Here is a 72,089-nt window from a genome sequence, read left to right on the forward strand (position 1 = left end):
AATCCAACAACCAAACTAATGTCTTAACAAACCATCTAAATGTGTGGAAGAGGCTGTGTGATTTTGATATGTCCTATAAGAGTTCATTGTTATGATTGCATGTATTTTTTAATATTTATTCATTAAAGGTCAAAAGTGAATTTAATTATAGTTTAAGTGATGTATATTTGCATTTTATATTATTCAAGTTCTAAATATTGAAGTTTATTTAATTTTAAGAATTTGTAGATTAATAACCTCAAAGTGTTAGGGTTATTAATTTATAAATCGTAAGGCTTTTAAATGAAACACTCATCCTCTATGCAGGACAAATGATCATATGAGAGCCTTTGAAGATTTATTAAAGATAGAGAAAAGGCCTTGTAAATTAAATACACATGCCCTCCACATGGAAGCAATTATAGTGTATAAGGTTGGTATATATATTTTTATTATTTAAAGATCCTTCAATCCAATGGGTTAGTGCCTTCTTAAAAGGAGTCATGCATAACACATGAGGGATCTTTTAACTATTTATAGTGTATTGAAAGCCTTAAAAAGAAAATGCCAAATTTCCCTCCAAAAGGAATCAAACATAAGACAAGAAGGCCTAAATTCATTTATTTCAAATTAATCATCAAATTTGATTGATTAAAATAAATTTCAATCAATCAAATTATTAAATTAATTTTCTTCAAATGAATTAAAAATGTAATTCAATATTTTTTATTTTACTATAATGTTCATAATTTTTTAATCAATTACTGAAATTTTAATTAACTTTAATTAATTTTTAATGAATTAAAATTTAAATTTATTCAAAATTTTTTAAAATTTTTATGATTGATTTCTAAATTTTTATTTAATTTCTGATGAAATCTTAATAAAATTATTTAATTTTATTTATATTTTTAATGAATTTATTTAATTAAGGTAATTTGTTTATTAATTAAATTTTAATGAAAGTTAATTTGAAATATTAATTTGTATAATTATATGATTAATTTAGTATTGATTAAAGGTTATTTTATATTTTCATAAATTTTATTTGATTTATTTGAATTTGTTGAAATTAAACCTTTAATGAAGGGTTAAATATTTAATTAATCATTGTTATAAGAATGATTAATGTCAAAATAGGGTGAATTGAAGTCATAGGGTATATGACTATAAGTTTTCTATGTTTAATATTTCATCCAAAATGGATATATATAGTGAATCTTAAAATTGCCTAAGTTTGCTAAGATATGGTTCTTAATTATGATCCTTAATGTCACTAGGTTGTATAGGTTTGAATGTAATGTTTCTTTCCCTTGCATACACATGAATATAAACAAATCATAGCAATCTTGGGTGACCTAAGATTAAGAGAATTTGCATTAATGAATTCTCAAATATTAAAATTAAATCATGACCTAATCATTTGTGAATTCAATAATGAACAATCATGCATCAAATTTGATTAACCCAATTCATCCATGATCAAGAGCTGTATAATGCTTACATAGAAATGTGTGTATGTGTGCAATGAAATTTAAATTTATTTATAATGGATTTTTAAGAAAATATGAATTGAAAATGATTTATATTTATATAAATTCAATAATTATCAAAATAAAGCTTAAAAAGTTAGAAATTTTTTTGGCTATAAGATATAGGATGTAATTCATTATGGCAAAGTTTGAGCCTAATCAGATAAATATTTAAGGAATAATTATGATAATTATATTTTATGTATAGATTAAATTATTCCTTAAACATTTATAATTTTAAATTAATTCTATTTTTATATGAAATGTTTTAAAATTCTAAAGAAAATGAGGGGTTTCACATAAGTTTTGGCTAAATATTTTATTTATTATGAATTTTTCAAATTTCTATGATTAAAAATGGGTTTAAAATAAATTTTATTAATTTAAAAATGTTAATGGAAATAGGGGCCACCCGTTAGTAGCTGATTCGCGGAAGCAAAACCGCGACAATGATTACACAACAACATCATTAATTGCTAAAAATTGCGCCACTAATAATCATCTGCATTTAATGCTCGAGATCGACAAGTTCAAGCTGTTTTTATTAATCAGCATCAGCATCGCCGCAAGACTGTTAAATCTTCTGATGTTTTGAATGAACATTTGTGATTCAACATGATATGAACCATACCGACTAGTTGATAAATATGATTCAGATGCACACAGGAAGGATGAGATCCAGACAGTTAAACTTAAGATCAACAGTCTATATTTTATACACTTAGTTTTAACATAAATCCAAAACCCTAAGATGAAGAATGCCTTATTTTTACAAATGGTAAAATAAAAATGCATGAAAATGTAAATAGAGTTGTATGAGACATGGATTAGTAATGGAAAAGTATTTTCGTAGCTTGAAACGTGCTATTCAAAAAGATGATTGGATATAGAGTGCTTAAACTAGGGTTTAGGATATACCTAGATTGGCTGGATCATTTTTGGTGTTCAAAGGCTTGAGTTCTTTGTTGAGATGTATAGAATAATCCCACAGAAGATGCAAAGAGTTTACATTTTCTGGATCATGAGCTTTAGGCCTTAGACATATTAGGTGCTTGGGACGCTGGATATTTCATAATTGGCAACGTGCGACTACCATATTTTAACTTTGAAAGGGTGTATGGAAGTGTAGAGAGCTTGAACAAAATTAGAACCATGCTTGAGAGACTCTTCGTAGTGAGAGAATGCTAATGGTTTGGAATGAAGGTTTTGGGCCCTCTTGCCCAATTCAAACCCTAGGGTTTATTTGAAGGGATGGGATAACTTTGGAAGTATACTAAGATGCAAGACACCTGTCCCCAGATGGTTATGAGGGCAAGGAAAGGACAAATGCAAGGACCATTAAGTGGAAATGTAGGTTTGTCTTTATGTGAGCACATGAGATAATTAGCTTGTTTTGAGTTAATCCAAAGCTTAAGGGCTATTTAGGAGGTGTTTAGGAAGGCTATTGAAGGTCTTTGAATAAGTTAAATAGGCTTATGTGGAGATAATTAATTTTATATTAGCTAAATTTACCCTATAAGGCTCTTTTATACATTAGTTGACTATTTGACTAGTCAAAGAGTCAACATAGCTAATGTGGAATGAAAGCCAAGATAAAGTTTGCCGGTGAGGTGGATTGGAAAACTCTTAAAGCAATAAGATTGGAATTTGGATGTGGGAATACATGTAATGTTGAATTTGACCATGAATGGAAGTTTGACCAAGTCTAAACCCATGGTGGTTAACTTACGATGAATTTGAATGCACTTAATAATGCATTGGAGTGGTATTGGGAGGTTTAGGAGTTTTAAATAAGTTGATTTGATTGTATGCAATGATTTGACCCTCTGTTGACTTGGTTTGATCAAGCATGAATTCAATTTCACTAGGAGAGATATTCAAGGAAGTTAAATGAAGATCAAATGTCATTTGAAGTCTGATTGCATGTAGAAAGTGTTGAGTTGGAGATGTGGTTGTTGTTAATGATTGACTGAGCTAGCTCAATTGATCATCTTGATCAATCATTGGCTCAGAGGACGGTGATGTTGGATTTAATCTATGTGAATCCTAGTGAAGTGGTTTGAATTATGACTGAGGTCAAGAAACTAGTGCACTATGCTAAGCATTGTATTGAATCATCTGGCTATAATGCAAAGCTATAGTTGTCCAAGTGATTAAAGGTTGATGTATGTATTCAGGCTTATTTTGATTGAATGTAGATTATAGGTTGATTGATGTTTGATTATCTAATTGAAATGTTTAATGTATGCATGCTATAAATTGAATGATTGAAGTATAGCTATAAATTGGGATGATTGACTGCTAGAGATGATTGGAACTATTAGATGTATAATAATAAGGAGTCTAGGATATTGCCTAATGACCTCATATAAAAATGAGATAACAAACCTCTATTAAACTTCTTATAACCCACCATGCTTAGAAATTTATGAACCTCAGACACTAAAGTTGGCCTTTGCCATTCAATCACAGCTTGAAGCTTTTGGGGATCCACAAATATTCCTTCTTTGCTTACCACTTGCCTCAATAATGTTATAGACATTAGCCAAAACTCACACTTAAAATATTTAACATATAATTTCTACTGCTTTAGGATCTCCATAGTTAATCTAAGATGCTTTGCATGATCATTCTTAGTTCTCAAATACACTAGAATATCATCAATGATTATATTAATGAACTGATCTAGATACTCCTTGAGCACACCGTTCATCAAATCCATAAATATTATTGTTGCATTCATTACTCTGAATAGCATCATCAGAGACATGTACTACCCATTATTGATACTAAAGATTGTATTCACCACATCTTCAATCTTTTCTCTCAGTTGTTGATACCCAGACCCCAGTTCAATATTTCAAAATATAACTGCACCTTCTAATTGATCAATTATGATGCTTTCAGTGCATTAAGAAAAACTTTTGCACGCTTTCTTTGCATAGTGGGAGAAACTTGTAGACAAAGTTCATGTTAGGTCGAGTATGCCTTGTGTATATTTTTCTTAGCACGATGGGGTAAATTTAAATACATGTGCATGTATGTCTGACTTGACATGGTGGGGAATCATTGCATTTTAAACAAATATAAGAAGATCCACGTAAGCCTTTCTTAGGATTTTTGGGATAGTATATTATGATCCCATTGTCTCATGACACACATTACACATCTTTTTAAGAATGCTAAGAAGATCTAATACTATTCATAGATGCTCTTAAAAGGGGGAGATGCTGGGAGGCTGTAAAACTCCATCTTAACATCAGTTAAATAAGGGAATAATTAAAATGACACTAAAATATAAAAAAATAAAAATTGACTCGTGAATCATACTAACACATCGAGAAAGCAACCCATCCAATGGGGGAACTGTGCAACAATCTCATAAAGTGTGCCACCACCTTGAGAAACATGTTAATATTTTAAGGAGCGTGCTATCACCTTAATAATAAGTGTTGTAATAACTTACACATGTGAAATATATTTATTTTAACAAATATAAAAAATTCAAAAATAGAGCGATGTGGTGCTGATTTGGTGAGCACTATAGTGACAGGCCACTAACAATATATTTTTCTATTTTTTATTATAAATATCTTTGCCTCATCCCACCACCTCCCTCACTTGGTTGCTTGGCCAATAAGAAATCAAAGGTGGCCAATAAGAAATCAAAGGAAGAGAATAAGAGAAAGGGGAAGAGGAGGGGGGGGGGGAGAGTGAGATGAGAGAGAAATATCTTTGGGTCGCTCTTCTCCGTAGTTCATGTTATAGATTTTATTATATTTGTTGTAATTATACGTGACTAATCTCTTACTCTTATTTTTGATGGTTTAGATTCTACGAATTTTATATCTCATAAATCTACTAAAAATACATTATCTTCTTAATTCGTAAGTTTTCATCATGTAACTTTTGATATATTATAGATTTAATCATTCAGAATGATTTGATATAAATTTATTATAGTTTTACTTGTGAAATCTGTGTATATAAATTTCTTTCCAAATGAGTAGGAAAAAATGTACATAAAATGGAATGTATTGATATGAGTGATATGTACTGGAATGTAATATTGATACTAGTAAAATGATATACTAATTGATATAAGATGTATGATATTATAATATCATATGATATACTGTTGAAGTTTACTATCAAGGTTGGTGATGGTTGGGTTGACGGCTTGAAGATAACATGATATAATGAGTAGTGCGCCTACAAGATCTATGACTTGGAGATAAGAAATGAGTGTGACAAGCTTATTAAAAAAAAAAAAGAAAAAAAAAAAGTGTGTGGCGAGCTTTATATAGGTTGGGGATAGCTGGGATCAATAACTAATGTCAATGATGAGCTCGTTCCTTCTTAATTGACTTGACGTGACACTGTGTGATAAGCAAGAAAATCAATAAAGGTGGTGCAGTTGGGAGGTACCATTAGGGCTGCAAATGAATCGAGCAAAGTTGAGTATTTGAGTGTTTATGTTTGAGTTCGTTTATTATTTCCTTGTTCAAGTTCAATTCATGTTTGACTCAAGTTTTATTGTTTGTGTTCATGTTTGGTTCGTTTAATATATCGGTGTTCATGTTTGATTCATATTCGATTCGTTTAGTGCTTATCGAGCTTTAAACAAACAAGCCTTAACGAGCTATGTTTGTGAACATATTTAGCAAACAATCTATCGAACAAACAAATCTTAAATTTGTTCACGAACATCTTAAACAAACAATCTAACAAATATGAATAAACATAAAATATCACTGGTTCATGAACAAATTCATTCTATTGAAGGCATAAAATAAAATGAAATTCATTTATAATAAAAGCAGATGTCTATTTAAAATGAAAATATGATTAATCTATATGAATATATTTTTATTGAGCTTTTATCGAGTTTTTTTATCGAGCTTAATATCGAGCTTGTTCATGGGCTTCAAATGATGTTATTCCTGAACATAAATGAATCAAACACATTAGTGTTCAAACTTGTTTATTTAAGAATCAAATATTTAAAATGTTGTTCAAGTTTGTTTGTTTAGTAATTAAACGATCACAAACGAGTTTTAATTGAACCGAGCGACAAGTAGCTCGTGGAACATTTGGTTTGCTTGCAGCCCTAGGTACCATGCATGTGTTGCGTTAAATAATGAGAAAATGAAAGATATGGAGATAATGGATAAGAATAAAGAAAATTGAGAGAGAAAATTTTATTCTCAACTAAAATTATAGACTTATAGTGTATATATATATGAAATATTTTTCTATAAATTGTAAAGTTTTTGGGCTTAAATTTATGACTTTGGAGACATATCTCAATAAACTAATAAGCCTAGGTTCATTAAAAAAATAAATATGATTTTATTGATAGCACATGGGCTGATGGCCCAATCCGCTGTTGTTTTTCATGCTATAAGTTATAACGTACCATTTGAAGTTGAAATTCTCCGACATGCGTAAAATATAGGGTTTTAATTATAAAAAATATTACCAGCCAGTATAAAATAAATAAAAATCGAAGTCGCCTCCGCTCCCCATTTCAAATACTGCCCCCCCTCTCTCAGTCTCGCAACGGCTCGTTCGGCTCTCTGCTTCTCTCTTTCCTCCATTTCTAGGGTTTCTGGATATTTCAGCTCCGATGAAAGCCCTCGTCCATCCTAGAAGCGGTAGGGTTTCCCCCTCCGAAACCCTAACCTCACCATCTCATAAGCAGAGGCCTCCGAGAGTTCCGAAGGAGAACGTCGAGCCCAACTCCATGCCGCCAGAATCCTCTCTTTTTCGTTCACCGCCTATCCCTGGTAAGTCACCCTCTATGAAGATTCGTAGCCCTCTCCCTCCGCGGCCTCCGCTTCCCTCAGTCCCTCTCAAGAGGAAGCTTAGCTTGGAAACCCTGCCTGAAAACGGATCTCCAGCTGCGTCTCCCTGCGATTCCGGCGTCCAGGTAATATTTCTCTTACTTCCTTTTGGTCTTGTTTTCCTTTTCTTCTGGATCTGTTCTGAAGCGATTTGATTTGGATCTCAGGTGATACTGCGATTGAGGCCTCTTAGCAAAGAGGAAGAAGACGAGGGGAGTCTGATTGCTCAGAAGATCTCACCCAACTCTATTTCAATTCTTGATCATACTTTCACCTTCGATTCAGTGGCTGGTGCAGGCTCAACGCAGGTGTGGTATCGATGCTTTAATTAGGATTTTAAAGAAAAGCTTGGTTATCGTTTCGTTTCATTTGAATCCCTCACCCTATTGAGATTCTTGTTATTAGGAAGACATTTTCCAACTAGTTGGGGTTCCATTGGTGGAGAATTGCTTGGCCGGGTTTAATAGCTCCATTTTTGCATATGGGCAGGTAAAATTGTTTAATGTTTTTCTATAGTTATACTCTTAATTTGATTCTTCTGCAAGAAGGATCAAAGCTCATTTCGATATCATCTTCTCTCGGCAAGACTGGAAGTGGGAAGACATATACCATGTGGGGGCTTCCAAGTGCAATGACTGCTGATGGCTCGTTGAGTCAAGAAATGGGATTGACACCTCGAGTGTTTGAAATGCTCTTCTCCCGCATATATGAGGTAGCTTATGCTTTTCTTGTTTAATTCTTTAGAGTTTCTATTTATTAACACTTATATGAATTCCTTTTATGTTCATCCAGGAACAAGCTAAGCAGTCAGATAAGCAGCTAATTTATCAATGCCATTGTTCTTTTTTAGAAGTGAGAAGGACAGCCCTGCATTTGAAACATATTCTATAGTTGTTGTTATGTAGCTTTTAGCTCTATGTAATTTATTGCTTATGCTTTCTAGATATACAATGAGCAAATTACAGATCTGTTGGACCCAACACAAAGGAATCTTCAGGTTTGTTCTACTTTTGGAAGGGTAATCATTCCGAGGTGAAAATTGTTGCATTCTATTTTTTTTTAATTTTAGGATTGTACTAATTTCAGATAAGAGAAGACATTAAAACTGGAGTGTATGTGGATTGCCTAACAGAGGAGTATGTTTGCCAAATGAAGGATGTAATCCGATTGTTGATAAAGGTGTGCAACTCTACAAGGTTACTCTAACATCTCTTTCAATGTGTTCAACTTCTAACATGAAGATCTTGCTCTAGTAATATAATACTTAGTTTTCATGTTATTAGTCTTTGGTTTAAGTCATAATGGGCATAGCATGAAGGAATTCTCTTGCTCCTGTTGTAAGTTTAGAATTTTGTAATTGATTTTATGCTCATTTATGCTGAATAAAATATACGGGATAAGATTCTATTCTTTAATGAAAAAAAAAAAAAAATCTAAGGTCATTCTTCTTTAAACATCATTAATTCTCATTTTGGGATACTTGAAAGCTCCTGTCATGGTCTTTTTTTTTACTCTTCAAAAAGAGCTCTACTTTGCCAAATTTTTCTCAGATTAAAAGTTTAACAGAGGTTCTAGTATGAAAGCTGAAATATTTTATTAGAAATTACTAATTTTTAATTGCTTAAAAATCTCATATACCACCTAGGGTATCTTTGTTAAAAAAATCATCATTCAAAATTAATCTAGTCTCTTTTCTTGCCGTTGTTCCCCCTAACAAGACTTGTACACATGAATTATTCAGATATATTTTCATATTTTCTTCTTGACAATTACTTTTAATGCGCACTTTAATAGCAAAATGCAAGAGAATCACTTTTTTGCCCAAATATGATAACAAACCAAGTTTACTTCACAGCGGTTAAGGGCATGTTTTGTTGCCCCCAAAGCATATTGCACGTTGGGTTAAAATGTTTTTTTTTAAATGTCATTTTATGACCTTTTTTTATTATATCTAAATGAAAATTTGACTCTTAACCAGACACAATGGAGAAAAATGATTCATGTAGCCGACTCCATGTAGTGGGATAAAGGCTTGATGATGATGATGTTGTTGTAATAGAATGGTTTCTTTTTTTTAGTTTTGTGAATTTGTTTGATTTTTGTTTTCTCTGTAATTTCTCCTGTTCCAACTATGATGTTGTAATTGTTTCATCATTCATCTCCACTATTTTTCATATGTCATCATTATTTTAACTTTTTAAAATTGAGTTATTGCAGTCTCTTAATATTAGCTTTTTTATTATGAGAGTACAAATGCGTTATGAGGCATAGATTTGTCTTGTTTTTGTTGATATGGATTTGAATCTTGCATATGATGTTCATGTGTGTTTGTTGCCTTCTTTATTTTGGAGAAATGATATTGTGTTCTATTAAGTTTAAATTTTGTAATACTTTTTTTTTTTGCTTTTAAGTTTCCTTCATGTTATTTATTGCCTATGTCTTAATAATGTTATTATTATGCCTAATTTGGCTAACAATGCAGTTCCATATCAAGCATGCCTAAATTTGAAATAATAGATTTAAGTTGTAAATTTCTGCTACATGTATCACTGCATTGTGTAATTATAAACGGTTCTTATTTAAGTAAATTAAAGTACTTCTTAGCTTTGCACTTTGAAGCAGGAAATAAAAAAAAAATAAAAACATCATGAGCAGAAAAAAAATCACCTCATACAACATTTTGTTCAAATTGCTTTCCATTACTCTTTTTCAACCTTGTCACTTCTAATTTTCTTTTGAGGTATGATCTGCTCTTTCTTTCCAGTTAAAATTGTGTGCGGACTACAGTTATTTCTTGGATTGTTTTAATTTTGTTCAGGGTGCCGGTACTCTAATAAAAGTAAACATCACTTTTTATCAGAGTAATAGCTGGAATGAAGTAAATGATGATGGAAACTTATGTAGTTGGGCCTTTTTCTTTATTTTTAGCTCTAAATGGTAGGCGTGGTCCAGGCGAAGGGCCAAAATTTAGATCCTTTCTGTTCAAAACTTTCACTCCATACACCCTGGAAGCTGAAATGTTTCTATCTTTGTTGTTTAATCCTCTTTTTCCGGTTTATTCTACCTAATAAGATATTCTTGTTTTGTATTTTATAGATTCTGTATATCTACTGCTTACTTATTCTCTTTCTTTTTCTACTTGCTGTTTCAATTTTTCTTTTTCATTTTGAACCTAACTATGATCACCATTGCATTAGAAATATGACTAGTACACATCTTCTTCTTCTTTGGAGGACCCTTCTTGTTTGTGCAGTTACTAATAATAGATTTACTACTTTTAAAATTTAACTGACTGAATATGCTTGTGCCAGGTTTGATAATTGGATTGTATAAATTCTAACGTACTTTAGGTTCTCTTTTAAAAAATGGAAAAAAAGGGAACTCCTTATCAGATCTAAAAGGAGGAATTCATGATAGATTCGCTAGTTAATAAAAGAAAAAGATCATGCAAGCATGTATTATACTTATCAAGTAAATTTCAGATATATACTTTATATTAAAATAGAAAACTAATTTATTTGCTTTACTCTTGCAGGGTTTGTCAAACAGAAGGATTGGGGCCACAAGCATAAATGCAGGTTTGATAATTGGATTGTATAATTCTAACGTACTTTAGGTTCTCTTTTAAAAAATGGAAAAAAAGGAACTCCTTATCAGATCTAAAAGGAGGAATTCATGATAGATTCGCTAGTTAATAAAAGAAAAAGATCATGCAAGCATGTATTATACTTATCAAGTAAATTTCAGATATATACTTTATATTAAAATAGAAAACTAATTTATTTGCTTTACTCTTGCAGGGTTTGTCAAACAGAAGGATTGGGGCCACAAGCATAAATGCAGAAAGCTCACGATCACATTGTGTTTTCACCTGTGTTGTTAAGTGTTGGTCAAAGGTGGTCTTCCACTCTTTTTTGGTTTTTGCTGTTCTTATTTTAGCAAGACAAGTTTTTTTTTTTTTTTTTAAATTTATTGAAATTCAATTATTACTCGATTATTTGCATCAGTGGTTGATGTTTGGCCGTGGGATCCATTTTGGGAAGAAGTCGGGAATTGAATTATTGTCTTCAAAATAATTTCTTCTGATTATTGAAATAGTGGAAGCTATATTATTCATTACATTTAGCTTACTTGATAGAGTTCTTGGGGTTTTGAAATTGAGTAAAAAAGGTTGTATACTCGTCTGGATAGAATGCCTTCTTTTCACTTTGGATTGAAATTTTATGCACATGTGATGCTAATCACAAAGTTTATTGTCATTGAAAATGTAAGATGCATTCATTGAGATGAATAAACTTAAAACGTTTTATTTTAGTAATTGAGTGTTTTATTTAGTAGTAATATAGTTTTATCTACTTATTTATGGTGTTTTCTATAATTTAATGCATGCCTATGATGTTCCTTTGAGAAATTGTGTACTTTGGGATGCTGCAATTGTCTTTTTAAGGTTAATATTTTTGAAGTTGTTTGTTGTCTTAGAGTCGAGATGGTTGTTTGCTATCACCTTGGAAGTTAGAATATTATTTGTTGGCCGTAGTTCAGAGGACTACGTTGGAGTTTTTCTTAGGCCACGTCTTTAGGAGTTTGGAGCACTTATTTCTACTGATATTATTGACTTATACTAATCCAATCGTTAATTATATTGTGAAAGAATATTGGACAAAACAAAATTAATTTGTGGTGCGATGCAAGAATATTGGATTTTGTTATGTATAAAATTCTTTTTTTGTGGCTTGATGGTTCAAATGATTTAATATGAATGTTGATCGAGTTTTGTGGGATATGATATCATTCAAATAAAAGCAATCTTGGATTATAAGAGTCAACAATTACAAATTTATAACTGATTGAGCCTTATCTTTTGTTTTTATGAAATATTAAAGGGATTCATGATTATAAATAGGGGGTCTGAGACATGTACAAAATAGTCTAATTTTTAAATTTGACTTGACTTTGTGAACTAGGAAAATCTTATAGATAGTATTTTCCAATCATATGTTGGAGGGAAAATCAAGTCTCCACTCTTCATGTGTTGATAGGTAAAGGTAGATCGTCATTAGTATGCTTGATGATCAAGGTTGAAAATCAAGAAGTTTGGATACTTAGATGGCATTAAGGACAACCATAAGATTGACTTTTTGATATTGAACTAATTTTGGATAAGTTTTATTTTAATTTAAACTTGAATTCTCTTCTTTTCTGGAGTTAGTTTAGGAAGGATAAGAACGTTCCTGAGTAGCAGAGTTAGGGATAAGGATGTTTCTTATTTAATGGAGTTAGTTTATAAGTTAATGGCAAATTTAAATTTATTTTCACTATTTTTTTACTTAAAATTATGTAATATCTCATAATAGAGAGTAACTCTAACTCTCCTAAAAGATTTTCTCTGTCTTCCTTTTTGCTAGGGTAAGTGTGTCAATTCAGGTTAATTAGTTAAGTTCGATTTGAAAATGACTCGAATCGCATTTATTGTATACAAACTCAATCCTTTTATCAAATAAATTGAAATCTTAATCCGAACGTGACTTGACTAAACTCATACCCAACCTGACATATGATAAACACCTAAATTGTTTGATGATGTATCAACCCAACCCTTAATGGACATGATATCTCCAAAGAAATAATGATAAATTGTAATTTAATTTGTTTTTAATAAAAAAAGTAAAAAAGAAGAATGAAATGGGTTGACTCATTATATTTGGATTGACCTAAACTTGAGTAATCACAACTTGAAATTGACATGATTTTTTTTCAGGCCACTTCAGTGACTTAAGCCCAACTTGTCTCTTGCATGTTTTGGTCCAAACCTAAAATTTTTATTTTTGGTATTTGTTTTATTTTCGGAGTCTAATGTTGACATCTCTTTTATTGACATCTCTATGTGGATATCATAGGAACAACCTGGGGCATTATAGCAACTGTTATTTTTGTAGGAAAAAAAAAACCCTAGTGGCAGTTGTAAAAAAACAATTAGATTGAAAGTTCAATTATAGAGGAGCAATATAGTTCATATGATTTTGCCATCGCTGCAAAAAGCTAGGGCACAAGCTTAAGGATTGCTTGAGTACAATATTGACATCCCTATACCTTGGTATTATAGTAACAACCTGGGGCATTGTACCAACTATGATTTTTGGAGGAAAAAAAGAGCCCTAGTAGCAATTATAAAGAATGAGAAGAGTGAAAGTTCAATTTTAGGGGAGAAAGAAAATTTATATGACCATGCTACTAGCACAAGCTTATGGATTGCTAAAATTTATATCCATAAAAAAGACTAAAATGGAAATATAAGGAGAAAATAAATCCTCATTACTACTTCAAAAGAAGTTGAGGTTTGAGTGGTAAAGGCAGATTTTGCATTACCCTTGATGTGCATTCACATATCAATGAGAAAGTTATAGGGAAGAATTATTCAACCTTAAGCTTCATAAGAGATCTATCATCATTGAAGCCATTTTGAATCTAGGTAGTGAAAGAACACTTTGTTTGCTACTTTGGTTTAAATATTGGAGGTAGTGCATCCTAAACTCTATTCTTTTAGTTGGTTTTAAATGAGTATTGCTTGTCAAGATAATCAACAATGTATTTTTAGGTTTGCTTCCTGTAGTGATTTTATTGATGAGGTAGTTTATGAAGTTGTACCATTGAATTTATATCATGTAATTATAAGCAGTTCATATTTATGGAATATTTATTCCATATTCTATAGAAGAAAGCGAAAAATTGTGCTTGTAAACAGAGGAAAAAAATATAGAATTGGCATATTATTACAACTTCACAAGAGATGGTGAAGGCTTGGCAAATCGAAAGGTTCTGATAGTTAAAGAGCTCTCTTCTTGAAAAAAAAAGCATAATACTAGCCATCCTAATTATTGATCCATTGTTTGTCTTGGGGGATGGACTTTCACAAAAAAATCAGAAGCCTAGGACTACAAGTACGAAAAAAAGAATAAGATTAAAAATTAGAAAAAGAAAAGGAGTTCTCATTTCCATAAACTAAAATGGGGAGGTTGATTTAGGAGGATCTAATTGAAAGAAATTTTTGCATTTTTATTTTATTTTTATCAATAGTGATGAATAATTGTCTAAATTAGATATTTATGACTGAATTTTATCTTTTTTTTCTTTTCTAATCACATTATTGATTCTCAAGTATTGTGCATATGCTGAATGTATTAATTACATAATAGCTTCATTGTTAAGCCAATCCAAAGTAGGTGGGATAAGGCTAATGATGATAATGATCGTTTCAATATTGGGAGATTTAATTATGTTACCTTTTAATTTGTTGTTTTGTTTTTGAAGCCTTGTATCTCCTTGTTATATTTTTTGTTGAATCTTCCAGAGTATGTTAGATGGACTTAGTAGCTTAAGGACCAGTAGAATAAACCTTGTTGATCTAGCGGGATCAGAAAGACAAAAGGCCACACATGCTGCAGGTGAACGTTTGAAGGAAGCGGGCAACATCAATCGTTCCCTTTCCCAACTCGGGTATTATTTCATCTCATTGATATACATTGTTTGTATAAATGGCTTAGTATTTTTTTGCTGAACTTAACACTCTTCATTTTGCTGGTGATAAATTTCGGATGTAGCACAATTTATTATTTGATTTCATTTAACTTAAATTCTATAAAATCATTCAGCCTTACACATTTTTTTTACATTCATTCCATGGACCATGAAGCAGTAGTTTTCATATCATTGAAATTGGGCTTTGAAAAGTTTTTAAATTATTGTCAAAATAGTTGTCAGCATTGTTAGATAACACGAAAAAGACTAAAGGTTTCTACGTGGGTGCGTACTTTTATATTACATTTTTGGTACATCTTCTATCTTATCAAGGCAGTTGTCTCTGGCTTTCTGATGCTTGTTATTTTCTGTTTTTACCCGGTTCTAGTTCATCGCCCCCCAATGCCGATCAACCACCCCAATCATTACTCTCTCTCTCTCTCTCTTCCTTTATTGCTGTTTAAGAATGTAAGCATTCAAGTGATTATCATTGCACAAATGCTTGTTTTCAGGATGCACTGACTTTATTTTCTACTAAGGGGCCAATTTAGTTCGATTCACATGGCCGTTCTGTTATTTTGGTTTTCTGTACATGCTTAAGTTAGGTGACCCTTGAAAATAAAACATGTTAAAATCCTTTTTGGTTATTTTTCTTTGATTGTCTTTGTACCATAAATTTCTGTCATTGATTTATCAGCTTCTTGATTATCTTGCAGGAATTTAATTAATATTTTAGCAGAAGTTTCTCAGTCTGGAAAACATAGGCACATCCCCTATAGAGACTCCAGGCTGACATTTTTATTGCAGGAATCTCTTGGTGGTAATGCGAAACTGGCAATGATCTGTGCCGTTTCACCATCACAACGGTAAGCTCAAATCAATTAGGTTTGGGTTATTTTTCTTTCTTTGTCTGAAATCTTCAACCATGGGAAATTTTGATGAATTCAGATGCAAGAGTGAAACTTTTAGTACCTTGAGGTTTGCACAGCGAGCAAAGGCAATAAAGAATCAGGCTGTAGTAAATGAGACCGTGGAGGATGATGTTAATGTCCTAAGAGAACAGATACGCCAACTGAAGGTAATTATTTTTAGGATTTTATGCCTGATATGACCACATCATTAATGATGTTGTAAAGGAGGCGGATTTCATTTTTTTTGTCATCAGGATGAACTTCTTCGTATAAAATCAAATGAGACATCTACAGAAAGCAATAACAGAAGTTCTACTGGATGGAATGTCCAACGAAGCTTGAATCTTTTGAGACTAAGCCTTTGTCGTCCAAGAACATTACCAGTTGTGGATGATGACAGTGATGAAGAGATGGAAATTATCAAGGAAGGTATTGAAATAACCAGTGTTGAGTCAAATTCAACCTCTGATTTAAAAAAATCATGTGCTAATGAGGAATCAAATCACTTGAAGGACTTGAAGGATCTAAAACCTGATAATTCTGATACAGATCCTATTCTCAATGATATAAACCCAATGCAAATACATGGATCTGATTTTCAAAATGACCAAAATAGTGGGTTTAGGCATAGCAGTGTGGAAGGTTATGAAATAGGGCAAGCAACAGCGGATGACTGCAGAATAAAAAACAAAGAAGTAGCTGAAAGTGTTGTAAGAGAAGTTTCGGTCATTCCCGACATGAAAGAGGACGCATATCAGGATGAGTGTGAACCAGTACAAATTCTTGCCAAAGAAAAATCATTGGATGGTATCTGCACGGAAATTATTGAGGAACATTCTGCAGTTATTGGTAGAGATCCTATAGGAGCCAATTTTCTAGACAAATTACATAGCTCTACTTCTAAAAGTCACGTTTCACCTGGTAGCCTTGACATTGTAGCATGTGAAACATCTTTGGCTCTTGCATTACCTATGTCGAGCAACTCTCCTAGACTTGAGAACTGCGGTAGGAAAAGTCTGAGCTCATCATCCTTAATTTCAGACACCTCTCGTAGAGTTGAGAACTGCAGTAGGAAAAGCCTGAGAACATCATTAATTTCAGCATCTCAGAAAGACATATCGTCACATTTGGAACATGATCCAGGTGTTCTGAATGTTTCATTTGCTGATAACTTAAAACATAGTAATAATAATGTTCATCCCGCTCTGTCTAGCAGGAATTCCTTGTCAACAACTGAAGATCTTGCAGCAAGTATACGACATGGTCTTCAAATCATTGATAGCCATCAGCGAAGTTCATCTGTAAGGAATTCATTATTTAGGTTCTCTTTGAAACCTGTTGATCTGAGGCTGTTGAACTCAATGAACAAGGTTGACATCGGCATACAAACACTTCCTCAGGAATCAGAAGTGATAGAAGATTCATCTGCTTTTATATGTAGTTACTGCAAGAGCCAAGCTTCTCCACCAGAATGTGAAAATAGCACCGAGCATGGAGGATTACAAATAGTGCCTGCGGATGATTGTCAATCAGCTAGCAAATCCCAATCTGTTGACCGATGCAAGAAGCTTCTGCCTAAAGTATGATCTTACTATTCTAAATATATATTATTTCTCTATCATACTACGAACTTTTTTCCTCGGAAGTTTTTATGGAATCTGAGAGGCGCCTTATGCATCAGGCGGTGGAGAAGGTCTTGGCTGGAGCTATCAGGAGGGAAATGGCTCTTGAAGATCACTGTGCTAAACAAGCTGCTGAAATTATGCAGCTAAATCGTTTGGTGGGTGGTTTTTTCTAACTCTTAATTTTAAACTACAGATTGAAAACTTATTAACTGGTTATCGTACATCTTTATCATTGCAGGTCCAACAGTACAAACATGAACGTGAATGCTTGTCAATTATTGAACAGACCCGAGAGAATAAAATCTGTCGTCTAGAGGGCCTTATGGATGGTGCTTTGCCAACTGAAGAGTTCATGGAGGAGGAATTTCTCTCACTAAGAAACGAGCACATGGTAAGTAAGATTCTTCTGGCATATCTATGTCACTTTCTCCACATCATGAACATAACTTGAAGAGGCAATCAATTTTTTGACTTACTTTAAATAGCACGTGATCCTTTTTCTTTCACAGATGCTAAAAGAGAAATGTGAGAACCATCCTGAAGTTTTACGTCTAAAGATTGAATTAAAAAGGGTTCAGAATGAGCTAGATGGATATAGAAACTTCTTTGATATGGGTGAAAGGGATGTACTAATTGAGGAAATACAAGACCTAAGAAGCCAGTTGCAATATTTCATAGACTATTCTTTGGCATCAACTTGCACCCAAAGTCCATTGCTGCAGTTAACCCATTCAACTGAACATATGTCAACTCCTCTCACCATGATCCCCGAATCAAAAGAAGAAAGTGCTGATGAAGTTTTGGAACAGGAGAGACGCTGCTGGACGGAAAAAGAGAGCAAATGGATTTCTCTCTCTGAAGAGCTTAGAACAGAACTTAAATCCAGTCGAGCTCTTACTGAGAAATGGAAAATTGAACTTGAGTCTGAGAAGAAATGCAAAGAGGAGCTTAAGGAGGCACTTCAAACAGCATTGGAGGTTCATATGCGAACTTTGGAACAATATTCTGAGTTTGAAGAGAGGCATATGGCTTTGCTTGGGAGGCATCGTAAAATGAGGGAGGGTATAAGTGACGTGAAGAATGCAGCAGCAAAAGCTGGTGTGAAAGGCGCTGAATATAAATTCATTGAATCTCTTGCTGCTCAAATTGAAGCTCTTAGGGAAGAGAGAGAAAAGGAGAGGAGGTATTGGAGGGATGAAAATAAAGGTCTCCAGACTCAGTTAAGGGATACCGCTGAGGCTGTAGAGGCTGCAGCAGAACTACTTGTTCGTTTGAAGGAAGCAGAAGAGGCTGTCGCTACAACACAGGTAGGTGCTTATGTGCTTTTCTCATGCTTTTCATTAAATTTATAATCAAAGAAAGTTGAACTTTTTGAAAAAAAAAAAGCAAAAAACAAAATCTAGACGCTAATTGTAAATAATATTATATTACAAAACCTGGAAATCTTCATAATGCTTGAACACTATAATGCAGGGGCGGAACCAGCCTTAATTTTTAGGGGGGGCAAACTTATAAATAACTGTCGCGGGTGCAAGGGGCAGCGCCCTTGCGGGGGTTTCTGGGGGCAGCGCCCCCGGAACAAATTTTGGTTGTAAGGATATTTTTGGAATTAAAATTTAAAAATAAAATGATGAATGCTCTTTAATATTTGTTTGGGGGCAATTGTCTAAATATCATAGTATTTTAAAATTTTTAGGGGAGGCAATTGCCTAAAAACCCTTGTAATAAAGACTAAAAAATCTAAAAAACTATGCAATAAAAAAAAATTATTTTTTTTAAGGGGGGGCAATTGCCCCCCCTCACCCAAAGGTGGTTCCGCCCCTGCTATAATGGCTTTGTTAGCAATCTTTACAAAATGATTGATCATACAATTGCTCATACAATGGCTTCCTATATTTACCTAGTGAAAAATATTGCTCCTTATATTGATCTCCATTCATATTTCATGCATATTTAATAACAGCACTTCAACAAAAAAATTGAGCATGTCTCACTAGTTTTTTTTTTTTGCACATTCAACTCTTTGAGAACCAGACAAATTATAATTTAAAAAAAAATCTTTGAAATTATTAATCTATATTGACAATTTTCTAAGATCGTGTTGTTATCGAATTTAAGGATGTAATTTTAAACTTTAGCATCATCATGTAGTAGTTGATGCACATTTCATAGTCTAGGGTTCTTAATCCATATGTGAAACACACGAATTTGATTTAGGAATTCATGTTTTTAAAGACAATTAAAACAAGAGTTCGTTGTCTTTTAAAATGAATTAAAAATAATAGAAATCTATGCCAAAAGATAAATACATGAATGCCAAAATAAAAGAAATTCATAAAAAGAATTAAATTTAAAAAAAACCATAACTCAATTATTATTTGCACCACAAATCAATAATACTTGCAGAAAACTAAATTATACTTCGTAGAACAAAAGAAAATAAGAATTTATCAAAAAGAAAAAAAAAACTTGGTCACAAGGTGGCATAAAGAGACGACTAAAATTTGATACTTGCTTTTGGATTGCACTCAAAAGAATCAACATCTAATTAAGCATATGAACAAAAAAGAAGATTTTTTATTTAGCCAAAAGGTTTAAAATCTAGTTATTTATAACAAAAAAAAAACCCTAGAATCTCACTTGTACTAGGCTTGAAATAAGATAAGAACATGAAAAGAGTTGAAAATAAAAGCAGGATAAGTAGTATTGCCTGGTAATAAAAGCTGCTGTAAATACTAACATTTTAGAAATTGAAGCCACGGTGTAGAACCATAGGAACAACAATTATTGGTGGCTATAGGAACTATATAGATTATAGCATAGTATCCCAAGTCATCACTCACCCATACAACAAAAATTGCACATCATTTTAGTGTCAATTTGCCCTAGGTATTGATTCTACAAAAATTATTGCTACAATCTTGATGACAACAAATAATGTATTCTGCGCCCTTAATATATTGGTTACCAAAATAGAGTTCATGCAAAAAATGGCTCAAGAAAACTATGAGAAGCAAGGTAGATGTGGGATTCAAAAATTCGCTCTTTAGCCTCTCAGCGATACTTTTCTCTTTTTTGGGGTCGTTGAGGAGAGTTTAATGCTTAAGTTCCGAGATAAATTTTCAGAAGGCATATTGGGTTATGAATAAGACATTACCCAGAGATTTTACCCTCATTTTGCAATGACTTTATGATCTGAGTTTAGATTTCTTATAGGCTCAAACCCTTATAGTTAATTATCCCTCCCAATAGCGAGAGAGAACTTTCGATTAAGGCTAGTCGTCCAACGAATATATAGTATTCGGTGTGTAGTAGCAACAGAGTTTTGGTATTTAAAATTTAATATTTAAAAATTTTCCACAATGTATCTAATGCAGATAGTGGGGGGCATGATGATGAACCTAATCAAGATCTCATGGTTCCATCATCATGGTCCCTAGTCTACTTAGTCAAAAGAGATAGTCGACCCACCTGACAGAAGGATCCTTATCGGTAGCCATTGGTTGCTTCGTCAAATGGTACCTTGTATACTTGGGTGTATATTTATTTAAGAGGACAAATTTGTATCCACCTTAGCTAATAGTGGGTTTTATGCTCTGTTGATCATATCCTATTGATTCATTGCTCGATGATTTAATATCGTTGGGTAACGTATGAGCTTTGATCATGATCGTAATTTAATGATATAACTTGGCGGCGATTTGAGGGTCCCGGTCATCACCATTTACCTATGATGTCATTTGGCTGCAAGACCATCAGGTAGAGGATGCGTGCCACATCCTTACTGGAAAAAACATATTGAGAGTGAATCTTAGTGATATTATTGATCAAACATTTGCTCTTTGTGAGCTGAAGTGATTTTCATATTTATTCACCTTAGCAAATTGTTGCGGAGGCCGGAGGGTGGATGAGTTTTTTGCTTTAAGTGTTTGATGATTTATTTCAATTTAAAATATCTATGTTCTTCATGAATATGTTAATGCCAATTGAATGTATTTTATGGGAATTTGGAGGCCGGAGGGTGGAAGCATTTTTGTATATTTGGGATTCTCTCCGGTTGAGATTTTCTATCAACACAGCCATCATTTAAGGTATTTATGGGCAATTTCATTTTGTTGGTCGAATCTTATCGACTCTGTCTACTTGCTGACATAGGATCGGGCACCTCGTCGGCTTTAAGACTTTATTAGTGGAGGGTGGAAGCATTTTTGTATATTTGGGGTTCTCTCCGGTTGAGATTTCCTATCAACACAACCATCATTAAGGTATTTATGGGCAATTTCATTTTGTTGGTCGAACCTTATCGACTCTGTCTACTTGCCGACATAGGATCGGGCACGTCGTCGGCTTTAAGACTTTATTAGTGAATTTTTCTTGTATTAGACCTTGAGGTCTTAATATGAATGTATAAAATAAATATCCTGGTCGATGCTACAACCATACATTTTTTTGGAGGTTCAAGCCGTGCCGACTCCTATACATTCACATAAAAGGTTCGGGCTCAAACTTAAGTTCATTTCTTGACCCGTGCAACATCCTCAGATGTCACTTGTGTACACACATCATACTTGTCGGGGCCCATACAGGTATATACTTTTAATGCATTTTACATGATGCATTTGACATGCTTGCAAAAGTGTTATGTACACCTTAATGTGTAAAATGCACAATATATTTTTGTTGGATGCAACATGCATATGTATGATGTTACGATGCACCGACACTTTAACTCAAAGACGCGTGCGTTGTCCGACATGTATCCGACACGACAAACATACGACACGCCTTCGACACGTATTGGACATAGCAAAATGTGTTAAATGCTAAATATTTTATGAATTTTTTAAATATGATTTCTTGTACTAAAAAATCTTATTTATTTAAAATATTTTTTTTTCTATTTTCTATTTGTAACACCAAATCAATCGCCCGCACTCAATACCCCATTCATCGAGTATTTTCATTATAATTTTTTTTGGCTGATCGTGGCTTTGGTTTCATAATAATGTCCGATGTCATCTCAACATTGAAGTATGACATCGTTACAACATCGATGTTTCAAAATCATCTCAACATCAAAGTCTTACACTGTCTTGACATTGATGCTCGACACTAGCAATTTCTGAGCCCTCAACTTGATAACTCATCTTTGTACGACGTTGTCATAAAATGATGACCTACGCTCTTTCAAAATCGATGACTGGTAGTGAATATCAACTTATAATCGAAGAATAATAAGAAGTGAAAGATTGAAAGAGACTAATCATTAGGAAGGTAAGTTGTGTAAATTTAGTTCACAAATGCAAGAATTATTAATTCCAAATATCTTTATGATGTTATTTGAATTGGTTGAGAAAATAAATGCTTTATGAGGAATCCCAATAATGATAATGAAAATATTTCCTAGTTTTCATGTATAATTAACCACTTGCATATATATATAGGATAACCAATGTTTAAAATAAGATTTTTGATGATTATTTCAATGTTTTTCCAATTGAAAATAAACTGAAAGGAGCTCATTAAATCATATAGGCAATGCATTCTTGTATTTAATTATAGTAAAATACGAATTCTAATGGAATTTTGTATAAAACAAGTCAAGTATGAATTATTAATATAAAATATAGTGAATATCAACTTAAAATAAAGTTTGACTATAAAATGTTGTAGAACTTACAATTGCAGGTGAGGCAAAATGGTCCCATGTAAGACCATTGTAAGTGGGGCAAAATGGACCCTAAAGAATATGATTCATGCATAGCAGATGAGATATAAAATTTATCTCTATATAATTCAATGGCGATAATGTCAGGTTTACCTGTGCTCCATTGAATATCATTATAAAAGTGTAGTAAAATCTTTTACGTACAAAAATTGATATTCAATATAAATTTCAGAGAAAACGAAGATTCATGTTAACAATGATTTTATAATGTTTTATAAGTAAAGATAAGTTTATTTAAATATGATTTCAGTGTTGTGATTTATTACAATTATTGTATTTTAAGTGTTATTTAAATTTGCATAACCTATTGAGCCTCATAGCTTACCAGTTATTTCATACTAGTTATTATAGGAAAAGGAAAATGAAAGGTCGATGCATACTAAGTTTCAAGTATTTCAATTTTATATGTTGATGTTTGTCTCTGTTTGTGAGTCTATATTTGAAATATGTAGACATTTTAGTAATGTATTAGTATGGATTTCTTTAGTGGCTCTTTACTTTGAAGTAAATTTTTTTTTTGATGTAGTTAGACCTTTATTAGAAGCTTTCGTTTATGTATAAAAAAGAAGATTGTTGGATGTTTTATTAAGATGAAAAATTTTATGTTTGTGTGTGAAATTTGATAGGAAATACTTGAAATCAAGTATTTCCTATTCACTTTTGCAGCAAATCTCCAAGAAAAACTGCTGTCCGGAGCAGAAAAACAGTGAAAACAGCAAAAAAACTGAGAGAAATTCGTAGGAAAACTTGTATTTTACTAGTAGATGCAAGGAAATTAGCAAAGATACAAGGATCCTCTATCCGAGAGGAGGATCTCACTCTCCCAATCTCTAGAATTCGATCTAGAGCCCTTGCTACCAAAGAAGAACAAGAAAACTTTCATAAAAACATGACATAACCCTAATCCCCCCTCTTTTCCCTACTTAATGCATACAATTCAAATTAAATACAAAAGGACCTAATTACCCAGACTACCCCTCCTTTTGACACCAAGAAAACATTTGAATTTCAAGTGGACCCCACTCCTTCCCTCTCCTTTGAGTCCGCCTGCTTCCTCTTGCGGGAATACATCCGGACCAGCCCAAGTGGCTGGGCCGGCTGGACCGTTCTAACATTACCGCCCTCTCAAAGAACCACCTTGTCCTCAAGGTGGAAGTCAGGAAACTGTCGCTTCATCTGCTCGTATGGCTCCCACGTGGCCTGTTGTTTGGGAGGTTCTTCCATTTGATCAGGACTTACATAGCTCCATTTGTTTTCTGTCGGACCTCCATGAGCTCCAAAGGTTCTAGTATCATCTCCATCTCTTCAGTTAATGTCCCTGGTAACTCCGTACTGGTAGCATAATCCCCAATGGCTCTCCTCAGCTAGAATACATGGAAAACAGGATGGATCGTCGCTGTAGGTGGTAGCTGCAAACGATATGCCACGGCTCCAATTTTCGCCAACACTTCATAAGACCCAAAATACCGTGGAGCAAGCTTCTCATTCCTCCGGTTAGCGACCGTTTTCTGTCGATATGGATGGAGTTTCAAATAAACCTTCTCGCCTACTTCAAACTGAATATCCTTCCGATGCCCATCAGCTTGTTTCTTCATAAGCTGTTGCGCCCTTAACAGGTGTCTTTTTAACTCCTCCAGTGTCTTATCCCTCTCCTCCAAATACTCCTCTACGGAAGACACGGGCGTGCTGCTACTCCCAAAATGCACCAGGTGGGGCGGCCCCTTCCGTACAACACCTTAAATAGAGTCATCTGAGATGCTGAATGAAAAGAGGTGTTGTACCAGTACTCGGCCCATGATAGCCATTTAGCCCATAGCTTGGGTGTTTCTGATGCGAAGCATCTCAGATAAGTTTCCAAGTTCCTGTGATTGTGGGCTTTATGTGGATTGCTGTATGTTTGATGTGTGGAAGGAAATGGCCCTGGTTTATTCGTCTTGGGCTGATTGGGTTTAGGGGAAGAAGGTCAATTGGTTACTTAGAGGAGGTTGTAGTGAAGGAGGGGCTAAGTGTTATGCTTCAGAAGGTTGGTCGGCAAAGAGTTCAGTATCGAAGCAATCGAAGAATAGGTGCTACTAGTTGAGGTTGTCGAGTGTGGAGTTGGGCTCGCACGACGGGTGGAAGGTCCAATCTAGCGGTTGGATTGCAACATCGGGCTCATGGAGGGTCCTGGTCACGAAATCTAGCTGCTCGGTCGACTGTTGGATTGAAATGGGGGTTGATGGTTGATTAATGGTATAGGAATCGAGGGACTGGATCTACAGCTAGGTAAGAAACTAAAGCTGCTTGGTTGCTGTGTTCGACTAGAAGTGTCAAGCAATTTTTCGACTGGAGGGAGGTCGTGAAGTCAAACAACACAATGGAGGGGATCGTGAGATGGGTTCGATCGGTTCAGAGGGAGCAGGGTTCGACGGGCAGCTACGACATAGGGATCAGACTGTGAGGAGATTTGGTGTCGATTTGTGTGTAGGTGCTGTTTAGTTTGGTTTGTGAGGAAGAAGAGGTTTGTGAGGGATTGACTGAAGAGGATTTCAACTGGTGTCATGAGATAGTGAAACCAAATAGGAGGCTGGATTGAGAGCGTGAATGACTGTGAGGGTGTCGGGTTTGTGTTCGACTAGAGACTCTTGTGTTTCGAAGCAAGCAATTGACTGGGATCAAAGCAGGTGGAAATGATAGCTGAAGGATTTCACGTGTGAGAAGCAAAGAAGAAACGAATGAGGCTCGTTTGGTCTCTTTTTAACGACGAAACGGAGGATTCAATCGAGGCGAGTTGTCGATACCTAACTAGGATTTACGTCAGGATTTTAGGGATCCGAACAGAGCAGGAACAGAGATACGACTAACCTTTGATTGATGTGATTTCGTGCCTCGATTCGCACGTCTTTCCTCGAAATCCTCGCATCACCGTCTTGGGATACACATTGATTTCCTCGCGCGAACTTAATTGTGCAAACATATAGTTATTCTTCGGTGTTATAGACATTTCGAACGCAATTTCGTGATCGAATGTTGTTTGAGTAGCGTCACGTTACATCGATTCTGTGTCGGTTGTTGCTTTTGAACGTTTTGTCCGATTTGATTACGAGGGGCTCCCTTTTAGATGAATTCGATGCTCCGATCACAACTGCGCTATCCATTTGGAGATCATAGGTCATTTGACTCTTCAAGTGACGCACCGCACTGGCGCGCACATCACTTAAATCGCCGATTTTATTTTTCTTTTGTGCGTCTCTTAATACATGGGTCAACAATAGAGAAACTCAATGTTGATATTGTTCATGATTGCTTCAGCCCCCATGATGCACAAATCATATGGAATCTAATTTTTGCCTCATTTGAACATCTAGTTTAATCAAATATAGACCTTTTGTGCCGGTTCAGGTTGCATATTTACTTGTCATCACATGGAAAAAATTAGAAGTCCCGTGTTTAGATGTGAGGAGCTCAATTTCCTACTTCTATCTTGCATGTTTGTTTTTAAAGTCAATCAAGTCATTGAATCAGTGCATTATTCTATCATTTCATGAGTCTTGTGACCTTGTTCATGGAGGCCAATTATCCCACTCTTTCTTCTGTCAATTTTTGTATGTTGTATTGTAGTTAGTAAACTATTTCTGATGTGTAATAGTTTTGTTGCTGCAATTTGTTTGTTGCTGGGAAAGTTGCCATTGATAACGATTATATACATTTGGAGCACTTTTTTTATTCAATCATTTCTCCCCTTCTCCAGAAACAACTTTTAGCTGCGGAGCAGAGGTCTGAGAAAGCTTATCAGGAGATTGCTGATCTGAAGAAAAATTATGAGGGAGAAATCGCAACATTAAATCAATTACTGGAAGAATCACGTTCTCTGAAAGAAAGACCATTTGATGGATCCTCTGCAGAAACTGGGCTATACTCGTGGTTTTACAATTATGACCGCTGCAACATTTAAGGAGTAGCAATTTAATGGGTGCATCCGACAACATAATCAGCAGCAGCAGCAGCATCATCATGAATAGGTTTGGTTTGCCTGCAATTACAAGTTGCTTTCAAATGGATTCCTTTTGCCTATATCTTAGTACATAGCAATGAATATTTTATGGTCCTATTCAGGCTCGATTTTCCAGTTCTTAAATGTACAAGCATTATGTTTATGTAACCATTTTTTTTACAGTACAAACCTTGTGAAGGAAATTAAACAAATAAGAGAGTGTATCAGTGTAAATTCATTGTACTTCATAAGTAAGGCATGTCTTGCAGATTAGTAGCATAGGAAGTGTTGCATTAGGGGTGTCAATATTTCACATGACCCAAAAATCCGACTCAAACTCGCCCCGAAAATTTTGGGTTAGGGTCAATCTGGACCGGAAACGGGTTGGGTTTCGGTTCAACAATTCGGCCCGTTTCAAAAATCAGGTTGGGTTCGTGTTGACCCTTTGACTTGAAAACATGTTTAATCTGAAAACCCGAGAATAACTGTTTTGACCCGAAAAGAAGATATTGGCCCGTTTTTTTACCCATAACTAGCAATTTTTTTACGGTGTCGGGTCATTCTGGTTGTGTTGGGTCTAAAAAATCAAACTGTTTGCAAAAATGAGTCGGATTTGGGTTGATCCAAATAGTGCTGGGTCAGTTTTGGGTTCGACCCGTGACCCGAAATTGACACCCCTTTTGCATGGCTTGGATAATTCCGTACTGTAACTTCTGTTGCTTTCGGATTAGAAGATATGGAGTGGGGGACAGGATTTCAAGTGAATCAAAGGTACTGGACCAATTCGGCTGCCTAAGAAGAATCTATTGCTGATGGTTTTGTCTTCATGATGTAGATTCTTCCTCCTATGGACCAGAAAAAATGCCACGTCGAATAAATGCCAAGTGGGAAGAGGGAAGACAGATTTAAGGCAATATAAGGTAGGCCATTTTATAAAAAAAAAGAAAAAACTGTTTTTCTCCGCTTGTCTGGTTGGCCATTTATGATTTGGTTAATTGTTAAGAGAGATTATTAGGTGCGGAGTGCGGACGGGGAGAACCGTCCGCACAAGCATTGAGTAACTAGTGGTACCTGCACTCGGTACCGCTGGGTACCCATTACTTGTGCGGACGGTGCACACTCCGCACCTAATAATTTTTGAGGATTTCACCAAGGTTTCTTGCAGGATCTTTTGCTATAGCAATGGTAGAAATTTATAAATCTATGTTGCAAGAGAAATGTTTATCTTTTCACCGCTCAAATCAATATGTTCTTTAACACAATCTTTTTGAAGTGTACAGTAAAATGGTAGTTGCTTTTAATAGTTGGGAGAAAGCTAATCATAATGATGGTAAAAAGATACTATATTGTCCTTACATCTATTCAATATACTTAATAATGCTTAATTTTGATATCATTAAGGCATCCAATTGTTGAAAAAAAAAATGATCTATAATCAATCATATCTATGTATGCTCATGGAGCGTTTGAGATTTAAACTACATTTATGAAGCGTGTCATTCTTAAACCTCTTAGTAAACTCTTTACATGAATGAAGAGGATTGAAGGTTTGAGCATGTGCATTTACTTGAAATTAGAGAGTTCAATTGTTCGGCCTTGTTGTTTGACCACCCCCAATAGAGCACCACTAATGGATTGTCATCATCATGACATCATTGCGAGACCACATTGATGGATCACCACCAAGGGAATGCTGTTGTCAAACCATCGCTATTTGACCGTTGTCAGTGGACCTTCACTCTTTGACTATTAGCTATGGTCCTTTGACCACTGAGTCCCTTTGATAGTCTAACAATTGTATCCCGACTATGGCTTCTCGGTAATCGTTGTCTGACTATGATCATCCGACTACTATTTCCTTACTATGGTCGTCTAACCATTAACACCCAACTAAGGTCCTTCAACGATTATTGCATAAATATGATCTCTTAACTAGTTAGACTAGCCTAGGAGCATAAATGAGTCTAGTCGAGTTGAGTAAAGGAACTATCGAGCCTGGCTCGACAGTTAGAAAGCTGGCTCGAACTAAAGCTCGTAGCATTATAAATGAGCTTGAGCAGGCTCGTGAGCCTCAATAGTCCGGGTCTACTTCCGTGTTGTTTGCCTTATGCGACCAAGCAAGTCCTCCTCTGTGTAGTCCAAGTCTCGCAGTTCGCACGAGTCCGAAAGTCCGAGTCCGCCTTTGCGTCATCTGACGATCTGAGTCCCGCATTCATGTATCAATTTGAGCCAACTCACTAGTCGTGCCTCATCAAGCTCAAACTTGACTCGTGAGCTCGATAAACTCGGCTTGCGAGCCCATAAACGAGTTGAGCTCGAGTCAACTCGCGAGCTAGCTTTGCTCACTTACACCATTCTAGTGTTTTTTAGATCCCATGAACCATACATAATTTTAGTATTTTTTTGAGACTAATGAAATCCTTACTAATTTTTATTAATTTTAAAGAACTTGAAGCGAAAATTTTCCAAAAAAAAAAAAAACTCTAATTTATGTGCTAATTTCGAGGAAGATTACAGTTATAATTAAGGAAATCTTATTTGATTTATTACTCAAGCGTAGGTCCATACCTTGTTATTATTTTTTTAATGCCACAATTTTGAAATACTAATTGAGTATTTGGGATGACAAAAGGTTGATGTGGACATAAATTATAGAAAACTACTGTTAAAATGAAGAAGATGCTCTGCATAACTTTGGATTTTTCAATGCCTTTAAAGCTGGAAACCATCATAGAAACTCGGACCACAAGCTTGACGAGTCTTCACTTTCTCTTTTTACTTCTTCTCAAACAGAGATTATTACATGCGGTGTTCGAACATAAAAAAATTATTCGATTTTGTGACTATTAACAATCAAAGCGCAGTTATTATTTATCATTGAACTGCATTTTTACTCTTTACAGCCACAAAATTTAACGGTTCTTTATAACCAAACACCGCACTTGATAATCTCTCATTTGGCAAGCATTCCTGGCCATGCATGGTTGAAAAGAGAACTATTAAAGTCTTGTGTTAGTTTAGCTTTCCCAATCAAAGCAATGGAATATAGCTAAAGGAGCTAATAAGGGAATCTAACCTGCTCTATTGGGAAGATAAATAAATAGCCATTGTAAGAGTAGAAACATTTGGATGACCTCTTGGCAGCCTAATCATTGAGGAGTAGGTTCTAATGCAAAAATTTCAGTACAAATGTTAAATATTTAATATGCAAATCTTGCTATTTATGCTGCCACTTATATTCAAATTTTTACACCGCTCACCTTGACTGCTGGTTGAGAGCTTATGCTTCCAACTAAGAGGTCTTGAGTTCAAGTCTTTACGTATTATTATTGAGGGACATAGACTATAATAGAAGTTAATGGTAGAAAGGGTGAATAAAATAATATTTTTAATATAAATTAAACATTTATTTATTATTTATTTTTTTAATTTAAAATTTTAGTTATTATATGAGTAAATAAAAAGATTTAGATGTTGAATATATAAAGAGAACAAAAGAAATTCATTTTTTAAAAATGATTTTCAAAAAAATATGCACATTCTCTATGTGGTAGATATTCTATGGTGTGATGGAAGGTTTTTTTTTTTTTTTATAAGGATATATAGTTTTTTAATGATTTTCAAAGAAACTTATTGCATATATATACCTATTAATTTTAAGAGTTTTTTTTTATAGATTTTTGAATTTAATACTCTTTACTATTTATAAACAAATTATATTTTATTTTAAAACAAGTGAGTTTATTTTTGTCGATATACTAAGCGAAAATCAGTTAACATTTTAGTTTTTCACTTATTGAACAGAATTTATTAGATATATTATAAGTTGCGCATAATGCAGCTCATTTTGGTCTTTTAGTTGGGAGCTTTGACTACCAATTAAGAGGTTTTAAGTTCGAGTCTTGCGCATGTAATGTGAGTTTGGATTTGCCTTAATTAGCCTAAATAAGCCGAACATGAGCTACTACATAGACTAACTTGACTTTGATTACGCTCTGTGGCTCTAAGCTTCATCCTCAGTCATAATAGTGAATTTTGTCGTTATTATTATTTTTATTTATTAGAAAGAACAAAATTATTGATTACAACATCAAATTCAACCAACCTAAGCCCTTTCCATTGCTACCACCACCACAACAAAAAAAAAAAGAATTTAGCATTTATACAACTTTTTTTGTAATAAGAAAATTCTCTTAGGATAATCGAATTTTCAAATAATTTCATGCACCTCACATTAGACTTTTATATTCAATTAAATATTTTTTTTATGTGATGAAGGACAGTTAAATAATATATTTTCTTAACTCCTCCAAGAATAGCCTTAGGGTTTATTTAGGACAGTTTTCTCTATGTTTTATTTGGGACGACTGCAGTGTTTTATCAAGTTGGTTGTGAAGTTACTGTGAAGAAAATAATTTTACTATTATGATTCCAAAAAATAGCTTTCAACTATTATTTTTTAAAAAAATAGTAAGAATGCAACAAAAATATCACAGTCATATAAAATTATTATTGTTGTCTAAAAAGCAAAGCATCAAAAAGCTATTCAAAATAAACCCTTATGCTTTATTTGGGTCAGATTTCTTACTATTTTCTAAATTTATTTTCTAGTATAAAAATTTCTTAAAAACAATGAAAAAAAGCATCAAATGCTGTCTCAAATGAAGCATTAGGTTTCGTTTTGGACAATTTTTTATTGCTTCTTAAAATAAAATAAAGGCTATGATAATCTGAATAGACTCTTATTTAATCTATATGATACAATTGGGAGTTTCTATGTGGATATTAAGCAAATTTCAATTATTTAATATATGAGGGTGGGAAAAAACATAAAGGCGTTTGCTCTTAATAGTCTATAAATGAAATAATCATTCTATTGTTTTTCTTACATGAAGTGAACTAAACATAAATTTAACTTTTATGTTTTAGACGGCTTTCTTAATACTTCTTAAATCATATTTTTAGTACAAAAATTTTGTACTAAAATGTTGCTTTAAGAAACACTATGCTTTATTTGTGACAACTTTCTTATTGCTTTCGAAAGCAGCTTTATAATAAAAAAAATTTTGAATTAAAATTTTTTATATGTGCTATATATATATATATATATATTAAAAATATTTCTTGATAAAGTGTTTCAAAGAAACATTAGAATCAACACATGTTTGTACCAACCTCCGGTCCTCGACGTTGAGCCCTCGAGCTCAAATTTTAGATTAAACAATCACTTTCTCATATATTTTGGGTCTTCATCCCCTTATTTTGATATTTTGAACTCAATTTTGACAAATTTAGAGCCGGAACTTTTACATTAAGAGGAGTGCAGTGTGAATTCGCTGTGTAAGTTCACACTTCATGCATTTTCTTAAGATTCTACCAAATAATTCTCACATAATATAACATAAAAGTTATAGAATAACAATATTGTTTAACAATTCTAAGGCTTTTTTTTCTCCTTTTCCCACAAGTAGGGGTGTCAATTTCGGGTCACGGGTCGGGTTCGGGTCGAATTCGGAACTGACCCGGGTTCAATTGGGTCCCTAACCCGACCAGGGTACCCTACCCACCAGCATTCCTAACCACGTTTAAAAAAGGTACAAAGGCTTGTGTTAGTCAAGGTAATGGAATATAGTTTAAAAACATGTTAGGGAACCTACCCGGCAGTCCTGGCAGCCTAAAAAATCAAAGTAAGAGTAGAAACATTTGGCTGACCACATGGAAGCTTAATCATTGAGTTGGATCCAATGCAGCCATCTTTCTGTAACAAATGGAATAATTTCTTACACGGTTAAAAAATATTTACATTCTAAGAATGTTGGGCATTATGTTATTAAGGTCATTTGGGAATATTTTTATATTTGGATATAAAATAAAATATATTTGTATGGTAAAATTTTGAAGCATTTAAAATTCACTATTTAGTTCAATTTTAGAGTATTTAAAATTAATTAAATTTAGTTAAATTTCAAATACATTGTAAACTATTTGTCATTACCATCACAAGATATGGCATGCCATCGTTGCTTGCTACCAACCCTTCCCTGACTATTGCCACCAAATGTGCCATCATTGGTTGCCGCTCGCTACAGACATCTACCATCAATGTCATTGTCGGCCACCGCCTACAATGTAATAGCATATATTTTGATCCAAGTCATAATTCGTCTTCAGCATAAGATAGATATTAATGAATTTTAATTACACTAATATTTTCATAATTTTTGGACACTAGTATAAATTCTTAAGAAATTAACACATGTCGGTATAAGTGGAGATATTGTGATTGTCTGATGTTCGTTTTGCAAATCGATTTCACCAGTATTTTGTAAATAAAATTAATAAAATTATATAATTATATTCTCTAATCATATTAATTTTATTACTATATTTTGAGATTTTATATTGCTCATATTAATTGATATTAATTAGAATTAAACATACATATTGATTATTTTGTCTTGCATTGAAAGGAATGACAGAGCTTGCTTATTTGTTGGGTTTTTATATGTTCATTATGTCAATTTTTATGATTTCAAGTCAGAGAAAGGTTCATGACCAGTTGGAGTGAGTGAGATTGACAGAGTTCCTCAGTTTTTTTTTTTTAAATATTTTTTTCTTATTCTTTTGTAGTTAGAAGTTTGTGATAGAATAATTATTATGCTGATCCCTTGGCTATTGTATGTCGATTTTGGGAGAATTAATAGTGTAATATTTGGAGCTATGCAATTATTAGTTATTTTCACTAGATATATGTTTATTATTTTAATGATTTATAGAAGCTCTAGCTGATTAATTAAAAATATAAAATAGACAATTCTTCCAAACTTGATTATGAGATGTTACACACTATCATTAGATTTTATGTTGTATTCATGCATTTATTTTATACTCATCAAATAAACATAAAGTATACAATGAATTTTTTATAGTATATTTCATTTTATCCTTTTGCATTGAAACAAACAACCCAATAAATTAAGAGAGAATTGTCCTCATCCTTCACATTTAAATTATGACATTAATCATCTTAAGAAGCACTTAAAAATACTCATCATCATCATGGGCAACTAACCTCTTAAGCCAATATTAGGTTAACTTGTAATTAATAACCCTTTTCTTTTTTAGATTTAAAATCCTTTTAGCACATAAAATTAGGAGAAATTATTATAATTATAACATAATAATATCTATATAACGGCGAAGACATTTTACAAATTGGATCTTAAAATATTATTTGACTGGAACAAAATATGGATTATTATACTTTTTAAGTTGCTAGTAAGAAAACTTTTTCCTTCTTATAGACCTCGGCCACCTTAGCCCAAAGTCCTTCCTCTTCCCTTATCTTTGCTAACTCCATTTTAAACACAATGCCTTATGGATGGAGGATCATGCCCCTCTCAAGGGCATGTAGTTTCTTTAGCCACCTCAAAACCTTGGAGTATGGGACAGCTGCAAGTTTGCCTTTAGGGTTGTAAATAAATTAATTGAGCATTTGACGAGCTACTTGTGGCTCAGCTTGATAAGAGATTGTTCATGCTTGTTTGATGAGGTAAACGAACGAGTTAGAACAATTTTAATAAATACTCGATAGCTAAAGAAACAAGCTTGAACAATTTGACGATCGATTCGTTTATGTTCATGAACAATATCATTTAACACTCGTGAACAAGCTCATTAAGAAGCTCGATTAGAGCTTGACTAATTAAGAAGCTTGATTAAAACTATATCATAGTTTTAAAAAATATATATATTATCAAATTTAAGAATTTGATAATTTATTTTACTAATTCTGTCTAAAATCGTTTAATAATTTTTTTTACCTCTCACATCTGCCTAAAATCGTGAATAACCCGCTCTCTGAACAAATATAAAATGAATTATATATCATTTATTCGTGAAAAGGCTCATTTGGTAGCTCAAAAATATTAATTAGATATGTTCATGTACGGGCTAATTTGATAGCTCAAAAATGCGCATTAGATATGTTTGTGAACAAGCTTGTTCGATAGTTTAAAAAATTTTGCTAGATATGCTCAAGAACATGCTCGATGTAATTGCTTGTTAGAAGGCTCGATAAGACTCATTTGTTAAATTAATGTACATCTAGAAGTAGAGCTCGTTTATAGCTTGATAAGGCTCGTTTTTTAAAGCTCGATAAGCACGAAATAAATCAAACATGAACCAAATATGAACACCCATTAATTTAAACAAACTAAGATTGAACACAAATAACAAAGCTCAAATCAAACTCAAACTGAACTTGAACAAGCTGATAAATGAACTCAAATACGGCTCGGCTCGGTTCGTTTGCAACTCTATATATCGCTTTACATGGAAAGGTAGCTTATGATGGAGACCATACATAGATGGAGAGATGACCTCATGGGTCTTCATCATGGTCATCCCTTGTCCTTTAAGTAGAAGGAGAAAATGGTTCAACGACTATAATAGTTAGTGGCATTGAGTTGAGGAAAATTGTTGGTATTGCTAGAAAGCCATGAGGAACTATAAAGCTAAGTGAAGAAGAGGCATTGTTGAAGTTTAAAGAGACAATGCCAAGCCCTTATCTTTCCTCTAATTTGATTTATTTGAATTGTTTGGGACCTTTCTAATAATCTATGAATATCCGTACTTTTAAATTATCCGAGATGGCTTAAAGATAGGACCTACCTAAAAATGACATCGTTCAAATAAATATCTCAAGGAAAAAGAGATAGGGACAATTAAGTACAAATATAAGGAAGCAAGTTACTAACCATAAGGATTCCTCAGCATTGTTACTGGCTTGGTGTATATTGGGACTAGTAAGGTAAGGCACTTAAGTCAATAGAAAGTTGTAATGTGATGCCCCAAAACCTAAATTTGGAAGATTTATCTATTTTCTCTTCATTAGTTTTACCATAGCCACTAATTTTATTCTTATTTTAATTTAACATAGCAAAAGCATAAAATTTTTATTTATCATATCACATGGAAATATACATTAATTAAAATTAAATATAAAATAACAAGAAGTTCAATTTAATAACATTCATTTATTATAATCCTTCTAGTTAAAAAAAATGCAAAATAAATAAACATACAATTCTGACTTCAACAAATCTCACTCTGTTGGTCCCCTTCACGATTCTGAAATCAATCAGACTACAATAATGAGCTAACAAAGGCCAGTAGATTGTTAGAACCTACCTAAGAAATAAATTCAAGGCAATAAAATAATAATAGGCTATGTATTTATTACTCAATATGATCAACACAAAAAATGTATATATAAATGCAACAATCAATCAATAAACATCATAATTCAATATGATCGGTAATCTTTAGTAATATTGTATACCTATTATATCAGTATATTTAATCTATAATTTATGAATGTTGTATCAGTAAATCTGCATCTATATTATCAAGGTATGCAACACATGAATCAATTGTCCATCTTAATATTCTTAACTATTTGTTTGCACCTATCATTTCACATATACAATCATATATCAATATTTATATGATGTCAATGCATGTATATGGTTTAGCCAGGAATGACATCCAACTTTATATCATTCAATTCATCGGTCAATCTGTATGTATCAATCAATCTCACCATTTCTTTATTTTATCAATCATTTTCTTAAACATGTATCTTTCAATAAATCAATAAAGAGTCATCACTTGATGCTCCTTTAAAAAATCATTCAATAAGTTATAGACAAACATCCAGGATTACACCACAAATCTTTATATTAAGAAAAATCTATCAGCCCACCCTCATATATAAAGTATTATGTTTTAATAGCCAACCCATATTATTATAATGTTTACATCCAACCTTTTTTGCTTATATACAAATGCGCATTCATCATGTATTATTGCTATCATTTTCTTTTATGCAATGCAATATCATGCATGAATTACTATGAAATGCTTAACAATTCATATAATATGCATTATCTTTAGAAAATCATAAATATCAATCTACTTGACTAAATTCAGTAATATTATTGTCCAAATGTCCATAAAAATTATATTCAGTAAATACAAGAAGTTACATGATTAAAGCTCAATAAATTAAGAAAAAAATAAAACTCCACCATAAGAGCAAATTAATAGTGCAAGAATTCTAAAATGGGCTAAGGGATATTTATAAAGAGGATGTGATTTTTGAGGCAAATGTCCCATCCACCATAAATGACCAAATTTTAAATGAAATGTTTCTTTATCGTTATAGTGGAAAGACTATTCACATTTTGAGGATGATAAAGATGTTGGGTCCATGAGGTAGGTAATTAAAATAAAACTCATCACAAATAATTGCATAAACTATATGAACTCGACATAGAAAATGCACAAAGCATAAAGTATTTATAACAAGTGGTGAGTATGTGAGAATAAAAGCAAGAATTTTTTTTTCCTTAGGTACATTTACACAACGGTGAGTTTGCACCTATTCACTATTATGAATAATTCAAAACTTGGGTCCAATAATATATCAAGGGAAATAGTCCCATTACTAGCGACATGTTGCAGAACAATCTCAACTTTAGCTAAAAATTATCTCAATTTGGAGGACTTTATAAACTTGTGAGTGGCCATTATTTTGCCTTCAAGTCTTGAATTTCTTAACAAATGGAATCATCAATCTCATCAAGAGCAACGAAGTAATCAACATTTTCCTCCAGGGTTACTTAGAGCAAATCTTGTCATATTTGCTCACCTTACCTAAGACCAAATTAACTAACTCAAAGTCACTAAATTGGTTACTTGACTTCTCATTGAAGCACTTGGTGTAGGGGGATTAGCTAATACAACAACAAGGGGCTCTACTTAAGTTCAGAATTAATGTTTGCTCTCGCCCTACTTACAATAGCTTTTACTAATATATTCTTCTTCATCTCGATAGGCACACTAATCCTTTGTCTCTCAACCTCTACTTGAACTACCTTGTGCTTGAGAAGAATGCCTAGGTTCAACTCACAGTTGTTGATGTTCATTATATTTAGTGGAAGAGGCTTAACCAAAGTAAATTAAATTTGAGTAAATAACAAACCTTATAGGATAAAATCTCATCCATATTATTAAATCATCCCACATTAACCTACAAAGCGGTCAAATCGATGTCATTATGAAAGTAAAAAATAGGACTATATTCCTGATATAGAAATAAAATTGAGAAGTAAAATCTATCACATTTTCTTTTATTGGTCAGCAAAAAATAATAAATATTTTTTTGAATACTTTTATTATTTATACAAGTCACTCTCTAAAGGTATAATAAAATCATTGAGCTAAATGAATAAACAAGCATGCAAATTGAGGAGATATGAAAAAACTCATCTATTAATCTAGCTGCATCCATGAGGGATCAGTTGCCTAACCTAAAAAAGACTCACCTCCGCAAGTGGAGCCAATAGCGCCAAACTAAGGAGGATCCAACTCAAAAGAAAGAGGCAATTAGCCATACCTGAGGAAAACTCGCCTCAATTAGAGGAGCCACTTACCTCAACTTGAGGAACTCACTGTAGCCAGAGGAGCTACTCGCCCAACTTGATGTGGACTCACCTCAGCCAGAGAAGTTATGTACCCTAGCTTGAGGAGCTGCTCCTAACCAACATGAGGATCCATGACTACTCATGATCGATATTATCACCTATATGTCATTTCCATGTTCATCTGAGATAGTTATCCACGTGTAATTATTAGTAACTCATCCACATATATGTAGCAATAATGTTATTTATTTTTAAACATGCTGTATGCATATATTTTGTATATCTTCTCTTATAGCACTCAAAATTCTATAAATACAATGTCAAAAAGCCATCTTTCACATAGATGGTGACTTCAACAAAGGCTTCTCTATGCATTTTTTAGTTGGTAATAGAATTAATTGTTAGATATTTTTTCTTTTAACTCATTCTCTTCTTTTCTCCCTTTCTTTCTCCGCTATTAGCTCTGCAATATTCTAGTGAGTCATGCAAGTAGAATTCGAGTGCCACCTACTAACAAATTTTTTTCCAACATAATTAGAATTGTACATCAAATCGTATTGGAATGATGATAATTTAAGGGCAAAGCCACCTGTTGAAATGTTTAAGACTAGAGATGCGATTAGTGATAACTTGTTGTTTGAGTTCGAAAAGCTAAAATCTAGCCTATTCAAAGAGCCAAAAATTTTTTCCTAATGGCAACAACCGGCTCCTCTTATATTTTCTTTACGGAAGAAAATCAAGGAAGGAAGAGAAGGTTACGTCAGAACTACTTATAGGGTACCCCAAACCTGTTGCTGCAGCTGTATATATCTGAACTCCGTTATGCTCTCTTTATTTGCAACAGTAGCTTCTATACTAAAGTGCTTAGTTGCTACAGTACTCAAATCTGTCCCTCTTTGATCTCAGTACAGTGCTTTGAATTGGGATACATGGAGGTGTAATTAAGATAGATATTTCTAGTAGAGCTAAATACAAATTTTAGGATATGCTTGGATTCACTTGTACTATTTTGTTTTTTGTAATTATTATATATATATATGAACTATTCTTCTTAAATAAATCAAATTATTTTCATAAAAACTCAAAATATTACAAGTATTATGATTGATTGTGCCACCACCACTTTCATTATCATCACTTTGCCAATAATTGCATAGAACTTTGTTACCTTAATGCAGTTATAAAGGAATTTAAGCAAATGCATGATGCTTTTTCTAATAAATTAAACATTACCTTTATGCAGTTATGAAGGAATTTTTCAGAGAAATTTACCTCCTTTTATTTTCTTTCATGAAAAATGTATACTCTTCTACTAGTTTCACAAGTGTTGATTATCTTCATTATTCATTAATCATCAGCAGAAGAATTAGAAAGCAAGAAAATAAAATTCCAAAACTGAGAAAAGCATAATATCAATCATTCCTTCCATTTATATCAGCAGTGTAGCTTTCAGCTAACTTCATCTGTCACTATGTCACAGCTGGGAAAGATCTATACTATTATTATTTTTTCGGTGTTAGTTGGATGAGGAAGAAAATGACATCCTAACAAAGGAAAAGATTGGAAGCTTGAAGATCAATTCAATAAGTCCCTTTCAAGACTTGATAAATTAGGACCAAATGGGTCCCTTCAACTCGACAAATTATGCACAAATCATTCCACTAATTAAGGAGGCCTTCTAATTATGGCCACAATTGACGGTAAAAAAGAAAAAAATCACAATATTTGTCAAATTTATTACAGAATGAATACCGTTTCATCATATATCTTACCACCCTCTGTTATTTCTTTCTCACAAACCTATTGCATCTTACTTGTGGTGTTCAGACACCATTGCAAAACAGGATACTATTGCTCTATGAATTAGAAGATCTTACTGAATTCCTAAAAATAATAAGTAGCATAATGTAGGGGAAGGAAAAAGTACATAGATGTTTCAAGGATGACTAAAAAATGTCAGTTTACTCATCCTATAGACACTTAAGCTTCGTTTGGGACGACTTTTTTGCTGCTTCTTAAAGTAGCTTTTCAGTATAAAAATTTTAATTTTTGTACTAAAAAACTGCTTTAAGAAGCAACAAAATAGTCGTCCCAAACGAAACCTTAAATTGATATTACTATATACATAAAAAGAGATCTTCCATTCTGATGAAGCCAAAAGTTATCAGAGCTCTGCCTTCATGTTGTTGGTAGCTAATTTCCCTGTTGTAGAGCGTGAACAATTTTAAGTTCCTTTTCTATATCCAATACATGAAAGTTAAATCGTTATAGAAGATACCATGGAAGTTTTGAGAGGTGAATCCAGTCTCCTGGTTGTGCACAAGGCTCATTTGAACAACACTATGAAGATCATAATCCCAGAGATTTCCAATCTGAAATAGAATCAAAATCCATCAAATTTTCAGAGAAAAAAACAATAATAAAACATTGCCTCCTATGCATCATATCGTAAATTTCTACCTGAGATGTAGTACCTCCAAAAGCATCAGAGGAAAGAGTATAATTGACCTGGCTGAAAGGACTTTGAGTTTCCATGCCTTTGGTCACACAAACATGTAGAGAGCTTCCATCGTTGGACTGGTGAGTACATGGAACTGTAGCTAAATTATCCAAGGGGTAAACTGACCTTGGTAAAGAAGTATTTGTTTGGCCCATAGAAGGCTGAGAAAAAATAGTACCAGTTAAAAAAAAATGATATCAAAATCAGTTTTGTTCTCAAAGTGATTTCAATTGCTACCTCCTTTGAGACGACGTTGGTCAAATTGCAATCTAACCGGGGATTCAAAGTGGCTAGCTTCATTGAAAGGAACTGCAGCAGAAAACAATGAAATAGATATTGTCATCCATAAGTAATGCAACAAGGCAAACTATACAGACAATTCTGATCTTCTTGGTGCAATCTACCTCAACTTGCCGCTGTAATGATTGCACATAGTTTATTATCTCATCAAGCATTAGTGCTTTACCAGTTATCTGTCATATAACAGTCCGACCAAAATAAAATTGAGTATAATTTACCAAAATAATTTTTTTTCCAAGGAATTTCGAATATACCTTGTTGCAACCTGGCACAAGATCTTGGAGCAGTTTCATTCTCTGGCTTATCTTCTCTCTTCTAACCTGTGGAAAGTGATGAAGATTGAGCACAATATACAAGATTTATCTATCAAGAATGGTAACAATATTTTACCCTTTCAGCAAGGCTATGGCTATCAGTGGCTTGGCCTCTTCTTGCCCTGACATGGATGTAGTCCTTGGGAGGCTCAGGGAGTTCTAAGCCATCCTCTTTTCCCCGCTTTTTCTCACCATTCAGTACTTCCTTAAGCTGAAAGGCAACATTTTCATCACTAGTCTCTGCCGACCGGTATTTCTTCACATTCAAATTACTCTCCTCAGCCACCTGAAGCAGGAAAAGTCTCAAACTTTCTGTATCATAGAATATTGAAACGAAACCAAAGAACAAATTCTGCGACAACTCTAAAAACTAATACCTTTGTTTTGCTCTTCGGCGTTGTCTTCCTCTTCCTTGCATTATTTTCACCAGGGCTCAAACCAAGATCTGTCACGGACGAGTTCTCCTTTGACTTCAGAGACTGACTGCTCGAGACCCTCGAGAGCTTACCAGTCTCCAACATGCCAAGTTGAGCATCTCCGTAGTTGACAGAGCTGAAGGAGCAGTAGCTCGCGGCCCTCTTCGTGAAGCCAGGATCAGTTGGGAATGGTATCAAACCGTTTGTAGGCATGAAACTCAGAGAGTTGTTTATGAACTCGCCAGTGATGGCTGTGGCGACCGCCATCGGCAGGGGAGTGATGGAGGTGAGTCGGTCCATGCAATGGTTCCAATGGAGGTCGGGGAAAGTCTTCGCCTTTACAGAATTTTAGCTATCAATGAGAAGGTTTAAAGAATTGTGTAAAAGTGGAAGAAACAGATACGAATTTAATAAAAGGGTAAAACGAAAGCAGGTAGCTTTGGTCCTTTGGATGAGATTTCGGAGGAAATGGGAAGAAAGCGTAGGCTTTGAAGAAAGGGAAGGAGGTGGATGACAGAGAAGAAAGGAACTGTTAATTTGACTAAAATGGCCTTTGTAGAGGTAGATAGTTTTTATTTCTGCAGAGGAAAGAGTGAGGAATGGTCTCTGCAACAAGAAGCCGCCTCTGATAATAAGCTCAGCTTTTCTGAGATTAAAAGAGCAAAAAATAGTTGGATTAAGGCCCAATGATGAGAAATTATTACGTGCGGACATCAAATATAAAAATTAAGTCTGAATTTTAATAAAAATATGACATGTGAATTAAGTATTATTATATATTTTCATGTATTTAGCTACATATTACTATTTATTAGCTCATATATAACAATACACATCTATTATTGTGTATTAGCTAATATACAATAATACACGATTCATATACAGTAATGCCTACTAATACACTAGTTCACACTTTATATTTTTATTAGAGTCCCGAACGTAGCTCTACTTCCAGCGTCCGCACATAATAATTTCTCCCTTGAGGGAGGGGCCAAAGTTTAGAAACTTGAGTAGCATGTAAGAACAGAGGAAAAGATGAGAAGTTCAATGGTGAGAGTAGTTCTGCATTTTGGTGGTAAAGAAATAAGAATTATGTGGTATTTATGTAATTTCTTTTATTAAGAGCCTAAAGATATAAATTTGAAGTTCTTAGAATTTAAATTTCTATATACACTTTTATGGGTGGCTTACATGTGCAGCAAATTGTCATGATCTATAAGCATATCTAGCACATTGGATTTAAATTTGACATCCAACCTTATTAACAGGTAAACTCTGAGAGGGATGACCTAGGAGATTATCTGGAAAGAAAAATTCACTAGAGAAAACTTATAATACAAGTACTCAAGAGGTTCAAAATCTCTATGAGTTAAAAAGATTCAAATGCTCATTTTCATCTTTTATTTATATGCATCCCAAAGCTGCATAAAAGGCTACATCTTAAGAGAATATAAAATATATTGATTTAATGACTCTTAGTATAAACTGCCCTAGATATATGTCATCTACTAGCTGGCTAAAATGAGAAATTTTGTGTGGCCTTTAGGATCTGCCTCTGGGTGAGATCATTTGTAACAACCTAAAATTTCTGAAATAAATAGAAAATGAAAAAAAAAATAATCTAAATTTCTATTTGAACTGGAGCGCTATGACGTTGAGCTTGTGAGGACTATGACCTTGAGCTTGTGAGTGCTGAGGTGCTGAGCCTGTAAGTGCAACGATGCCAAAAAATTTTGATGTGGTATTGAATGCTTTGTTCTACAGTAATTCTGAATTTAGCATGCGACGCTGGTTTTAGCGAGAGGCGCTACACACTAAAATATGTTTTTGTGTATATTAAAACCCATTTCTCTCCACTTACTAGCCCTCTCATCCACCAACGTCGGCTTGTCGTATAAGCAAGAAAGAGAAGGGGAATGAAGGAGGAGAGATGAAAAAGAAAGGGATTTTTGGTCGCCGATTCATTTTACTGCTTTTACGAAAATTGTTTAGATTGTGGTAAGTAACCTTTATCATATTTCTATTTTCAAATATTTTAATTTCAATTTCAACCATTGGATTTCTTCCCAATTGATTTTATTACATTCTCTCAGGATTTAATGAATGTATAATGTATAACTTTTTGTATGTTATAACACTGATTATTCTGAATATTTTGACTTGTTGATTTCATAATTTTTACAAGGTAAAATGAAAGTTATTTTATTTTGTATGCCTTTCAAAGAATATAAATTTTGGTATTTTTATACAAACATATTGGTAATACAAGTATTGTGAATAAATACAAGACTCTGATTGGATAATAGTTGGTTGTTATTATTGTATTAATATTGTAATAATAATATATGTAAGAATATGTAAATGTTGATTTTTACTAACATTAGTTGGAGACTAACTGATCTACATGGGATGATGTGCCAACAAACTTTCTTTTAAATAATGTGATTTAGTGTTATCCTTGACTTATTCACGTGATTCATTGATTGAGAGTTATAAGGAGTTATTATTGTGCTGATGGGCAACAAGTGATGACCTTGATTACAGAGCTAATGATTACTGATTATCAGTTACTCACTTCTAAAAAAACACTACACAAACCAAAAAAATTTACTTGTTTAATGTGATTATTAGAATATATTTTATTACTCTAATTTACTATTGATGCTTTACTACCAATGTATTATTTTTTTTATTATATTGATTATTATTAATATTATTTCCATTGGTTTTATGAATTCTGATATTGTTACTAATGATATTGATATGTTATTGATACTATTATTGATTCACTTTTACTATTACTACGATTGATTTACTATTTATTGATTTACTTTTACTGGCCATGTGATATATAAGATATCGATTTATACTGATATAAAGAGTTGAATATCATGTGTATATTTTGATATGATTTTACTGCATATATATGATTTCGATAGTCTTTATAGATATTTTAGTTTTACTAATTTATATAAATTTTCTCATGAATTTGATAGTACTACTATGACAACTATCTTATCGATTCAACATCCGTACGGGTTTATCAATTTACTAGTTTATAAATTTCATTATTTTTGTATCGTACTATTTTATTGGCTTATGTATTGTACTGCTCCATTTCTTTGCAAATTTTATTATTATAACATATGATTTATTGTTTCTGTATAGATTGACGATCATATTGACAGCTATTATTATGAATTAACTGATGACATGCATACTGCTTCTTTACCATGATTTGAGTTTAGTTGTAAGATTTAGTGACTTGTTGGGCATTTCAGCTCATTATTTGTAGTTTAAATGATTTTAGGCCAAGGAAGAGAATCAGGAGTATGAGACTGTTCAGTTAAAGATTCTTCAGGTTCTTCTATTATTTTTGGAGTGTAAACATATTAATGTTTGATCAATAGAATTACTTCTAAACTAGTATTTATTTTTGATAAAAAAAATTAAATAGCTCTGGTGGTTATTGTCATAGTGTAAAAGATAAAAAATGAATAATTATTTCAAATTTTTACTTATGGGGAGTGACATTAGTAGTTCAAAGTAGGTCCAAGTGAGCGTGCATGGGCAAGGTTATTGATGAGCATTGAGCTGAAGGGTACGCAACCAATGGATGTGTTAGGGTTGTTGACAACCTATGTTGGAGACTAGAATCAGCTATGTGGGAGGGGAGAGAGTTGTTTTGAAGAGGAAGAACTCCTTGGTTAGATGTTCACAACTGGGTGAGCTAAGAGCCTCGTGATTAAGCTCTTTCTTTTATTTGAGGTTAGCAAGCATTACATGACAATATCAATCCTAAATGTCTAAATATGAGCAAGTAACTTTGATGATTGGCCTCTTCTTATATAGTGAATGGTGAGTTACTTGGTTCATGATAACCCTTAATTTCCCTTATAAGAGACTATCTCTATTAGTATGCCGTGGTGAGTGGGACCTGAAGATCTCTAGATGAGCTTATTTGTGGGGCCTGTTGGAAGCTAGTTCCTTTATTATGACATGTCAACTACATAATATACATCTGTGAAGATATTTGCAAGTATATATTTAGTTCTTCAATTCACTTCCCTTAAGAGGAGCCTTCAACAATTCAAAATCTCAATTTCATTTCATTATTCTCCTTATAAGTTTTCTCCTATCTAACTCTAAGGTCCTCATTTATGGTTAACCCTAATTAGTTTTTATAGATATAATTAGACATATAAGTACTCAATTCTCTCCTCATTTATTTAATTACTTACTTGTGGAATGTAATAGGCTTTATTTTTAAAATATTAATTAAAGATTATTTGTCCTTTATAGTCATTAATCTCACCAAAATGCTATCGACCACCATCACAACAAATCTTGCATAAATTATAATACTAAATTCTATAATCAATGTTAGTGTTGATGGCATGCATCATCTTATAAATGATGTTGTGCATTGATATTATTAGTGATGGTAAATGATGAAGAAAACCACTATTGGTGTAGCCAGGCGAAATATATTAAAAGACTATGGATCAAAAAACTGTAGTTGAACAATGGTGATTGGGTGACCCTAGATTAACAAAGGTGATCATATGACCATAGTAAGGAAATGATAGTCAAAGAACCTTAATTTTGCAACAAAGGTCTAAAGGATGAAGTCAAGTGATATAATTGAGCAACGGTGGTTGGAGGATCATTGACAGAATGACAAAGGTAGGAGGCTTTTGGTCCAGTAAGGGTTGTCAAGGAGTCGTAGTTGGGTGATGGAGTTTAGAGGACTATACTCAGGCAACAGTGGTTGGAGGACCAAAGCGAGCAACAAAGGTCATGGGACTACACTTAGTGATGGTGGTCAAGGGCATGTAATTGAGCAATGATTGTCAAAGGACTGTAGTTAGGTGGTGTGGACAAAGGATGGTAGTTGGGTGATGGTACTATGAGGATCATAGTCGTGTGAAGACGATTAGAGGACCATAGTAAGGTGATGAAGGTCGAATGACGGTGGTTATGTAATGGTAGTTATAAGATCATATTTGGCGAGGAGGTTTGAGGATCATGGTTGGGAGATTGAGGTCAGAGGAATATAGTTGGGTGATGGATTATAACACCATAGGGCTGTAAATGAATCGAGTTAAGCTTAATTCACACCTAATATGACATTGGATCATCATAATGAGGGTAAGATCGAACTCGGGCTCAAGCTTGAGGCAAGCTTGTGTACTGAGCTTGAGCTTGACTTGTTAAAATACTTTAGAACTTGAGCTCAACAATATGAATTCACTAATAAAGGCACGAAGCCTACGAAACCCGATCCTCAGTCAATAGCTCGGCTGAGTTGACAAGGTTCAAGCGACAAATATAAATGACCCCAAACACTCTGATAACATGATGGAGAAAGCTATTGTAGCTCAAGGTATTATTGTAGCTGGAAAGGCTCGGGAAGCTCACGGAGAAGACATTATATAGGTAACTTGCATAGAAGGCTTAGGTAGCTAATCGAAGATGGTATTGAGAAAAAAAGAAGAAGAAGATGGTATTGAGGAATTGGGAGTTGGAAGTCATGATAAGAGCCCGGTGAGAAGGGTGAGCTACAACTTTTTATTATTTATTTTAATGGTTGATGGATATACCGTAACATTTTTTTTAAGGAAAAGAAAGCACCGTATCAATGCTTCAAAGGCTGTAATAGTGCAGTAGCTTTTCCTTTTTATCTTCTCCAAAAAAAAAAAAAAAACACATTTTAATTTTATTTTTGAAAAAAAAATGAAGAATTTTATCAAAAAGTTTAAGGATTGATATTTTGATTTTATTTAATATAAAAACATAAATACAAGCTGGCTCCCGAGCAAATGAGTCGAGTTCAGTCAAGCTAGAACTTGAACATTTTTATTAAATGAGCTGTAATCTAAGCTCGAACTAGAGTTCATGACTCGATAAGCTCGGCTTGCAAGCTAGCTTGACTCACTTACATCCCTAAAAGACTATATTTGAGCAACAATAGTACGAGGATTATAGTTGGGCAAGAAGGTTGGAGGGTCATAATTATGTGAAAGAGTTTTGAGGACTATAATTGGGCAATGATCAGATGATTTTAATATGACAATAGTGGTAGAGATATGGTCATAGTCAGAGGATGATGGTAGAATATTAATGTAATAACCTGTATTTTGACCTAAGTAAATAGTTTTTTTCTAGAATTAATATAATTTCAAATCACAAACACTTTGTTTATTAGGCTAATAGTTTACTAACACTAATACAATACTGAAAACATAGTGATAGTCATGACTTTTTACTTGTTTAATATGATTATTGAAATACATGTTCTTGAGGTATTATTCTTATTATTATACAGATTTATTATTAATACATGGATTTACTGTTATTGCATTATTTCAATGCTTCTATCATTAAACTGTTACTGATATATATATTAATACTATTTGATACTACTGATACACTATACTAATATTAAGTATGTGATATTGAGCATGTGATATAGAATACTTAGATAGTATGTGTACACTCTTATATAATTTTTCTATATTGACATGATTTTAACAATCTTTACTGATATTTGGATTTGATGCATTATCTAATTTCTTTACTGATTGGTATAACATATACGATGATTATTTTAAAGATTTGACACTTGTATTGGTTTACCACTTTATCGGCTTCCATACTGTACTATTTTACTATTTATAGATTCTATTATTACTGATTGTGAATATTACTATTTCTACACTAATTCAATAATCATATGAATGTAACTGCTATGATTTGATTATTGACATATATATTGCTCATTTGTCATGCTTTTAATTCAGTTGTAGGTTTTAGCAACCTACTGGGCTTTTTAGCTTATTATATATAGTTAAATGATTTCAGGTCAGGGCAGAATCAAGAGTGTGAGACTGGTCAGGATTCCTTCAGGTTTAGGTTCTTTTTATTTTAGCTATTCTTTTGTACTTAAGACTTGATAGATATGCGATATGATTGTGTATATACAGAGCAGTGTACATAATTTTTGACAAATGAACTATAAAATATATTTTTGCTATTTATTACTGATATATGATATTAGATAGCTCTGATTATTATTTATTAAAATATTAAAAGAATATTTCTTCCAATTTAAATTCTAGGCATATGATAGAAGGATTATAGTTGGGAGATTAAGATTAAAGGAACATAATTAGGCGAAAAAGATTGGAGGACCATATTTAGGTGATAGTAATTGTAATAATATCATAATCAAACAACGGAGGATAGAGGATTATAACAGGGCAATGATGGTTGGAGGTATGTAGTCGAGTGAAGATGCTCAGAGGGCTATACCCAGTTGAAAAATATCAGAGGACTATAGTCAAATATTTATGATTAGAGGATTGTAGCTGAACAACATTGACTGGAAGACCGTAGTCTACGTGATGGTGGTTAGAGGACTATATTCAAATAAAGATAGTTGAAGAACTGTAATTGGGTGAAGGTGTTCAGAGGACTATAGTTGAATGATGATGGTTAGAGGATCGAGTTAAGTGACAATGATCGGAGGATCGTAATAGGGCAAAAGTGGTGGCTAGCGGTGATTGTCAATGTCGAATGTCAATTATAGCTCTTGAGTTATTCAATCTCTAAGCTCTCTCTTCATTCAAGTATATAGTCCTTTCTATGTGGAGATTGCAGGCTTATTTATGATACTTTAAGAGTGGACATTTTGATAAATTAAGCCAATATTTAATAACACTATATCAAACTAGTCATATCGAATCCTTTGATTATATAGATCATTTATATATTATTTAAGTGCTTTAATGCTCCTAGAATTAAGTCATCTTAATCTTGTTATATTTGTCTCGTCGAGCCACTCGATTTGATTCAAGGTTCAGGGCTGATTTGTCATCCAATTAATCCCAAAGTTTCTAACTATACTTTAATTATTTGATTTGGGCTCATTTGGACTCTGTTTGGATCACATTTAATGTCATTATGTTTGTCATATTATGACATTTATCTCGCCTAAATGTATGCGAAAATTAGAGCTCAAATAATTTTGAATTTAATTTTGAAATTTTCCAAATTCCCAAATTACGATCCACTCCTTGCCTCCTGTTCCGCACTATCTTATGGAGCAGTATGGTCAAAAGCTTAGGCTGATCCATTGGATAAGGGGAAAATCGAATAAGGTGAAAACCGAAAAGAAAACAAAAGAAAAATGGCGGCTTTCTCGTCGGCTTCGGTAGCGACGGCGTACTCCTCGCTAATGGCTTCTCCTCTTCCCGCCTTACGCCCCACCACAAACAATCACACAACCCTCCTCTTTGCCCACCAAAGATCCCTCCGTCCTTCACTGTTCTTCAAGTATCGTTCCTCCCACTTTGTTCTCTCCCCTCCCCATTTCCCTGGTTGTTTTCTCAGTGAAACGTGATTTCTCCTTAATTTCGTCACAGGAATCGTTCGAAGCTATCATGCAATTGGAGTTCTCCTACCGCCGTCTACTCGACGGATCGACCTAGCATAAGTGGAGTTTGGTCAATCAGGTGGTTTTCCAATTTCTATTCCTTACCTTCCTATTTTACAAAAAATTCATTTTTATTGTGTGTTCTAGGGATGATTTGATAGCACCTACGTCTCCTTACTTACCGGTGGAAGCGCAAGGCGGTCAGGGTCCACCGCCAATGGTGCAAGAGAGGTTCCAGAGTGTGATTAGCCAGCTATTCCAGCATGTAAGATTTTGGTTTTCTAGGGTTTTAGTTACTGGTGGGTTTCAGAATAAAGATAAACTTTTTTTTTTTCTGATTTCTCATGTTGGTTAGAGAATAATAAGGTGTGGTGGAGCGGTTGATGATGACATGGCAAACATTATAGTTGCGCAACTTCTGTATCTTGATGCCGTCGATCCTAACAAGGTAACTTTTCTTACATAAAGTTTATTGTTGCCTATCACCATAGGGGATCTTATTTGCCAAATCCGGATTTACTATATGAGCTGAGAGTTAAATCATAAAAACTATTTGACATGACAGATGCGGATGTTAAATCGAGTTAAATCTTGACAAACTATTTGACTGCTTATTTAAGGATTTAAAGATTTTCATGGTAATATAATCTATTAAGTTGAGTGCCAAATATTGAATCCAGATAGAAAGCCAAAATTTTCATCAAAAGCCAAGGCTCAAAAGAAAGAACATTTGATGTGGAACTGAATCTTATTTAATCTTACCAGTGAACTTACAAGTACATCATTTCAGGCTGATAACCTATAAACATAGAAAAATAAAATACCTTTAAACATCATTTGAGTTGAACCTCTAGGTCTTATATTCATATTTGTTGACTCATGGTCATTCACAATCTTTGTATACCGCACTTCATTGCCATGACAACAATGAAACCAAATTGTTTGACTATTTTTTAGTGAAAGTGAAGTATTATTTGACATTTTTCTTTATATTGATGTTTGCTAATTGTGTCCAATAACACAATCAAATTTCCCAAGTGCTATTTACGTGTCACAGCTTATTGCAACTTTTGGTTTATTCATATTCAACTTTCCATAATCTTAAGGCTAACATATATTTAATAGATGTTTGATAAAAGTAATTATAGTTCATCACCAAAAGCATTTAGACACCAATAAGTAGCAAAAATTATATGCGAAGAATCAACACCAACAATCACAATAAGCACAACTACGTTGCATTGTTAACTACTAATTGCTATAGACATGTATTTTCAAGGCAAATAAAATGAAAAAGTGTGCTTGCATTTACAAACTATGCACCTTATGCACGGAGATATCATGGATGATGAAGAATGTTCTCATAACAACAACAATATATAGTAGAAATACCAGAAATGCTCACAAGCTCTAATCTAATGAAAAAATAGACGTTAAGATTGTTTAGTTTGATTTAACTTCAGTATCATACACGATACCATCAAAATAGAACACAATGCATATCTTGAAATTAAGGCTTCAAGTAGTCGCTGTCTACTACTGACACGAGCACAATCATCATGCATGTAATACGATCCTTAAAAATTTGCTCTAATTAAGAACAAAAGTTGGTATTGTTTCTTTAAAGCACAAAGTGTAATGAGAAGCAACAGGTGTCACACACACACACACATGTGTATATATGTATGTATATGAATGCATATGATATACGCATATTTAATCAAATTTAAATCACATCAAATAATAATTTTCAACTAATATAATGTCGCATTCAATAAAAATTATTAAACAAATTATTTAATTAATGTTTTAAAATTTGATGTATTAGTAATTTTAAGATGAACTTCAAAAATGAATTTGAAATTTAAAATTATAATAATCTTTATTATGCATAGAAATTAACAAAATGTTGATGAATTTTCTTTTGTTTTTATTACTAAATCTTATAGGCCACATTTGATCAACTTCTCAAAATGCCTCTTTAATTTCCTTTTTTGGGTAAATCTATTGAATATGAATTAAAATGAATTGAATAAAATATTTGAATTATTTAGTAAAGTTAATTTAATAAATTATTAATCTACTCAAAGACATCCAATTCCTCTCTCAACTACTCAAATAACGAGTCTTTGAGGTTAAATCATTTATATTGAGCTCTTCTGAACATGAGGCTTTAATCTACTCGAATAATGAGTCTTTGAGGTTAAATCGTCTAGATTATTATATTCTTTCACACTAAATGACTATTGGTGAGTTTCATTAACTAGGCCAATATCTTTAATTGCCACAAGTTGAGTGCATATCTGAAAGGTACTTCTTGTAGGCTTTCGAAAATTTTTTTTTTCTTTTTTTTGTTTTGTTTTATATGGCAGGTTAACACAAGTTGAGTGCATATCTGAAAGGTACTTCTTGTAGGCTTTGAGTGCAACCAGACAACAATAGGCTTTAGTTCTTTGACATCTAGCATCTCATGATGGAAGTGAGTAATGTTTTGATGAATAGATTCGTGGGTTCCTTGCCTCATGTTCAGAAGAGCTCACGAGATTTTTATTGGCCTTGCATGCTAGCAAATTTTGTGATGAAAAGTTGCTTAAATATTGAGAAATTTGTGATACTTCTAGGAGGGAGTTGTGATAACCTCTATAGTATTTCTTCCTTAAATGTTATGAGGAGTAACCATCATTTTATCGTCACGGATGGTGAGGAGAAAAATTGTTGATTCAAAGCGAACAACATGGTCGATCAATTCTCACTTAGCTCCATATGCTTTATTAATTGACATCTTGAACTTTAACGGAGTTTGAACCTCTATAATTTAACATAAAAGGCATTGATAGGTCAAATTGTTTATTGGGTCAACGAGGATGAGGGACTCAACAATGTTTTCTCTTTGATAAGATATAGTTCCTATAGTGGAAGTTGATTTAAGATCACAGAGATGCTTATGAAGATGAGAGTTGATCGAATTATGTTCACAAGGATGATGAACAGAAGGACCAGCTTGGCGGAAATGCTAGATTCCCTATACATTTTAGTTATTTAGCCTTGCATTTGATTGAGTTGTCTCGTAGTTATAAAATCTTATTGATCTTCTTGTGAAGACCTCTTTATTTCATCAAGATGAACATCATCCACACTTATTGCACCTTTAGGGATATTCGATCCAAAATTGTCTATGGTTGATATCAGGATCTTATTGAGAAGTTTAATTCGATCTAAAGAGCAAGGAGAGAGAGAGAAAGAGAGATCTAGAGAGAGACTTTGAGAATTTTAAATAGGTTTTTGTGTTAGAAAGCATAAGACTAATGTCACGTGAGCCTATTAGATGCTATTGAGGTCATTGTTTAATCCCCTATTTATAGGTTTATGTTGAGATTCAACATAATAGAAATGACTGCAATTACATAATTTCAAGATAAAGGCTCCATGAAGTATGCTTTAAAATGGACAAATCGGGTTAGTTGATAACTGTCCAAGTGTTTGATGACTTTTGATGAGTTTCGAGCTAGGATAAGTTCCAAGTGAGGATGACTTTCACGCGAGGTTGAGTTCTTTGTGAGGAGTTCCACATGAGGATATGTTCCATGTTAGGATGAGTTTTGTATGAGAATGAGTTTTGAGGATAAATTCTTAGTTAGTTCGAGTGTCGAGTGAGGATGAGTTCTACTTGAGGAAGAGTTTCATGTGAGGATGAATTCCAAGTGACGATGAGTTCCATTTGTAGATGAGTTCCTTTGGCAAATTCTAGTAGTATTATAGTGAGTTCTGAGTTCAAGTGGAGAGAGTTTATCGGTTGACTAACAGTACTCTAGACATATAGCTGAGTCTTGTAGCTATGATCATGGACGAGACAAGTTTAAAAGTACTTGAATCTAAGTATTTTGGATTTGCTTGAGGTTGATGACTTTGATGAACCAAGTTCATGTTCATACGACAACTTGATCTAGATGAATATGGGTATACATATTTTTCTCCAGTTTTTTTTAATAATATAATAATTCTTTAACTTATTCTTTATTCCCACATATTTATCTTAACATTCTCATTTCTATCCATACAACATCACTAGCCTAATTATAGTTTTATAAAATTTACCTTTAATATTACATTATATTCTCTTATAATTGAATATTCTCAATGCATTTTTTTATTGTAATAATCCAATTTTAACTTAAAAGGTTATTTCACCATTTATATCTTCATTTTCTATACAATAGATAAACGTACTTAAACCAATTATACCTAGGTATTACCTTATATTGTACTACTATTAAATGATAATTATTAATATTATACCACTAAAATAACATATTATATACATAGATTTTGTTTTACTAATTATAAGATCTATTTTCTAAATATTTTTTACATTCTTCCAATTTTGCATTTATTTCAACCGATGTCTCACCAATATAATTAATCATTTGCAAAAAAAATAAATTAAGGCATCTCACTTTAAATATTATTTTGTAAGCATTTATAATTAATTTTAAAAAAATATGGACTCAATTATAATCCTAATAAATTACCATAATAATTGAAAATTCCAGAGTAATTCCATAACTACTAATAGTAATCAACTCTGTCATACATATCTTTAATATTGTTAACATTATTTTTGACATGCACCTTGATGCATTGAAGCATATCTAATCAATTTCAATGGTACTTAATCATACTTCTTAAAATCAATAAAAATTATATGAAGATTTTTTTATGCCATGTATACTTCATCATTAATTGCTTTAGTATAAACCTCACTTTCAAAATATATCTTTTTGGCATGAAATCAAATTGGTTATTTACAATTGATTTAATTGTTTTAAAATTCGTGTTTCATTACTCTCTCCCATAGCCTCATAGTATTGATCATAAATTTCATTCCTTTCTAATCAGCACAATCTTAAATATTGGTATCCAAATGTTTCTTCTTAAATAGTGGTACCCAAATGTTTCTTCTCCAATCATCTTGTGTATTTAGTTTTTAAAATTCTATTGAAAAAAATTGTTGACCGAATTGCTTCTTTATCCCTAAAAAACTTTTAACAATGAGGATATTTTAATTTTTTTATTAGATCATATGTACTCTTTTTAGAGATTATTTGGTTGTTTATTGATAGAAAACATGGTTTTAATAATTATGATTAGTATTAAAAAACATGCTTTTAAAAATTACGACTCATTTGTAATCCTTGGTAAAATTAAGTATTGGAAATTCCGAGGCCATGCCATAACTACTAATACTAATTAGCTATCAATCATACATAGTAACATCAATATTATTTTTAACATACACCTTAATTTGTTGAAGCATATAAAATCAATTTCAATAGTACTAAATCATATTGAATTTAGATATTTGGATAGCGAAAAGGCTTCTTAATTCATTATACAAAATTAGTGGTGTCAATATTTGACACGACTTGAAAACCCTACCCGAACCTGATCTGAAAATTTCTGGTTTGGGTTGACCTGAACCAAAAACGAGTTGGGTTAGGGATTTTGACCCATTTGCAAAATCAGGTTGAGTTCGAGTTGACCCGGAAACCCAACATTGACCCGGATTGACCCATTTGCAAAAATTAAAAAAGAGAAAAGAAAAAAAACCTAACATGCTAACTCGCTAACGCGTCGCCGCCCTTGGGACCAACGCACCACCGGGAACAACACGACAACTTTCGTCGCCACCTTCGGGATCAATACGCTCTGGTCTCGCAGTCACCCTTGGGACCAAACGCGAAGCCTCTGCGGCTCCGCCCAAACGTCGTCGGCCTTGGGACTAAACATTGTCGTTGTAGCCATTGCCATCCAAACGTCATCGCCGCCATAGCCATTGCCCAAACGTCGTCGTCGCCACTACCCAAACGTTGTCGTAGCCTCCGCCCAAACATCGTCATTGCCGCCCTTGGGACTAAACAATCATCACCATTGCCGTCGTTGACATGGGTTGGCAGGTCGTGTTGGGTTGATCCAAACCTGAAACGGGTTGGGTTCGGGTTTGAAAAATTGACCTGTTTGCAAAAATGGGTTGAGTTCAGGTTCGCTTAAAAAGTGCTGGGTCAGATTTATGTTTGACTTGAACTCGACCCGAAACCCGCTTTTGACAGTCATATACAAAACTATCCCTTTATAGACTATGTTGCATCGATACGGATACAACGACATGGATACGACACGATATAGATACGGGACTGTTAAATTGAGAGGAACGAGAGGGAAAAGCTTGAATTTTATTAAGCAATCTACTCCCTATTTATAGATCTATACAAGGTTTTTTTTTCGGATTTTTTTTTGTGTTTTAACGGACAAGTGTATCAGATATGCATGTCTTTTTGAAATTAAATCGTATTTTAATTGGATACGGCTTTTGCCGTATCCTACACATATCAATGCCATATCAGAGGCATATCCGTGTATCAGATACAACACGCATTCATAAATAGGTGTATAGGTGCAACATAGTTAGATCTATTTAATATACTTGATAAATAAGCAAATAAATACGGGATTATGCATAATTACCCTAATAATCCTTTCTAAATCAACCACCCAAATATGGAAGGCGATCAACATGATCTAAGTGAGCCTCCCACAGATCCCCATCTTGACCGTGGGATCAAGCGCTAAGGGACGGTTGATATTTTAACATTCCCCCTCAAGCTGGGGAATACAAATATGTCATTACCAACTTGGTAATTAGTCCCATAAAAGTAGAGTTATGAAGTCCCTTAGTGCACCATAGATTCCTCTATTTGGTCAAAACTTTGGGAGAAATTAGCTTCAGACATTGCGATGGCAAGGGGTAGCAATGAAGGCTACATTTAGTAGGACAGTAATGAAGGATGCATTGGTTATAGATATGATAACAACCATAAAGGAAAACCAACATTGAAGGTACAATAGTAGGAAAAAAAATTATTTTTAAGGTTGCGACAAGCTTCAAGAATAATAACAGAAAAACACGTCTCAAGCAGCTCATCACTTGACATGCAAATATGCTCTCTTCCAATCGAGCTAGCCTTTAGCCCATTACAAATCAGGCGGTTGACTCCACCCAAACACTTCTGTTCAATTGACCCTATACAGATCCACGCAAGGCCTCTTATCCCTCTGGTCTGGTCGTAGGAAGGAGTGCAGGTCTTGCACTCTTGCTCGTCCTTGAACTCTCTGCTCTTTTCATACGCATGCAAGAGGAAGTCTCGCACTTGACTTCTCTTGCTTCTATTCATTTGACTATGGACGTTGCATGCAAGAGGAGCCCTCATGCTTGATCTCTCCTCGAGCTTGGACACACAAAGGAAGCAGAAGGACCAATATTCCTTAGAATTCTAGCAATGAAAGCTGGTGGAAGGACTAGTGTTCCTCAGAATCTTGGCAATGAAGGCCGATGGTGGAAACTTGAAGAACCAGCAAGTGTCAGCTCCTTCAGAGTAGGATAAAGTGCTTATAATCTCTATGTAGCCTTTACTCGAGCAGAGCGGATAGGAAAAGTATCCCCCATTAACAAATCAAGTGCAAAAGGAGCGACAATGCATGCTCCTTTTCTAACAACACCACTTATCAAAATAGGACGAGTTTTAGGTCTTGCCAAAGTACTCTCAATCAACTACAAAGTCAATCCCCTCATCTATGGATTACCACTTTTGTTCGCTGATTAGTGGCAACATGTAATGAGCCTAGGCATGCACGTTGAAAAAATCCTGCACGACCTTGCAAGCATCACCTAAGCATGCACGCCACCTACCATTGCTACCTCCATGCTACATTGGTGATGGCAGCTAGATTTGCAAGTGCACCAGTAGCACACTCAAGGGCTCCATCTATCTCAATTGGCCATTTGAAAATGAGATCTACCACAGCTTTAACACCACTAGCTTCAGTAATGGCAGTCTTGTGCTCTTCTCCAACTGAAAGATTCCAAAAACCTCCAGTAGCCTCTTCATCAACCAACCTATTTGTGTACCTTGCTGGATCCACTGTTGCATTCTCATCATCAATCTTTACAAATGTAGCAAAGCCCAACTGCTGCTTTGTCTTGCACATCCTCCTGGGAACAATTCACCAAACTCAGTAGCAATGTAGCATCGCACCCTGCCTTAAAAAAAAAAAAACATCCATGCCAGCTGGATTCATCTCTGCTATGCGGAGCAAGACTATGACAGTAGCCACTCAACCCAGCTTATGATTTCACTCAGGTTCTTGTCCTTGTTTCCTTGAGATCTCCAATTTCTAGTGATCTCATTTTCCTTTACTATAGAGTTAGAGAATAAAGAAGTAATCCTCTTGGAAATGTCCGTGAACAGGGTGAGAAGTATCTTGCCCTTGGCATGGATAGAGCCTAGCGGGTCATAATTGGCTTCCTCTTCTAATGCCAAATAGTTGAGAGCGCACAAAACCTTCAAATTCTTAGAAGAATATATATTTCTAAATAGAGCACTTGGAGGAACATCAGAGAGCACTTGGAGGAACATCAGTCCTAAAAACATGCAATCCAACAAGGTTTGGTAGCTTGTTCCAGTAAGTGACAGTTGATGCCCACTTCAAATTTCGGGAGCCTACAACTGACAAAAAACTATAGGCATTCCACCTTGCCAAGGGAGGTCTCATCAATGTTCCCACAGGCAGTGTCTTGCCAAGGCGTCAATGGAGAGGCCATCAATCTCCTGACGCCCGAAAGGCGCATCCTTCTCAATATCGAGCAAGACATGCCACATGCCGGATTGCATCACTGCTAATCTTTTCACAACGATCAGGGCCAATTTGGAGGCTCTCAAGTGCCTCATGTCGAGCAGCAATCACTGATAGCATCGCATCAGTAATGCCACGGTAGTAATCCATTGTAATCCCTTGTAAGTCATGAGTGTGAAGGTTTACAATGGTAGCAGCCGACTACAATCCCCGGAATCGAAGATGATGGAGGCTAATGTAGCGTGAGGCTAGAGCGTTCGCAGTATTTGTGTCGCAACGATGAGCGCGGAGGTCAAGCGAATTCCAAAAGCACTGCGAGGAACCATGGATGCACTAGGTGTGGCAGGTAGAAGAGAGACAAGCTCGGTCACAGTAGCTGAGGCAAGAGAAGAGTTGGTCCACTGTGTCATCAGGGAGGTGAGTCCACTACATGTCGTGACTTCCTACAATTTGACCACCGGGACGGCATATCTCGTACTCCTCGGGCCGGTCCGCTTGCGTACTCGGTTCGACCCTAGGCTTGCACGCAGAATGCCTCTGCTTCGCTCAAACTCCCCAAACACTCGTTTGGTATCAATCACACACGAGGGGAACCACTTGCTCGACTCCGCTTTCTCTGTTCTTCTCCTTCACTTGTTTGGCCATTAGGTAGACACGAACAAGAGACTGCTCTCAACTGTACTTGTTTTTTGTCTTTGAAACCGAAGAAGAGCCGCACACTGGTGGCAGAAAACATAAAGCCTCGTAATTTCGACAACGACAATGAAGGCCAGCAAATTAGCATTCTTAGGTTCATCCTTAGGCTCTAATACCATGTTGAATTTAGAGATTTGGAGAATGAAAATGCTTCTTAATTTCATAATACAAAACTATTCCTATTTATAGATCTATACAAGATATCTTAATAAAGAAACAAATAAATATAGAATCATGCATAATTACCCTAATATAAGCCTTACTAAATCAGCCACCTGAATGTGGAAGGAGATTGGCGTGATCCAGGTGAACCTTCTACGGATCCCAATCATGGCCGTGGGATCAAGGGCAAGAGACGGTTGAGATTTTAACATATATTTCTTCTTATAATCAATAAAAATTATAGGAAGATCATTTTTTTTGTTCTCTATAGTTCTCTATTGGTTGCCTTAGTATAAACATATGTGGGCTCCGAAAATTCGGCCCCGACCTCCGCTCGCTTTTCTTTATTCGGCGAGGGAGTTTTAACGAACTAAGTTCCGAGGTAAATTTTGGAAGGCAGATGGGTTTGTAGATAAGACACTACCAAGAGATTTCGCCCTCATTTTGTGAGGACTTTATGATCTGAGTTCTGGTTTCCTATAGGAGCAAGCCCCTATAGTTAATTACCCCTCCCGATCACGAGAGAGAACTTTCGATTAAGGCTAGTCATCAATCAGATACGTATAGAATACGTGCATCTGGCATATAGTAGCAGCAATGGATTGGGTATTGAGGATTGGAAGTTTGGAAATTGAAGAATTGAGCTTGGAAGATTTGAAGATTTTGATATTTAAAAGTAGAAAATTGCACCACCTTGCACTTAAAGCGGATGGTGGGGGATCTGTACTCTTTTTTAGGGTTTATTTGATTGTTTATAGATAGAAAACATGCTTTAAAGATTGATGATTTCGTTTTTTGGTGTGCCAGATGATGTCATTATATTTGATTTAGTTTTGAGCCGAATTGTAGAGTTTAAAATCAATGTTTATTTTTAGTTAAATCCAAAAAAATGGACTTAATAAATTTCATTATTTCTTTAGAATGTGTTTTCTAACTCCAACCGTATGAACCCTTAAGAGGAATGAATAAATAAAATATCTACAATTGATTGGCCCCTTGATAAATTCTGAGGGGTTATATTGCGTTTCATGGAGGTTTTTTTTGTCCTTTCGTAAAGGCTATAATCTTATCGAACCAAAAATTTTCTGTGTGCCGATTGATAAAATAATCTTTCAATTTTCCTTTTGTGGTAGCATCCTTTGGAACTATTAGCACCTAACATGAATTCTTAAATAATTGGAGTTGGGTGCGTTATAATAGGTTGCTCTTTCTGTGGAAAATTACTCTAAATCAATGATGTTTTACTTTGTATCACTTCTTTGAAAGATGGGTATTCCCTTGACAACTTTGTTGACCGAAAATTGAAAATAAAATTAGCTTATGATCAAGGCAAACGCTATTGAGCCAAACTTCTCTGAAATATGAAAGGTTGACATATTCTTATGATTTTCTATCATTTTCTCTGACTAATGAATGCTTTCTGCTAGTACAATTCTGTTAGACTGGTCCAGCCATTCCAATGGGACTGGCTTACACGATGTTCGGCGGAAGTCTCCATCTCCTGTACGCAGGATCCATCCGCCCGGTCTTCACAGAGCCATTTTGGAAGGATTTCTTAGGGAGTTAGGAGGGAAATTTGAATGTAGGGACTATTTAGAGATGTTCTTTTTGATCGTATGCATTAAATAGTTTGTTTTTCAAGGGTTAGGGGATCTTGAATTTGGCTGAAATTTGAGATCTCTTAGGCTTAGGTTTTCTTTGGGCTCTAGCGGCGTCTAGAGATTTGGGAGACCTCTCGAAATAGAGGATCAATTGTATCTTGCTGTTTTTCTTCTTCTACTAGTGAATTTCAAATGTTTTCACTCAGGTTTTTCATTGTTTCTACTATTTTTCTTGAGTTTTTCTGCTCTGTTATTGCTGTTTTTCTTTGGAAACAGCAGTTTTCACTGTGGTGGTTGAGTGTTTCCTATCAAATTCTTATCCATGGTTTTCATCAAGTTGAATAAATAGCCTTGGTTGGTAAACTAGAAGAATAACTACTACCTTTAAGCAAAAGTGATGGTAAAATAAGAAAAAAAAAGATGCATTTTTTCACTACTGTTCTATAGGTTCAAGAACCAGTTTATTAGCTTGACAGATATTTGCTTCTTGTTTATCTGGTCCTTGAACTAACAGAACTGGATGGTGTTAAAAAATTAGTTTTTTCTTGTTTCATCTTCTCTTTTGCTTATCAATAAACTTCCGTAGTGAGTGACATCAAGATATTCCTTGCAATTCATTCAAATGATTCTTCCTCTTTCAACATTTTACAAATAATTTCTTCAACTGCACTGCCATTTTCTTTTCCCTATATTACATCAATAAATTCTTTGTGAGGAATTATTCTATGGAACCTTTTGACTCCATAAATATATCACTTATTGTGTTTATTTGGCAGGACATTATTATGTATGTGAACTCGCCAGGAGGATCGGTGACCGCTGGTAACTTCTCTCTCTCATGTTGATAATTATGGTTGCGTTAATCAAACTCAGATTATCTCATCTTTTTTATTAGGTATGGCCATCTTCGACACGATGCGGCATATCCGTCCGGATGTTTCCACTGTTTGTGTTGGCTTAGCAGCCAGGTTACTGAATTTTCTCTTGATTTCATAATTGTGCTATATAACATTAGCACCAGTTGTTTAAACTGAAATCTGATTGATTATTAACTAACTTCCTGCCTGTTTCACTGTAGCCACTTAGATTATGTGGATTTGTAGTAAAAGTAGGAATGTAGTTTGAATGATAACATCAAAAGGATGATAGGATTAGCATTAGCATCTTAAGAAAATAAGATATGAAACAGATGTAAGGTGTTCCCAAAGTGTTATCAATAATCCTGTTTGATGGAAACTAATATAGAAGGATTAGAAAGGTAAAGGATCAAAAGATAGCATGGCATAAGCTGTGTAGACAAACCTTTGTGAAATAAAGGCAACATTTAAATTTGCACTCAAAGATTAATGAGTGAAGGAGGAATCCCACCCTTAGGCTTCGTTAGGGACGACTTTCTTCCTGCTTCTTAAAATAGCTTTTTAGTATAAAAATTAAAATTTTTGTACTAAAAAGCTGTTTTAAGAAGTAATAAAAAAGCCGTCCCAAGCGAAGCCTTAGTTTATTTTTTGGTTTTTTATTTATAATGTTGGTACTAGCAACATTTTTGAAGAATATTAGACGCCTATCTTCTTCTCCAATGAAGCTTTTTGCTAATCACTGCTTTGTTTGCTTGAAATCAACAGTATGGGTGCTTTCATACTAAGTTCAGGCACCAAGGGTACTTCTTTTACCTTGCTTTGGTGGAGTATTCATTCTTCTTTGAACTATTTCCTTTCTGATAATATGCTTTTTCTCCTTTGAACAATTCCAGGAAAACGTTTTAGTTTACCAAACTCTAGGATAATGATTCATCAACCTCTTGGCGGTGCACAAGGAGGGCAAACAGACATTGACATACAGGCAAGTGGAATCACTTTCTATTTTTTATTTTTATTTTTTACTAAAGATATTTGATTAGTATATTGTGTTTTTATTTTTTATTTTTTATTTTTAAATACTAGTTTTTAAAAGTGTTTTCATTATTTTCAAAATATAAATTTTCCAACCGCCTGATCTCGGGCGACATGCCGACCAGCCCTTGCCAATGCCACCACTATGCCAAAGTCGACACCGTCTTCGTATAGTCAACCACCAACACCTCTGGCTACATCACCCCTACCCTCTTCCAAACGGCGAACTTACGCAAGATATTCTATAAAAATTAAAATTAACTTACGTTTAAAATATCAAATATAGATATATTTTTTCATATTTAAACATTAAAAAAAATGATTTGATCTCAAAGGGCTCCTAAACTAGAGAGATTATTACGTGCGGAGTTCTGACACAGAGAACCGTTCGGTTTTGTGACTGTGAACAGTAAAAAGCGCAGTTACTGTTTATCAATGTGCTTTTATTATTCAGCCCTGCGTTTTTACTGCTCACTATCACAAAACCGAACGGTTCTCTATGTCCGGACTCTGCACGTAATAATCTTTCGCTAAACTAATGGTAATGGGTGTACTAACATGGTCTGAGCTATATCTTTCACTCAGGCGAATGAGATGTTGCATCACAAGGCTAACCTGAATGGATATCTAGCATATCATACTGGTCAAAGTCTTGAAAAGATAAACCAAGACACCGATCGAGATTTCTTCATGAGTGCAAAAGAGGCAAAAGATTATGGCCTAATTGATGGGGTTATAATGAATCCACTCAAATCTCTCCAGCCTTTGCCAGCTTCAGATCAGGAAGGAACAGTTGCATCAGTGATCTAGTCGGATCTTTCAAGTTCAGTCTTAACAAGGTTAATTTATTGCTCGTACAATTACAGTTTTGCCATAAGGAGCTTTGTAGCTTTCTAGGTTTTTAAAGTTTTGTAATTGTAAATTTTGAAGAATAGTAGTTTGATATTGTTCATTTCCAAGGCAATATCTTTCAAGATTAAAGAGCCATTAAATCATATAATTTGGTTCATTTGGAATCATAATATAAGTTTTTTTTTTTATACACGCAAAAATAGAACTAATTTTAAATTTAATTAATATCTAATTTTTTTTATGATATCTATTTTTTAGTGCTACTTTTTAGCTGTTAATTTAAAAGTTTTTCTCAAAATAAATATCAAGTAATTAAGGTTTCATTTGGGAGCTTTTTTGTTATTTTTTTAAAGCAATTTTTTAGTATAAATTTTTTTATTAAAAATTTATTTTATAAAATAGTAAGAAAATTATTTCAAACGAAGCCTAAGTCTTATTAGTAGTTTCATCTATCAGAGCTCTTTGTTGCTCGTCCGCTCGCTCCTTTTCCCTTGCTTACTCTACTAGCAAGCATAATTGGCTTGTTGGTTCAATTGAGCTCACTCTAGCCTATTCATTATATGCATTGTTTTATTTTTAATTAAAAAATGGCCATTAAAGTAAAAAAAAAAATAATTTTATTTTACTCAGGAGTGTGCTATGAAATTATTAATTTTACATAAAATATGAGAAAATTTATGCCGTTTAAAATAAATATTGAATTTAATTATTAATTATCATAGTTTAAAAAATTTTCATTATTTATCAAAACATGCTTTCTACCAATTTTGTTAGAACTTTATTGTCAATGACACTCAAAATTTGCATTATTTATCAATAAATATCCATTATAACTTTATTGAGTTAATTGAATAGAAATATATCTTTATGTTCTTGTGATATTTATTATCATAAGAAATTTATATATTTTATTAGGAGTCTTTGAGAGGTTTATCATATATTGATAAATTTGATGTGTTCCCTTTTTTGATATTAGTGTAAGAAATCATAAACTTTATTTTCATAGCAATAATTTAAAGTGGGTCATTGTGGTTTTATATACAATATGAGATTGTTTAATAAACCTATGTGACCTTTTTTTTTTTTTTTTTTAACATTCTAAGGAAATTTTATTTTATATTTTTTACAAATTTGCAAACATAATAAGAGAAGAATATAACGGGAAAAACATATTTTTATTTGGTCAAATATGCCCGAAAATCATTTTTTTAATGAAAGTATCCTTTTATTGAAATATAAGGGATAACACAACTCTTCTTAGCATATTGGTTGAGAGCTTAGGCTTCCAACTAAGAGGTCCAAGGTTCGAGTCTTTGTGTATGCGTTGTGTGTGTGAGTTTGCCTTAAATGGCCTAAATGTCCCAAAAAAAAAAAAGAAATATAAGGGATAATCTCTTATGCATATGTAAATTTTCTAACTAAAGAGAATATTAGTGTTAATGCATTCTTTTATTTAGAGGCTGTTTGATTTTGAAGTAAAATGCGTGTAAGATAATCCAAATGCAGAGATTTTAAAAATATTAGTATTGATTTGAAGTAAAACTAATGCAATGTAAAATTCTAGTGCATTTGGAATTCATTATCAAGTTCAATTTTGAAGTATTTGAAATTCTTCATATTTGGAGGATTTTCAAATACACCATAAATTCATTATCATTACCACCGCTAATCGCCAGTCGTCACCACTGTCGACCACCACTCACCTCTAACTGCCACCAACACCGCTGCCACTGCACACCATCACCCACCATAACTTGCTTCCTTCACCAAAGAACTATCCGTCGCCAACAACCATCAATCGTAGACGGCTGCCATCACCAGTAGCCCACAACCACCGCTGACACCATAATTTTTTGACTTTATAATATATTCATTTTATTTTAAGCCAAATAAAAAAATTTACAAGATACATTTATTTTTCACTCTCATCCAAATAACTTCGAAGTATTTCTATTTATTTTACACTTATAGTTTCTTAGGCACTAACTCATTAGCTTCTCTTAGAGAAGGTTGATGCTGCAAAGAACGATGATTACTCTAATAAATATTATATTAAAGGTACGAATACCATAGTTTTTTTTTTCTCTGGCTATTGGTTTGAGATTTGGTGAGTATCCTTATAATGAGAAGTTTGAGGAGGTGATTAAGAGCTCAAGGCTTATTGAGAACTAATTGAATGGCAACAAAAATTTAAGAATTCAGATTGAAAAAGTCTTCAATGAATGCACGATTAGAGAAGATTTATGGAGGTTAGGTTTATGTGCTTGTTGTTGATGGGCTACTCAATCATGAGAATAATAGTATTATTTTTATTAAGATGCTAACTCTAGTTACACAAAAGAGGACCTTTTTGTACTAAATTTGTTGGAGAGAGAGCCCACAAAGTGTGTTGAAAAACAACAAAGTACTATGTAGTGAATAAGACTCCATCAGATTTTTGGTTGTAAATAAAGATTACTCGTCACCACTCAATCAATGCAGAGCAGTTATCTCACTTCAATGCTTAGATGACATGTCTAATGGATTAGACTAAAGAAAGAGAGAATGCAGAAGGAAATGGAAGCACAACATAAATTAAATAGTTAAATACACCCACAAATAGGAGAGATTATTAGGTGCGGAGTGCGGACGGGGAGAATCATCCGCAACAAACATTGGGTACCTAGCGATACCCAGCGGTACCGAGTGGTACCCAGTACTTGTGCGGATAGTGCACAGTCCACACCTAATAATTATTCCATAGACAGACCAAATAATATTGCAACTATTCTATTGATAAATATTTACATGCCAACATTCAATCATAACTTTTGAATCACATAAATGCATTATTATGATAGATAAAGGTTACGTTTTAAATAGTTTTTGTATTGCTTTTTAAAATGACTTTTTAGTAAAAAATTTCAAATTCAAGAAATTTTTGTAAAAAAAAGCTGTTTTAGAAATCAAGAAGAAAGCCATCTCAAACAAAGCCAAAGACTAATGGAATAATAACTAACATTGTTTTATATGAACTTTTTTTTATCATTATTGCATGTCAATGATTTTTGAATTGAGAAGGAAGAAGAAGCATAAGGAGACCTTCAAGTGGTCTGCATTTGTGTTAGATGCATCATTAGAGAGAAAAAAAAAAAAGAAAAAGAAAAAGAGTTCTTAAAATTTTCAGAAAAATATAGATATCCCATATAATCTAAGGAACTAGAATAAAATTCATTAAATAATAAGTGAGATTTCATTATCACCATTTATGAAATGAACTACTACGACTATTAAAACTCCATGTTCTATCAGTCTTTCATTGAAAACCAATATGTTTTAAAGGACAATTATAGTACATTTCAAGAGAAGGAAGACGAGCCATGAGCCCTCAGGCTATGGAGAAATTATTATGTGCGGATGCCAAACGCCGCTTTACGTCCGGATGCCGCGGTGGCGAGCAATATCGAGCAACAATACCGAGCAGTACTGAGCCGCGACATAGTAAAACGGTGATGTGGTGCATTCTGATTGGCCTTCAAACAACATTCGTTGTCTGTATATAATAATTTTTCTAGGCTATCATATTTGAATTTGAGATCCACAACATAATGCGCAATATCCATGCTACATATGCATTAGTTCTAAGTTTGGTAGCATAAGGTTTGATTAAAATGAAGTCCAAATAATACTAGCTTCTAAAATTCCAAACTACATCCTTAGGTCAGGGTTTTTTTAAGTTCTTGAAATAGGCTCAACCTATCTAAACTTTGGTCCAATTTGGTCCAAAAAGATCAGTAGTTTTATACAGACCTATATTTGGCTAATATTAGCATAAGATGTACTAGGCTAAGACTGATTTAGGTTGATTGGACATATGAACCAATGCAGTTAATCAAGCAAAAAGTCATAAGATTAATTAGCTAATTAATTAGCATAAGATTAAGTTAGAAAATCATTCGATTACAAGCCGATTCAAATGTAATCATTTCAAATAAAATAGGAATCCAGATTTTCAAATTTGAGCAGAGCCAAATAATCACAGGGACATATATAAAGCAAGCAACAACCATTTTCCTCAGACCATCAACCATGCCATGGCCTGTGCGGAAATAATTAACAGAAGCAACTTTCTCATATCTAAAGCAATCTTTCTTGAGAAATCAACGAAGGTTAATAAAAGTTCAGATCATACTTCTTGAGGCACTAAGACAACTTATTACGGCACAGTTTTTGTTATACCAACACTTCAGGCTTTCAGTTTCACAGAAAAATAGCAGAAAGTATAAACAGGTTTCACTTGAACAAGTTTGCAATCTCTACCTTATATAGATCAATCACTTTGTCCCTTCTCACTTTCATTGTAGGCGTCATTAATCCATTCTCAACCTGAATTCAAAAAGAGGAAAACTTCAGTTAGTTACACATTCAACTGATGTAGATAATTTATATTAAAAAAAAGGCAAAAAATCTTTTACCGTGAAGGGTTCATCCACAATCGTTATTGGCCCAATATGGAAGGAGCAATCTTTAGTCCTTCGGTGAAGAAAAAAAAGATTAATCAGTTTTAGATGCCATAGCTGAAATGCCCAACTCGGCCGTTCATCAATTTAAAATAATCTACATAAACAAGACCAATCTAGAGAGAGAGAGAGAGAGAGAGAGAACAAATCACATAAGTTTTTTCATTCTAATATGGAATTTTTACTTTCTTTAACTTCTGAGAATAATTCTTGGTGTCCCAAATCACATCATTATGCCTTTCATGGTCAATAATCTAAGAGATTGATAACATAAAGATTAGTTGCTAAATAATTTTTGTCATGTTTCATCTATACTCAGCTATAATTAGTGACTGACTGGACATAGTTAGACAATTAATTTTATTGATCAACTAATTAGCATGAAATTAACAAAACCTCATTATAATTTCATCAACTTGAACTAAGATAACAAAACATGCATAATTAATAGATATTTTACATTGCTAGTCCCTAAATAACTATGAAAAACAATATTTTAATTAAATCACTGTAGAAATAAGGCTTCTTTTGGAATTGCTTCTATAGTTTCTTATTTTCTTTAAGAAAAATTCATACCACAGTTTTGATTTCTGTGAGAAACCTATACCGAAAGCCATACATTACATTTGTACCTACTCCATGACTTCAAAAATCATGTGCAATTATAGTAGAGTTCTCCCATCCCTATGACATGGAACGATTTCTATTTTCGATAGAACAAGATAACCAAACAAATCTCAAGTATTGCCAGCCACTAATCAACTTTGTGGGAAGAGCTTACCATCTAATTGGAATCAAATAGATGAAATTCAAGTTATTAAAAAAGTATAATTACAGCAGGTTAGAAATTAGACCGGACCAGTCGGTTGAACCAAGAATCTGTTGGCCGGTCCGATAAAATTGCAAAATCGGATTAAAAAAAAACCAGCCTAAACCAGATCAAACTGGCGGTTCGACAGGTGAACAGGCAAACCGGTGCGGTGGTGCCAGTTTCAAAAAGCCGGACGGTTTTTTTTTGTTAAATCATTTCTATAATTAAATAAATTAATTTAATATAAAATATTTAATTAAATTTAATCTATTATAATTTTTAAAAAAGCATTAAATTTTTATGATAATTATTTGTCAAATAAGCATCAATCAAGCTTTATAACATGGCCATACCATCCAATGTGACTACTTTACTCATGTGAACAAAAAAAGTTATATAAATAATGCTAACATATAACGCTCTAGTGATGTGAGACCAAATAAACAAAATAAAATAATTGAGTTCAAAACACATACACTACATATTTTAACAACTGTTTTTCAATTAATTTATTTATGATGTGAATAATATTTAATTTTTAATTAATCATATATTTATTTCTTTATTTATTTAATTATCTATTATTAAAAAATAATTTTCATCTATTTTAATTATAAATGATCTAATAAGAATTTATAGATTTAATTTTATAATGTAAATTTTGTATATAATTTATAGGTGTAAATTATATCTAAATATATATCATAAATTAACAATTTTTTAGACTAAATCTATAACTTATATGTGAACTAATTTTAGATTAAATGTGAATTAAATTTAAAAATTGAATATGTTTAAATTTAATGTGTAGAATATATTATGTGCATAAATTTTATTTAATTTTTAGTCATAAATCTACATTATTTTATAATGATTATATCATTATTATGTCATCAAGATGTTATTTAAATAATTTTAATATTTATGACATCATCTGGTTCAACTCAGATCAAATCATTGAACCTTGAATCTCTCCTCCTGGTTCTATGTCATGTTCGGTTTTTTGATAGGAAATACTTGAGTTCGCAAGTAAACCTAAGGAATACTTGAGTCCGCAAGCAAACCTAATCAAAACTGGAGAGGGAAACAGCAGAAAAACTGCTATTTTCAACAGTGGACAGCAGCCAAACAAAGAAAATCAGCAAGAAAACACGAGAAAATTGCGAGAAACTCAAGCAGAGACTTGTATTTAACTAATGGATGAGAAAAACAGAAGCAAGATACAATGGTTCTTCGATTCGAGAGGAAGAACAACTCTCCTATCTCCAGCAACGCCAAGAGCCCAAGCAAGAAAACCTAAATCTCAAATTCAAGATAATCCCCCCTCTCCCTCCTAACCTCCTAATTAACCATAAAGGAGTTTTACAAATTGTCTAAACAGCCCCTCTCATTCAAAATTTCCCTCCCAAAACTCTTCCTTGGCCCCCGCTGGTTCCGCCTGTGTCGCTTGGTTCAGCGTGTGCCACTCGGTTCCGCCGTGAATAGGTGAGGACCGGTCCAGGTTGGACTGGTTCAGCTGGCCCCTCCTGGGTCGGCCTAAGACTGGGCAAAACTACATTTCTTTAAGTTAGTTTTCAGCTGATGTGTCTGTAGGATCCTCAAAACCTCCTCTAGATGCTTCAAATATTCCTCCTCGGTTTGGCTGTACACTAAAATATCATCAAAGAAGACTAGCACAAACTTCCTCAAGTGCTGCCTGAATACCCTGTTCATCAAGGACTGAAAAGTAGCGGGGGTGTTAGTGAGCCCAAATGGCATCACTGAGAACTCATAGTGCCCCTCGCGTGTTCTGAACGTCGTCTTTTGAATGTCCCCTTCATTCTGATTTGGTGGTAGCCCGATTTCAGGTCGATCTTTGAAAACACAACTGCTCCATGCAGCTCATCTAGTAGCTCATCGATCACAGGAATGGGGAATTTGTCCGGTACTGTCTCCTTGTTCAAGGCTCTATAGTCTACGCAAAACCTTTAGCTCCCATCCTTCTTTTTGATCAGTAAGACTGGACTGAAGAAAGGACTCACACTGGGTCTGATCCCTGCTTCCAACATCTCCTTGATCAGCTTCTCAATTTCATCCTTCTGAATCTGGGGGTAACGATATGGTCGAACACTGATCGGTGACACTCCCTCTTCCAGAAGAATGACATGCTCCTGCTCTCTAGGTGGTGGCAATCCCTGGGGTGGCTGGAACACCTCCCTGTATTGCTGTATGAGCGGTTGCACTATCGGTGGACTGTCTCCTTCTTCCCCCACACTAACCCTCTCCAAGCATTGCAGCTCCACTAAGTATGCCCCTCCCACCTCCTGTATGGATCTGATCATGGATT

The 72,089-nt window shown here is 33.8% G+C and overlaps 4 protein-coding genes and 1 pseudogene across 5 annotated transcripts in view; 2 read left to right on the top strand and 3 right to left on the bottom strand.

Annotated features, from left to right (window-relative positions):
- The first annotated feature begins 7,055 nt into the window (after positions 1 to 7,055).
- Positions 7,056 to 27,355, top strand: LOC110107743 (kinesin-like protein KIN-12A). Its single transcript, XM_028694602.1, has 16 exons — positions 7,056 to 7,443; positions 7,525 to 7,665; positions 7,763 to 7,846; positions 7,944 to 8,069; positions 8,150 to 8,209; positions 8,301 to 8,354; positions 8,444 to 8,536; positions 11,158 to 11,253; positions 14,706 to 14,851; positions 15,589 to 15,738; positions 15,821 to 15,950; positions 16,038 to 17,363; positions 17,465 to 17,563; positions 17,647 to 17,799; positions 17,918 to 18,715; positions 26,867 to 27,355. The coding sequence occupies exons 1-16, from the start codon at positions 7,141 to 7,143 to the stop codon at positions 27,068 to 27,070; spliced, it is 3,963 nt and encodes a 1,320-aa protein (XP_028550435.1). The 5' UTR covers positions 7,056 to 7,140; the 3' UTR covers positions 27,071 to 27,355.
- A 12,904-nt stretch (positions 27,356 to 40,259) lies between these two features.
- Positions 40,260 to 42,770, bottom strand: LOC110107722 (transcription factor bHLH78-like). The gene is made up of 8 exons (XM_020838076.2): positions 42,090 to 42,770; positions 41,789 to 41,998; positions 41,653 to 41,718; positions 41,503 to 41,571; positions 41,336 to 41,407; positions 41,059 to 41,259; positions 40,877 to 40,970; positions 40,260 to 40,800 (listed from the first exon to the last, which is right to left on the bottom strand). The coding sequence occupies exons 1-8, from the start codon at positions 42,426 to 42,428 to the stop codon at positions 40,763 to 40,765; spliced, it is 1,089 nt and encodes a 362-aa protein (XP_020693735.1). The 5' UTR covers positions 42,429 to 42,770; the 3' UTR covers positions 40,260 to 40,762.
- Positions 42,771 to 50,245: 7,475 nt separating this feature from the next.
- Positions 50,246 to 64,617, top strand: LOC110107751 (ATP-dependent Clp protease proteolytic subunit 5, chloroplastic-like). Its single transcript, XM_020838118.2, has 9 exons — positions 50,246 to 50,465; positions 50,555 to 50,644; positions 50,713 to 50,830; positions 50,921 to 51,013; positions 62,489 to 62,534; positions 62,608 to 62,680; positions 63,335 to 63,369; positions 63,463 to 63,551; positions 64,187 to 64,617. The coding sequence occupies exons 1-9, from the start codon at positions 50,320 to 50,322 to the stop codon at positions 64,409 to 64,411; spliced, it is 915 nt and encodes a 304-aa protein (XP_020693777.1). The 5' UTR covers positions 50,246 to 50,319; the 3' UTR covers positions 64,412 to 64,617.
- Positions 57,079 to 60,406, bottom strand: LOC114579568 (annotated as a pseudogene).
- Positions 64,618 to 68,424: 3,807 nt separating the features above from the next.
- Positions 68,425 to 72,089, bottom strand: part of LOC110107734 (probable acyl-activating enzyme 16, chloroplastic) — a 59,227-nt gene continuing 55,562 nt past the window's right edge. For both annotated transcript variants that reach the window (XM_028694604.1, XM_028694603.1), the window contains exons 10-11: positions 68,908 to 68,965; positions 68,425 to 68,818 (exon numbers count right to left, since the gene is read on the bottom strand). In XM_028694604.1, the coding sequence (XP_028550437.1) occupies positions 68,726 to 68,818; positions 68,908 to 68,965 (151 nt within the window). In that variant the 3' untranslated portion in view covers positions 68,425 to 68,725. The remainder of the gene's footprint in view (positions 68,819 to 68,907; positions 68,966 to 72,089) is intronic.

Source organism: Dendrobium catenatum, unplaced genomic scaffold (genome assembly GCF_001605985.2).
Source record: "Dendrobium catenatum unplaced genomic scaffold, ASM160598v2 fragScaff_scaffold_506, whole genome shotgun sequence".
NCBI classification, from domain to species: Eukaryota; Viridiplantae; Streptophyta; class Magnoliopsida; order Asparagales; family Orchidaceae; genus Dendrobium; species Dendrobium catenatum.

What these genes read in the sequence shown, in the direction of transcription:
- LOC110107743 (XM_028694602.1), top strand. Translation starts at nt 7,141, where the DNA reads ATGAAAGCCCTCGTCCATCCTAGAAGCGGTAGGGTTTCCCCCTCCGAA. An exon ending in CTGGTGCAGGCTCAACGCAG is followed by an intron (nt 7,666 to 7,762) that starts GTGTGGTATCGA and finishes TCTTGTTATTAG; the next exon opens with GAAGACATTTTCCAACTAGT. An exon ending in AGGCTGTCGCTACAACACAG is followed by an intron (nt 18,716 to 26,866) that starts GTAGGTGCTTAT and finishes CCCCTTCTCCAG; the next exon opens with AAACAACTTTTAGCTGCGGA.
- LOC110107722 (XM_020838076.2), bottom strand. Translation starts at nt 42,428, where the DNA reads ATGGACCGACTCACCTCCATCACTCCCCTGCCGATGGCGGTCGCCACA. An exon ending in TTGTGCCAGGTTGCAACAAG is followed by an intron (nt 41,572 to 41,652) that starts GTATATTCGAAA and finishes GTTATATGACAG; the next exon opens with ATAACTGGTAAAGCACTAAT. An exon ending in CCAACGTCGTCTCAAAGGAG is followed by an intron (nt 41,260 to 41,335) that starts GTAGCAATTGAA and finishes ATTTTTTCTCAG; the next exon opens with CCTTCTATGGGCCAAACAAA.
- LOC110107751 (XM_020838118.2), top strand. Translation starts at nt 50,320, where the DNA reads ATGGCGGCTTTCTCGTCGGCTTCGGTAGCGACGGCGTACTCCTCGCTA. An exon ending in CGTCCTTCACTGTTCTTCAA is followed by an intron (nt 50,466 to 50,554) that starts GTATCGTTCCTC and finishes ATTTCGTCACAG; the next exon opens with GAATCGTTCGAAGCTATCAT. An exon ending in AGGAGGATCGGTGACCGCTG is followed by an intron (nt 62,535 to 62,607) that starts GTAACTTCTCTC and finishes CTTTTTTATTAG; the next exon opens with GTATGGCCATCTTCGACACG.